Source organism: Ambystoma mexicanum (assembly GCF_040938575.1).
Source record: "Ambystoma mexicanum isolate Mex_15411 chromosome 12 unlocalized genomic scaffold, UKY_AmexF1_1 Mex_chr12_unloc.2, whole genome shotgun sequence".
NCBI classification, from domain to species: domain Eukaryota; kingdom Metazoa; phylum Chordata; class Amphibia; order Caudata; family Ambystomatidae; genus Ambystoma; species Ambystoma mexicanum.
In genome coordinates, this window is record NW_027182323.1 from 11,598,045 (window position 1) to 11,670,133 (window position 72,089).

General features: G+C 44.9%; 11 non-coding genes across 11 annotated transcripts; 5 read left to right on the forward strand and 6 right to left on the reverse strand.

Moving 5' to 3' along the window:
- Nucleotides 1–1,726: 1,726 nt before the first annotated feature.
- Nucleotides 1,727–1,799, reverse strand: TRNAR-UCG (transfer RNA arginine (anticodon UCG)). The gene has a single exon. It is a non-coding gene; the product is annotated as a tRNA-Arg (tRNA).
- A 6,662-nt stretch (nucleotides 1,800–8,461) lies between these two features.
- Nucleotides 8,462–8,533, forward strand: TRNAQ-CUG (transfer RNA glutamine (anticodon CUG)). The gene has a single exon. It is a non-coding gene; the product is annotated as a tRNA-Gln (tRNA).
- Nucleotides 8,534–11,521: 2,988 nt separating this feature from the next.
- TRNAR-UCG (transfer RNA arginine (anticodon UCG)) lies at nucleotides 11,522–11,594 on the reverse strand. The gene has a single exon. It is a non-coding gene; the product is annotated as a tRNA-Arg (tRNA).
- A 6,662-nt stretch (nucleotides 11,595–18,256) lies between these two features.
- TRNAQ-CUG (transfer RNA glutamine (anticodon CUG)) lies at nucleotides 18,257–18,328 on the forward strand. The gene has a single exon. It is a non-coding gene; the product is annotated as a tRNA-Gln (tRNA).
- A 9,233-nt stretch (nucleotides 18,329–27,561) lies between these two features.
- TRNAR-UCG (transfer RNA arginine (anticodon UCG)) lies at nucleotides 27,562–27,634 on the reverse strand. Its single transcript has one exon. It is a non-coding gene; the product is annotated as a tRNA-Arg (tRNA).
- Nucleotides 27,635–34,297: 6,663 nt separating this feature from the next.
- Nucleotides 34,298–34,369, forward strand: TRNAQ-CUG (transfer RNA glutamine (anticodon CUG)). The gene has a single exon. It is a non-coding gene; the product is annotated as a tRNA-Gln (tRNA).
- A 2,994-nt stretch (nucleotides 34,370–37,363) lies between these two features.
- Nucleotides 37,364–37,436, reverse strand: TRNAR-UCG (transfer RNA arginine (anticodon UCG)). Its single transcript has one exon. It is a non-coding gene; the product is annotated as a tRNA-Arg (tRNA).
- A 6,662-nt stretch (nucleotides 37,437–44,098) lies between these two features.
- TRNAQ-CUG (transfer RNA glutamine (anticodon CUG)) lies at nucleotides 44,099–44,170 on the forward strand. Its single transcript has one exon. It is a non-coding gene; the product is annotated as a tRNA-Gln (tRNA).
- A 2,994-nt stretch (nucleotides 44,171–47,164) lies between these two features.
- TRNAR-UCG (transfer RNA arginine (anticodon UCG)) lies at nucleotides 47,165–47,237 on the reverse strand. Its single transcript has one exon. It is a non-coding gene; the product is annotated as a tRNA-Arg (tRNA).
- Nucleotides 47,238–56,967: 9,730 nt separating this feature from the next.
- On the reverse strand, nucleotides 56,968–57,040 carry TRNAR-UCG (transfer RNA arginine (anticodon UCG)). The gene has a single exon. It is a non-coding gene; the product is annotated as a tRNA-Arg (tRNA).
- Nucleotides 57,041–63,709: 6,669 nt separating this feature from the next.
- On the forward strand, nucleotides 63,710–63,781 carry TRNAQ-CUG (transfer RNA glutamine (anticodon CUG)). Its single transcript has one exon. It is a non-coding gene; the product is annotated as a tRNA-Gln (tRNA).
- The last annotated feature ends 8,308 nt before the right edge of the window (nucleotides 63,782–72,089 follow it).

The window sequence follows — 72,089 nt, forward strand, 5'->3', positions numbered from 1 at the left end:
CTTGTAATATCTAACATGGTTCTATGTGAAAATGTCTGCAGGTAAATGTAGTCAGCAAAAAGTCATTTTAATAAAGTTAGTCATTCAATAAAAACTATGCCAGGTCTGAAAATGTTGCCAGTAAATAAGGTCACCAAAACACCTATTTTTAAATACACAAAAGCACAAGGCTGCAACCCTAAATATGAACTCCATTCCTAAACCGTCCCCCAACTCGAATTACACCACTTATCCTACCCTAAATTCTCACAGAACAGGAACCCTTCAGCACACGAATGCACTTTATTTGCATATTAGCGAATGCAAAATAAAGAGCAAATCAACAGTGAACCTGTCTCCAATACAATCACCAGGTCGCCACAAATTACACAGCCCTAGCCCTGACCCAAACCCTTCCTGTAATACTAACCTTACCTTAATTGCAACTCTAACACTTACCCTAATGATTACTTTACCCTAACCACTAGGTTTAACCTAACTGCTATCCTACGCCAACACCACCAGCCCTTTCCATCCTCTGTATCCATTTCTTTAACACTTCCCCAAACCAATACCCAAACCCTTCAGCTGACACAGAATCTCGTCTAACCACTAACCAAACCTGAACATATTTACTCTAACCCTAACCCCTATCCTTCCCCTAACCCTAAACCAGGCAATAACAAGCCCACTAAATACTCTTTTACCTAACAATTACTGTAGCAACACTACCAATTTTGGCTACTTTTCAGCTGCGTTTTTGACTACTTTTTGCTTGGCATCGTTTTCACCGCAGAGGTATTTTCACCACGACATTTTCACAGACTATTTTTGATGGCTATATTTTGTCGGGATACCTGTAACATGATGTGCTGGTTCTGTTGGAGCGCTTGGTGGCAGAAAATATGGCTGACCACCACATCCTGCTTTATTATGACATGACATGCAATTTGCAAATTGGATGTATGTCAGGATGATGCAAAGTAGGAGTATACTGATGCTGTGAAAAGGCGGCATTTAGAGCTATTTTTAACTGGGCATGAATTGCTTTTTGTAGAGCCAGTTCAACATCCAGATGCATACTGGTCGCTGCACTGATGCCTTGAAAGCATTTCCGGAAACCTTAGTGAAGACACAATTACCACATTTGCTAAGGTAACATTACCAGCTTGAACATTCGTGCACATGTTGTTATTACACCGGTGGTAAAACAAGCAGCATGTTGTCATTGTGCTGGGGCTACAATGAGCAAAACTGTTGTAATGACAAGGTTTATGCTACGCACCAGCGTAATGACAAAAGATGTGTTGGAATTAGGGCGCTACAAAACCCTTCATGTGCATCTCTTAGCGCCAGGTCTAACGCCGCAATGTTTGTGTTCGTGTTTTGGGTGCTTCCAACGGTGCGGATGTTAACGTTTCAGCACTGCAAACATGCAGCCATATTGTGCAATTTCACTGTCACTACAACCAGACAAATACCTTCCCTGCTCCTGCACTAGAGCAGTGCAAATTGGATGAATCTCCCCCAATGCGTGCCAGCACACACAACCCTCTTCCGATCTGAAGCCATACAATGGGCTGACAGTATTTCCTAAGCATTTGCACACGAATGGTGTTGAGGAGCATCTCATGGTCCTCTCTGTAGCCGGCTTTAGTTTCCAAAATATGACATTTGGATTTCCAGATGCGGACATCATCATCTTTTCCTATAAAAGCAAAGATAATTTAAATGTACAAAACGTCCACGACCACGAAGGGACTCGAACCCTCAATCTTCTGATTCGAAGTCAGACGCCTTATCCATTAGGCCACGCGGTCGACTGGTTGCAATATATGTGTACATGTATAAATAGCGTTCTCCATCACATTGCATGTGCTATCTTGTCTGTCTATGAGGTTAGACCAGAGTCAATCCCCTCATTCTTTATGGAAGTGATATGTTGAACACATATAAAGATGAAGACCCATTTAAATATACAGCCCAGATCTAAAGTACAGGAACCAGTCTCTCATGCGTTTTACTTCTTTCTCTCTGTCTCGCTTCATCCCCGCCTGTCCCCAAATATTGTTCTCTCCTTTTCCGCCTGTATTCTCTCTATCCGTGGACTTCTGATGCTGTGTCTTAATCGATGCAGCTCTCATGTTCATCTAATTAACTAAACAGATGAAGATGTGTCCTGGTCACCTGCATCACCACATGCCACAGCGCCTTCTTTATGCACACTTATAAAAAAAAAAGCAACACCAAAAACAACATACAGCCGCTTCCTAGATCCACAAGCTTCTGAAAATGTGGGGGGTTGTGAGCTGGCAGAAGCCGCTTTAACGGAGTGACCATGCTAGGTCACAAGGGCCAGAGAGGAAGAGGAGGAGTAAGGGGAGAAAACATTAGTCAATAGACAGAGTTGAATGCAGACCCTTTAGGCCCAAATGCAACAACTGGCGACAAGCCATAAGTCCCACGCCGCGAGACGACGTCCACTGCACTCTGCAGTTCCTACGCGACTGCAGTCCGCAGTTCCACTTGACACTGACTGCAGTGGCGTCCCATGCCGGCATCCCGACTCCGAGGTCAGGATGGTCTGCGTTCCAACATTACTGTTCCGCTGTGATCCGCAACTCCGCTTGCCACCAGCACTGTGTGGCGTCCCGTGCCCTCATCCAGAGACCTGGGTCAGGAAGTCCACGTACACTCTGAGGATGTACTCTGCTCAGCTGTTTCCTTTGACGCAACAGGCCCGGATGCATTGCCATACCTGTATCCGCCACAGAGGGGTAAGAAAAGATGAGAACATTAAAGGATAAAGGCAACCGGTAAACAGAAGGTGTGGACCAGGAGGTATTTGCATCACCGGGAGGCCTGGAACAGCAGCAAGATGGACGAGCAGCCAGCTGAGCAGCAAGCAAGGCAGAGCTCAAGCGCAAGGGCCACTTTCCTTTGAAAACCCCCACCATTCCCATTGCAGCTCCAATTCGACAAAGGTCCCCGGTGGGCAGAATGGGTGCAAGATTTCACCGATTTCATAGGTGCTGCAGGGTAAGAAAAGTCTCTGGCCATATCTGGCATGATCACAAATGTGTTGGGCAATGAGATGAACGGTAAAATAAAGACCATACCGTAAGAAGAAAGAACACCGTATGACACCCGTGTGGGGGCACTGAACAAGAAATTAATCATCCAGCCCAACAGCGACTACAGAAATTAATACACTGCCGTTTGCAAGCTTTGCTGATGATGAGTCTACTAGGCTGAGGGTGATAGAAGGGTGTACATCGTCTACATTCTGGAAGCAGTTGCTGAAGCAGCCGCTGACCATTGACACAGTCATTGAGCTGGCCAGAGTGCATGAGAGGGTAGATCTGCAGACCACAGCCATTGAAACACAGAAAAAGAAGACAGAGAAAGATGAAACGGTGGCTGCTCTCATGACACCAAGAGGGCCGGTCAACCGGCTCATGGGAGGACCAGTTACATCGAGGGGGCCTACTTGATATCCATACCAACAAACAGGCAGTCAGCTAGAGCACAACGGATATGTTTCAGGTGCGGATTCGCATTTCCGCACACCGGAACATGCCCAGCAATTTGTGAGGCATGCTCCAAATGTGGAAGAGAAGGACACTTTCACACCGTGTGCCAAGAAGGCAGACCTTTTCTGACAGCAAGGCCACCACAGACAACCATGTGGAGACCATCAATGAGGGCTTCCCAACAAACAACATGGAGGATACCACGGCCATACTCGCAGATGCCACAAAGAGTGATCAGAGCGATGGAACCGGTTCTGAAATTTGAGGTGGCGACATACAAAGAAATACCACACTAGTACGTGGAATATGCTGATCCATACGAGAATGAATTTAAAAACCACTGAGATAATGTGGAAATGCTACAGGAGTTTTATATAGACTACACAGACGAATATTTTAATCTAATGCAAGGGGACCAGGAAGCCGAGGAAGGCCCAAGGGTGATGATTGACATGGGGCCTGCTACACATTGCTTCCTCATGGACATTGGAGCAACAGTGAGCATCATGGGAGAACACAAATTTCTCAAAATGGGTGCTAGGAAGATACTGCAAAAGAGAAAGATCTAGGCTCAATAGCCATCAATGTGGGTTGCACACCTCAGTAACTACCCATCCATTTGTCAATTTCAACTGACACTCGCACAACGAGGACGCTCGGCCAATGCCACGATACACGTGATAAGAAGCCCTATAGATGGGTGGTCCCTGCTCAGTTACAAAACGGTGAAATCAATAGGACTCATGTATATAAACTGCCAAGATACGGAAGTGGTAAGGTGCGGTATGGGGCCCCGACAGCTAACGCACAGTGTGGCAAGATTATCACACAGACCCATTTCTAAAGAACAAGTGCGATAAACATTCCCGACCCTCTTCAAGGGACTGGGAAAATAGAAATGGAGCGTCAACTAGCTCCACATCGATGAAAAGGTGCGCCCAGTACCCCAACAGCCCCGGAGGGTTTGGTTTCATTTGCAACAGGCAGTGTCTCAGGAGGTTCAACAGCTGTAGCAAAATGAAATCATTAAGAAGGCGGTAGGGCCCACACCATGGATTTCAACCCTAGTGGTGGTTCCCAAGGAAGGAAGGCGCATCAGGATATGCTTCGACATGAGCGCAGCCAACACAGCCATCCAAGGAGAACGCCACCGCAGACCAAAAATAGAGATATGATCGTGCAGCTTAACAGAGCCACAACAGTTTACAAGCTTGATCTATCTCAAGGATATCACCAGCTGGGACTGCATCCCTCATCCCATGTGATCATCACATATGCGACACATAGTGGCCTTTTTAGATATATATGCCTTAATTTCGGCATCTCTTCGGCAGCAGAGATGTTTCAGGAAGCCATCAGGTAAGTACTGTTATCGATAAAGACCGATTTTAATTACAGCGATGACATTTTGGTATACAAAACCTCACAGAATGAACACGATCAGGCACTTATGGTATGTGAAGCATTGCAAACGCCAGGCCTCACTCTAAATTTTGACAAATGCAACATAAAGAAAAAGAAGCTGCGATTCTATGGACACGCCTTTTCAGACGAGGGAACGAAGCCAGGCCCAGACAAGGTACGCACCATAACTGACCTAGTGGCACCCACAACGGTATCAGAGGTGAGGTCGACCCGTGGGTCCTTTTCAAGGCTATGTAGTATGGTCCAAAGCCCCCTATGGGGTCCTTAGTGGTATACTGCGATTGGTCCTGTGATTACAGCTGGGCTCTTGAGGGGCCCTAATTATCCGTTGTGCGCGGCGTTTTTGCGTCCTGCTCTGTGTCGGCTGCCCTCATTTGGGACATAAGAGTCCACAATGTACCTATACAATAAGAAAACTTTTTCCAAAAAAGTCAACACAATAAGACAAAATAAAACAAAAACCTTTTGCACCGAGCCCAAAACATGAGAAAACTGCGTAGAAAATCTATTTCTTTTTTCAAAAACAAATGCGAGGTATCCTGGGGGGCAGGATGACAGTTTTGAAAGCTGGTTGCGATTGGGGTCATTTACCCTTGGGCTGTCGATCCTCCCCCTCCTCTGAGCCTAGGAGGCTTAATAGCTATTAGGCATTCCTTTGGCCCATTAGATACATCTTTCATCCCAATTCAGAGGATATTTAGTTTAACAAATAGATGCTAGTCCTTAGAGTTGTGAACCATCTAAAGGCTGGGCTGAGCAATAAAGTGTTTGTCTACGTCATAGGGATATATTGATTGTGTGTGGGCAGGCTTGTGTCCTCTGCCAGTGTATGTTTCCTTCTGTTGTAACATTAATGAGTGTTTGCTGGTAGATGGTCTGCTCTACAAGATGAGAACGTTGACAAGATCTTGCTGAAGGCCCCCTTTCCAATTGGTGCCCCAGACTAAATGTCAGTTTAGTGCTGCCTTATGCCTGCAACCTCCTCAATGTGCGAGTGCTTAAGCAATCCCAAGCAAAGGGCTGGGGCCACCCCTGCTCGCATCCATATGGGTGCACTTCACAGCACTTACAACTCTTTGAGAAGAAGTGCTGGATCATTTATCAAAATGCAGCACTTTATAAAGGATGGCAACCAAAACAACAATCTCTTGGCGAAGAAGCAAGTGTCCAGTCCTTTGGGCCACCTGGGCTGGTTAAGATTCCTTTCATATACTTTCTATGCTACTCTTCCATCACAGCCACCCCTCCTCTGATTGCCTGAGAAAGGCAAGCGTTGCTATGACAAAGTGTCAGAAGAGGCCACTGAGCACAGCCCCTGAGCAAGTTAGGCTGAGAGCTAAATTGGCTCACAGCCTGCCAACCAACTTAGTCAGGAAAGTGAAATGTTTGCCCAGGGCATTCATATTTCACGCCGAACTTTAATTGAACCCGAGGTTTGTGTCTCCCATAACCCATAGCACTTCTTTTATGGCAATGCGTGGAGTGTCTCCCTTACTCCTTCCCTTCATCTCCCAATTCCAAGATCCCTGTTGCACATGGGATACAATGTATCTATTTGAGAGGGAGAGCAAAAGAGAGGGAGAGACACGGTTTGACAGTAGCAAAGTGAGAAAGTGAAATGGAAGCTCTCTGCAGACGCCAGTGGTAGGAGCACAGGAAGGACTCACATTTCTTTTGCCTTTTTGGGCATTTTTCATGTTCTGGTATAATTTATTTATTAAACATTAATATAGTACCTTCATCCAAGGCGTTGTACGTATTACAAAAAGTACAAAAATAAGGTAAACCACAACCAAGGCATGAAACGAGAGACGTCTAATGCTTTCTTTAGCCCTTCATGTCTTTTTCAGCCTTGCTCTGCCATGTGATGTTCTGCTATATGTGGATTCCAGCTTTTGTGCGGTCCTCACCAACCTCGACCATGGACTTTGACTGCTCTCTGCACTACATGCTCAAATTCTACTTTTCATACAAAACAGGCACACCAGCAAAGCCGCCCATGCATGTCATTTGAACACCCCTCCCAACCAATATCAAACATCAGAACACTGCACCTCTGCAACCAACTTACATACCACAACCCATGGCAGAACATCCCTTGGCACCACAGGCATATAAAGCACCCCTTCATGCAAAAACACCTTCATGCTTTTGGCACAGAACACCTGGCAACCGATCCACACATAGAGTGCAGGATACTTCCAGTGTGCATGCGTCAACACAAAAGCAAAGCCATCTTGCATTTCCCTCTTCTCCTCACTAATGTAACCCATCCCTCTCTCTCTAAGATCCTGCGGAGCCCCTGGAGACCATGCAAATGGCGCTGGATCGGGTATCAAACCCAGTAACATACCATAACCTTGATTTATGGGATCTGGGTCATCTGCCCCCGCAGTAAAACTGCTCGGGCCCCCGTTTTGTCTGTTCATTGACAACGGGGGCCCAGCCCATTTTTGTCCACCTCCTCCATTGTTAAGTATGCAGGGGACACCCCCGCAATCCCTGAGGCTACAGATACCTAACATGGGGAGCAGGGGACACCTCCAAACCCTGCTCCTCATGTTCCGGTATTTTGGCACCCAAATTGTTGGAAAAAATTCGAACTAATGGTAGTGACCGAATTGAGTCAACTCTACCATGCGATCAATATTTTCGGAACAATTTGGGTAATACCTCTTTAAGTGCATTGTGGGATTTATAGTGAACTAGCAGTGACATACGCTCACCTTCCCACCCCAGCACGAAAGGCTTAAATATGCATTCCTCCATTCGTATCCGTAGAGGAACGCGATTGTTTATACCATTTACCTAAACTGGCTTATTTTCTTGCCTTATACGTTGATCAATAGCTGATCTTCCTTTCAAATGCAGCAGTTTAATTGTTTTGCACTTTAGTTCAGGTTTTTTTCTTTCCATTGAAAATATTGTTTCGACTACCCACGAATTTCTAAGTTTATTATTCCTGCATTTGTTGCCAGTTACAAACCCAGAGTTGTCTATATTTGTCCTGTTTTTGTTATAGGGTTCAGTGTTATACTATACAGTCTGCAGGTGGCGCTACTGAGTCCTTGAAAACAGCTTCTTTTATATTAGTCCTCCTATTTAGTCCAACCCATGCAAACCCAATCTCTTTATTATACGCTAATTAGGTATAGGTTAGCGCCAACAGCGTAGATAAGAGAATGGCGAGTTGTGCATGGCTACCAGAAGCGCTGCTAGTAAGTGTCCCTGCCCTCCTGCCCCTGCAAGTGGGACGTTGAGTGATTGTGTTAGTGAGATACCTGTATTCCCGTACAATATCCATGTTTTCTCTTTTAAATAATAAAATCTCAATCATGAAAGGAGTCATTCTGGATTTTCCAGATTTGCTCATGAAATTTCACTGATTGGACGCTTGGCTATGCTTTTCTGCTAAAAGGTGAAATCTTAAACTAGAATTACAGTAGATAACAAAAATATGCTACTGCAAGTACTTCTCCTTCTTGAACAGAGTATATTGAGGGACTGGAAAGTACTGTTCACGTGGTTCCATGGTGTAATGGTTAGCACTCTGGACTCTGAATCCAGCGATCCGAGTTCAAATCTCGGTGGGACCTAGTTTTTTTGAAAAAAAACATTTAACATAAAAATGTTATGTCGACTTAATGTTAACAGGACGTGTCTTGCTATTTTTACTTGCAAATGGTGGCAGAAGTGACTTGTGTGTTTGGAGACGGTACACATGGTACTTTCATAGTCTTTATTTAAACAGAGAAGGCGTTCCCAGGTTTCTGCAACAGAACTTCAATTTCTCTGCCTTTCATCTCTTAGTGTTCTCTCTGAGCAGCAGGTCAGCAAAGTATTCGGGAAACAGTTGCATAGCATCTAACATTCTGTGCTCATTAATCTTGCTTACTGTCCTAAATCTACGTCCTTGCTTACTGTCCTAAATGTAAGTTGATGACTCTCCCATGACCGCAGAATCCCTTTTTTCGGTGCATGTTTTATCGCCTGGAACTGACAGGGGACCCTCTATCTAATACCTCTTTTTTTTTAGATGTACTCTCTTTGTACCCCTAAAACAGTTCAATCACATTGAGCTGGTTATGTATCAAACTCCCACATAACCTATTTCCTCCTCTTATTTAATGTGAACCAGCAGACCTTGAGACTCGCCACTTCAAGGACTATATGTCTTCTCAGTCTTTCTTTCATATCCATGTATGTTGTTGTTGCTTTTACATGTTTTTCAGATTGACACCAATGGAATGTTATTACACGTTTAATTCACTGAAAAGGAAAACGGACAACTGGTTCAAGAAGTAAGAACCATTTGCTGAGTTTTCCCGCTCGTTACCGCGTGTGTCTTGGTTTTGCACGTGATGTGCATGAAAACATATGTGCCTATATAGTATGGTTATAAAATGTAATATGTTGTTTTGGCAGCATCTCTAGAAACCATCTTAACATAAATCATGTTTCCCTTATATCTCCCATCTGCATTTCTCTTTGAAAGTCTTGATTTATTTTTCACTTTCCGGCAAATCATTACTAAAACATGGAATCTGTATGTTCCTGCAATGGACATAGATCCCTGCCAGCTGCCTTGCCTGTGCCCAGGACGAGAAAAGGTGCTTTGCTTCCCCTCACAATGGGTGGATGCTGCCGCTGTCCTTGAACTGATCAATAAGCTCAAATCCACTGGCTCAGCTGTGGCCCTGGAACAGCTTTTCCTTCAATGCCTTTAAGAGGCTCATCTGATCAACCCCATCTTTTCCGCTGGTTTGTCCCCCATATGAACACGGCAGGCGTTACCTTCATGCTTATAAAGAAACCAACACTGGACCCCGCCATACTGGCCTCTTATAGACTTATCTCCAGCCTTCTTGTAATATCTAACATGGTTCTATGTGAAAATGTCTGCAGGTAAATGTAGTCAGCAAAAAGTCATTTTAATAAAGTTAGTCATTCAATAAAAACTATGCCAGGTCTGAAAATGTTGCCAGTAAATAAGGTCACCAAAACACCTATTTTTAAATACACAAAAGCACAAGGCTGCAACCCTAAATATGAACTCCATTCCTAAACCGTCCCCTAACTCGAATTACACCACTTATCCTACCCTAAATTCTCACAGAACAGGAACCCTTCAGCACACGAATGCACTTTATTTGCATATTAGCGAATGCAAAATAAAGAGCAAATCAACAGTGAACCTGTCTCCAATACAATCACCAGGTCGCCACAAATTACACAGCCCTAGCCCTGACCCAAACCCTTCCTGTAATACTAACCTTACCTTAATTGCAACTCTAACACTTACCCTAATGATTACTTTACCCTAACCACTAGGTTTAACCTAACTGCTATCCTACGCCAACACCACCAGCCCTTTCCATCCTCTGTATCCATTTCTTTAACACTTCCCCAAACCAATACCCAAACCCTTCAGCTGACACAGAATCTCGTCTAACCACTAACCAAACCTGAACATATTTACTCTAACCCTAACCCCTATCCTTCCCCTAACCCTAAACCAGGCAATAACAAGCCCACTAAATACTCTTTTACCTAACAATTACTGTAGCAACACTACCAATTTTGGCTACTTTTCAGCTGCGTTTTTGACTACTTTTTGCTTGGCATCGTTTTCACTGCAGAGGTATTTTCACCACGACATTTTCACAGACTATTTTTGATGGTTATATTTTGTCGGGATACCTGTAACATGATGTGCTGGTTCTGTTGGAGCGCTTGGTGGCAGAAAATATGGCTGACCACCACATCCTGCTTTATTATGACATGACATGCAATTTGCAAATTGGATGTATGTCAGGATGATGCAAAGTAGGAGTATACTGATGCTGTGAAAAGGCGGCATTTAGAGCTATTTTTAACTGGGCATGAATTGCTTTTTGTAGAGCCAGTTCAACATCCAGATGCATACTGGTCGCTGCACTGATGCCTTGAAAGCATTTCCGGAAACCTTAGTGAAGACACAATTACCACATTTGCTAAGGTAACATTACCAGCTTGAACATTCGTGCACATGTTGTTATTACACCGGTGGTAAAACAAGCAGCATGTTGTCATTGTGCTGGGGCTACAATGAGCAAAACTGTTGTAATGACAAGGTTTATGCTACGCACCAGCGTAATGACAAAAGATGTGTTGGAATTAGGGCGCTACAAAACCCTTCATGTGCATCTCTTAGCGCCAGGTCTAACGCCGCAATGTTTGTGTTCGTGTTTTGGGTGCTTCCAACGGTGCGGATGTTAACGTTTCAGCACTGCAAACATGCAGCCATATTGTGCAATTTCACTGTCACTACAACCAGACAAATACCTTCCCTGCTCCTGCACTAGAGCAGTGCAAATTGGATGAATCTCCCCCAATGCGTGCCAGCACACACAACCCTCTTCCGATCTGAAGCCATACAATGGGCTGACAGTATTTCCTAAGCATTTGCACACGAATGGTGTTGAGGAGCATCTCATGGTCCTCTCTGTAGCCGGCTTTAGTTTCCAAAATATGACATTTGGATTTCCAGATGCGGACATCATCATCTTTTCCTATAAAAGCAAAGATAATTTAAATGTACAAAACGTCCACGACGGGACTCGAACCCTCAATCTTCTGATTCGAAGTCAGACGCCTTATCCATTAGGCCACGCGGTCGACTGGTTGCAATATATGTGTACATGTATAAATAGCGTTCTCCATCACATTGCATGTGCTATCTTGTCTGTCTATGAGGTTAGACCAGAGTCAATCCCCTCATTCTTTATGGAAGTGATATGTTGAACACATATAAAGATGAAGACCCATTTAAATATACAGCCCAGATCTAAAGTACAGGAACCAGTCTCTCACGCGTTTTACTTCTTTCTCTCTGTCTCGCTTCATCCCCGCCTGTCCCCAAATATTGTTCTCTCCTTTTCCGCCTGTATTCTCTCTATCCGTGGACTTCTGAGGCTGTGTCTTAATCGATGCAGCTCTCATGTTCATCTAATTAACTAAACAGATGAAGATGTGTCCTGGTCACCTGCATCACCACATGCCACAGCGCCTTCTTTATGCACACTTATAAAAAAAAAAGCAACACCAAAAACAACATACAGCCGCTTCCTAGATCCACAAGCTTCTGAAAATGTGGGGGGTTGTGAGCTGGCAGAAGCCGCTTTAACGGAGTGACCATGCTAGGTCACAAGGGCCAGAGAGGAAGAGGAGGAGTAAGGGGAGAAAACATTAGTCAATAGACAGAGTTGAATGCAGACCCTTTAGGCCCAAATGCAACAACTGGCGACAAGCCATAAGTCCCACGCCGCGAGACGACGTCCACTGCACTCTGCAGTTCCTACGCGACTGCAGTCCGCAGTTCCACTTGACACTGACTGCAGTGGCGTCCCATGCCGGCATCCCGACTCCGAGGTCAGGATGGTCTGCGTTCCAACATTACTGTTCCGCTGTGATCCGCAACTCCGCTTGCCACCAGCACTGTGTGGCGTCCCGTGCCCTCATCCAGAGACCTGGGTCAGGAAGTCCACGTACACTCTGAGGATGTACTCTGCTCAGCTGTTTCCTTTGACGCAACAGGCCCGGATGCATTGCCATACCTGTATCCGCCACAGAGGGGTAAGAAAAGATGAGAACATTAAAGGATAAAGGCAACCGGTAAACAGAAGGTGTGGACCAGGAGGTATTTGCATCACCGGGAGGCCTGGAACAGCAGCAAGATGGACGAGCAGCCAGCTGAGCAGCAAGCAAGGCAGAGCTCAAGCGCAAGGGCCACTTTCCTTTGAAAACCCCCACCATTCCCATTGCAGCTCCAATTCGACAAAGGTCCCCGGTGGGCAGAATGGGTGCAAGATTTCACCGATTTCATAGGTGCTGCAGGGTAAGAAAAGTCTCTGGCCATATCTGGCATGATCACAAATGTGTTGGGCAATGAGATGAACGGTAAAATAAAGACCATACCGTAAGAAGAAAGAACACCGTATGACACCCGTGTGGGGGCACTGAACAAGAAATTAATCATCCAGCCCAACAGCGACTACAGAAATTAATACACTGCCGTTTGCAAGCTTTGCTGATGATGAGTCTACTAGGCTGAGGGTGATAGAAGGGTGTACATCGTCTACATTCTGGAAGCAGTTGCTGAAGCAGCCGCTGACCATTGACACAGTCATTGAGCTGGCCAGAGTGCATGAGAGGGTAGATCTGCAGACCACAGCCATTGAAACACAGAAAAAGAAGACAGAGAAAGATGAAACGGTGGCTGCTCTCATGACACCAAGAGGGCCGGTCAACCGGCTCATGGGAGGACCAGTTACATCGAGGGGGCCTACTTGATATCCATACCAACAAACAGGCAGTCAGCTAGAGCACAACGGATATGTTTCAGGTGCGGATTCGCATTTCCGCACACCGGAACATGCCCAGCAATTTGTGAGGCATGCTCCAAATGTGGAAGAGAAGGACACTTTCACACCGTGTGCCAAGAAGGCAGACCTTTTCTGACAGCAAGGCCACCACAGACAACCATGTGGAGACCATCAATGAGGGCTTCCCAACAAACAACATGGAGGATACCACGGCCATACTCGCAGATGCCACAAAGAGTGATCAGAGCGATGGAACCGGTTCTGAAATTTGAGGTGGCGACACACAAAGAAATACCACACTAGTACGTGGAATATGCTGATCCATACGAGAATGAATTTAAAAACCACTGAGATAATGTGGAAATGCTACAGGAGTTTTATATAGACTACACAGACGAATATTTTAATCTAATGCAAGGGGACCAGGAAGCCGAGGAAGGCCCAAGGGTGATGATTGACATGGGGCCTGCTACACATTGCTTCCTCATGGACATTGGAGCAACAGTGAGCATCATGGGAGAACACAAATTTCTCAAAATGGGTGCTAGGAAGATACTGCAAAAGAGAAAGATCTAGGCTCAATAGCCATTAATGTGGGTTGCACACCTCAGTAACTACCCATCCATTTGTCAATTTCAACTGACACTCGCACAACGAGGACGCTCGGCCAATGCCACGATACACGTGATAAGAAGCCCTATAGATGGGTGGTCCCTGCTCAGTTACAAAACGGTGAAATCAATAGGACTCATGTATATAAACTGCCAAGATACGGAAGTGGTAAGGTGCGGTATGGGGCCCCGACAGCTAACGCACAGTGTGGCAAGATTATCACACAGACCCATTTCTAAAGAACAAGTGCGATAAACATTCCCGACCCTCTTCAAGGGACTGGGAAAATAGAAATGGAGCGTCAACTAGCTCCACATCGATGAAAAGGTGCGCCCAGTACCCCAACAGCCCCGGAGGGTTTGGTTTCATTTGCAACAGGCAGTGTCTCAGGAGGTTCAACAGCTGTAGCAAAATGAAATCATTAAGAAGGCGGTAGGGCCCACACCATGGATTTCAACCCTAGTGGTGGTTCCCAAGGAAGGAAGGCGCATCAGGATATGCTTCGACATGAGCGCAGCCAACACAGCCATCCAAGGAGAACGCCACCGCAGACCAAAAATAGAGATATGATCGTGCAGCTTAACAGAGCCACAACAGTTTACAAGCTTGATCTATCTCAAGGATATCACCAGCTGGGACTGCATCCCTCATCCCATGTGATCATCACATATGCGACACATAGTGGCCTTTTTAGATATATATGCCTTAATTTCGGCATCTCTTCGGCAGCAGAGATGTTTCAGGAAGCCATCAGGTAAGTACTGTTATCGATAAAGACCGATTTTAATTACAGCGATGACATTTTGGTATACAAAACCTCACAGAATGAACACGATCAGGCACTTATGGTATGTGAAGCATTGCAAACGCCAGGCCTCACTCTAAATTTTGACAAATGCAACATAAAGAAAAAGAAGCTGCGATTCTATGGACACGCCTTTTCAGACGAGGGAACGAAGCCAGGCCCAGACAAGGTACGCACCATAACTGACCTAGTGGCACCCACAACGGTATCAGAGGTGAGGTCGACCCGTGGGTCCTTTTCAAGGCTATGTAGTATGGTCCAAAGCCCCCTATGGGGTCCTTAGTGGTATACTGCGATTGGTCCTGTGATTACAGCTGGGCTCTTGAGGGGCCCTAATTATCCGTTGTGCGCGGCGTTATTGCGTCCTGCTCTGTGTCGGCTGCCCTCATTTGGGACATAAGAGTCCACAATGTACCTATACAATAAGAAAACTTTTTCCAAAAAAGTCAACACAATAAGACAAAATAAAACAAAAACCTTTTGCACCGAGCCCAAAACATGAGAAAACTGCGTAGAAAATCTATTTCTTTTTTCAAAAACAAATGCGAGGTATCCTGGGGGGCAGGATGACAGTTTTGAAAGCTGGTTGCGATTGGGGTCATTTACCCTTGGGCTGTCGATCCTCCCCCTCCTCTGAGCCTAGGAGGCTTAATAGCTATTAGGCATTCCTTTGGCCCATTAGATACATCTTTCATCCCAATTCAGAGGATATTTAGTTTAACAAATAGATGCTAGTCCTTAGAGTTGTGAACCATCTAAAGGCTGGGCTGAGCAATAAAGTGTTTGTCTACGTCATAGGGATATATTGATTGTGTGTGGGCAGGCTTGTGTCCTCTGCCAGTGTATGTTTCCTTCTGTTGTAACATTAATGAGTGTTTGCTGGTAGATGGTCTGCTCTACAAGATGAGAACGTTGACAAGATCTTGCTGAAGGCCCCCTTTCCAATTGGTGCCCCAGACTAAATGTCAGTTTAGTGCTGCCTTATGCCTGCAACCTCCTCAATGTGCGAGTGCTTAAGCAATCCCAAGCAAAGGGCTGGGGCCACCCCTGCTCGCATCCATATGGGTGCACTTCACAGCACTTACAACTCTTTGAGAAGAAGTGCTGGATCATTTATCAAAATGCAGCACTTTATAAAGGATGGCAACCAAAACAACAATCTCTTGGCGAAGAAGCAAGTGTCCAGTCCTTTGGGCCACCTGGGCTGGTTAAGATTCCTTTCATATACTTTCTATGCTACTCTTCCATCACAGCCACCCCTCCTCTGATTGCCTGAGAAAGGCAAGCGTTGCTATGACAAAGTGTCAGAAGAGGCCACTGAGCACAGCCCCTGAGCAAGTTAGGCTGAGAGCTAAATTGGCTCACAGCCTGCCAACCAACTTAGTCAGGAAAGTGAAATGTTTGCCCAGGGCATTCATATTTCACGCCGAACTTTAATTGAACCCGAGGTTTGTGTCTCCCATAACCCATAGCACTTCTTTTATGGCAATGCGTGGAGTGTCTCCCTTACTCCTTCCCTTCATCTCCCAATTCCAAGATCCCTGTTGCACATGGGATACAATGTATCTATTTGAGAGGGAGAGCAAAAGAGAGGGAGAGACACGGTTTGACAGTAGCAAAGTGAGAAAGTGAAATGGAAGCTCTCTGCAGACGCCAGTGGTAGGAGCACAGGAAGGACTCACATTTCTTTTGCCTTTTTGGGCATTTTTCATGTTCTGGTATAATTTATTTATTAAACATTAATATAGTACCTTCATCCAAGGCGTTGTACGTATTACAAAAAGTACAAAAATAAGGTAAACCACAACCAAGGCATGAAACGAGAGACGTCTAATGCTTTCTTTAGCCCTTCATGTCTTTTTCAGCCTTGCTCTGCCATGTGATGTTCTGCTATATGTGGATTCCAGCTTTTGTGCGGTCCTCACCAACCTCGACCATGGACTTTGACTGCTCTCTGCACTACATGCTCAAATTCTACTTTTCATACAAAACAGGCACACCAGCAAAGCCGCCCATGCATGTCATTTGAACACCCCTCCCAACCAATATCAAACATCAGAACACTGCACCTCTGCAACCAACTTACATACCACAACCCATGGCAGAACATCCCTTGGCACCACAGGCATATAAAGCACCCCTTCATGCAAAAACACCTTCATGCTTTTGGCACAGAACACCTGGCAACCGATCCACACATAGAGTGCAGGATACTTCCAGTGTGCATGCGTCAACACAAAAGCAAAGCCATCTTGCATTTCCCTCTTCTCCTCACTAATGTAACCCATCCCTCTCTCTCTAAGATCCTGCGGAGCCCCTGGAGACCATGCAAATGGCGCTGGATCGGGTATCAAACCCAGTAACATACCATAACCTTGATTTATGGGATCTGGGTCATCTGCCCCCGCAGTAAAACTGCTCGGGCCCCCGTTTTGTCTGTTCATTGACAACGGGGGCCCAGCCCATTTTTGTCCACCTCCTCCATTGTTAAGTATGCAGGGGACACCCCCGCAATCCCTGAGGCTACAGATACCTAACATGGGGAGCAGGGGACACCTCCAAACCCTGCTCCTCATGTTCCGGTATTTTGGCACCCAAATTGTTGGAAAAAATTCGAACTAATGGTAGTGACCGAATTGAGTCAACTCTACCATGCGATCAATATTTTCGGAACAATTTGGGTAATACCTCTTTAAGTGCATTGTGGGATTTATAGTGAACTAGCAGTGACATACGCTCACCTTCCCACCCCAGCACGAAAGGCTTAAATATGCATTCCTCCATTCGTATCCGTAGAGGAACGCGATTGTTTATACCATTTACCTAAACTGGCTTATTTTCTTGCCTTATACGTTGATCAATAGCTGATCTTCCTTTCAAATGCAGCAGTTTAATTGTTTTGCACTTTAGTTCAGGTTTTTTTCTTTCCATTGAAAATATTGTTTCGACTACCCACGAATTTCTAAGTTTATTATTCCTGCATTTGTTGCCAGTTACAAACCCAGAGTTGTCTATATTTGTCCTGTTTTTGTTATAGGGTTCAGTGTTATACTATACAGTCTGCAGGTGGCGCTACTGAGTCCTTGAAAACAGCTTCTTTTATATTAGTCCTCCTATTTAGTCCAACCCATGCAAACCCAATCTCTTTATTATACGCTAATTAGGTATAGGTTAGCGCCAACAGCGTAGATAAGAGAATGGCGAGTTGTGCATGGCTACCAGAAGCGCTGCTAGTAAGTGTCCCTGCCCTCCTGCCCCTGCAAGTGGGACGTTGAGTGATTGTGTTAGTGAGATACCTGTATTCCCGTACAATATCCATGTTTTCTCTTTTAAATAATAAAATCTCAATCATGAAAGGAGTCATTCTGGATTTTCCAGATTTGCTCATGAAATTTCACTGATTGGACGCTTGGCTATGCTTTTCTGCTAAAAGGTGAAATCTTAAACTAGAATTACAGTAGATAACAAAAATATGCTACTGCAAGTACTTCTCCTTCTTGAACAGAGTATATTGAGGGACTGGAAAGTGCTGTTCACGTGGTTCCATGGTGTAATGGTTAGCACTCTGGACTCTGAATCCAGCGATCCGAGTTCAAATCTCGGTGGGACCTAGTTTTTTTGAAAAAAAACATTTAACATAAAAATGTTATGTCGACTTAATGTTAACAGGACGTGTCTTGCTATTTTTACTTGCAAATGGTGGCAGAAGTGACTTGTGTGTTTGGAGACGGTACACATGGTACTTTCATAGTCTTTATTTAAACAGAGAAGGCGTTCCCAGGTTTCTGCAACAGAACTTCAATTTCTCTGCCTTTCATCTCTTAGTGTTCTCTCTGAGCAGCAGGTCAGCAAAGTATTCGGGAAACAGTTGCATAGCATCTAACATTCTGTGCTCATTAATCTTGCTTACTGTCCTAAATCTACGTCCTTGCTTACTGTCCTAAATGTAAGTTGATGACTCTCCCATGACCGCAGAATCCCTTTTTTCGGTGCATGTTTTATCGCCTGGAACTGACAGGGGACCCTCTATCTAATACCTCTTTTTTTTTAGATGTACTCTCTTTGTACCCCTAAAACAGTTCAATCACATTGAGCTGGTTATGTATCAAACTCCCACATAACCTATTTCCTCCTCTTATTTAATGTGAACCAGCAGACCTTGAGACTCGCCACTTCAAGGACTATATGTCTTCTCAGTCTTTCTTTCATATCCATGTATGTTGTTGTTGCTTTTACATGTTTTTCAGATTGACACCAATGGAATGTTATTACACGTTTAATTCACTGAAAAGGAAAACGGACAACTGGTTCAAGAAGTAAGAACCATTTGATGAGTTTTCCCGCTCGTTACCGCGTGTGTCTTGGTTTTGCACGTGATGTGCATGAAAACATATGTGCCTATATAGTATGGTTATAAAATGTAATATGTTGTTTTGGCAGCATCTCTAGAAACCATCTTAACATAAATCATGTTTCCCTTATATCTCCCATCTGCATTTCTCTTTGAAAGTCTTGATTTATTTTTCACTTTCCGGCAAATCATTACTAAAACATGGAATCTGTATGTTCCTGCAATGGACATAGATCCCTGCCAGCTGCCTTGCCTGTGCCCAGGACGAGAAAAGGTGCTTTGCTTCCCCTCACAATGGGTGGATGCTGCCGCTGTCCTTGAACTGATCAATAAGCTCAAATCCACTGGCTCAGCTGTGGCCCTGGAACAGCTTTTCCTTCAATGCCTTTAAGAGGCTCATCTGATCAACCCCATCTTTTCCGCTGGTTTGTCCCCCATATGAACACGGCAGGCGTTACCTTCATGCTTATAAAGAAACCAACACTGGACCCCGCCATACTGGCCTCTTATAGACTTATCTCCAGCCTTCTTGTAATATCTAACATGGTTCTATGTGAAAATGTCTGCAGGTAAATGTAGTCAGCAAAAAGTCATTTTAATAAAGTTAGTCATTCAATAAAAACTATGCCAGGTCTGAAAATGTTGCCAGTAAATAAGGTCACCAAAACACCTATTTTTAAATACACAAAAGCACAAGGCTGCAACCCTAAATATGAACTCCATTCCTAAACCGTCCCCTAACTCGAATTACACCACTTATCCTACCCTAAATTCTCACAGAACAGGAACCCTTCAGCACACGAATGCACTTTATTTGCATATTAGAGAATGCAAAATAAAGAGCAAATCAACAGTGAACCTGTCTCCAATACAATCACCAGGTCGCCACAAATTACACAGCCCTAGCCCTGACCCAAACCCTTCCTGTAATACTAACCTTACCTTAATTGCAACTCTAACACTTACCCTAATGATTACTTTACCCTAACCACTAGGTTTAACCTAACTGCTATCCTACGCCAACACCACCAGCCCTTTCCATCCTCTGTATCCATTTCTTTAACACTTCCCCAAACCAATACCCAAACCCTTCAGCTGACACAGAATCTCGTCTAACCACTAACCAAACCTGAACATATTTACTCTAACCCTAACCCCTATCCTTCCCCTAACCCTAAACCAGGCAATAACAAGCCCACTAAATACTCTTTTACCTAACAATTACTGTAGCAACACTACCAATTTTGGCTACTTTTCAGCTGTGTTTTTGACTACTTTTTGCTTGGCATCGTTTTCACTGCAGAGGTATTTTCACCACGACATTTTCACAGACTATTTTTGATGGCTATATTTTGTCGGGATACCTGTAACATGATGTGCTGGTTCTGTTGGAGCGCTTGGTGGCAGAAAATATGGCTGACCACCACATCCTGCTTTATTATGACATGACATGCAATTTGCAAATTGGATGTATGTCAGGATGATGCAAAGTAGGAGTATACTGATGCTGTGAAAAGGCGGCATTTAGAGCTATTTTTAACTGGGCATGAATTGCTTTTTGTAGAGCCAGTTCAACATCCAGATGCATACTGGTCGCTGCACTGATGCCTTGAAAGCATTTCCGGAAACCTTAGTGAAGACACAATTACCACATTTGCTAAGGTAACATTACCAGCTTGAACATTCGTGCACATGTTGTTATTACACCGGTGGTAAAACAAGCAGCATGTTGTCATTGTGCTGGGGCTACAATGAGCAAAACTGTTGTAATGACAAGGTTTATGCTACGCACCAGCGTAATGACAAAAGATGTGTTGGAATTAGGGCGCTACAAAACCCTTCATGTGCATCTCTTAGCGCCAGGTCTAACGCCGCAATGTTTGTGTTCGTGTTTTGGGTGCTTCCAACGGTGCGGATGTTAACTTTTCAGCACTGCAAACATGCAGCCATATTGTGCAATTTCACTGTCACTACAACCAGACAAATACCTTCCCTGCTCCTGCACTAGAGCAGTGCAAATTGGATGAATCTCCCCCAATGCGTGCCAGCACACACAACCCTCTTCCGATCTGAAGCCATACAATGGGCTGACAGTATTTCCTAAGCATTTGCACACGAATGGTGTTGAGGAGCATCTCATGGTCCTCTCTGTAGCCGGCTTTAGTTTCCAAAATATGACATTTGGATTTCCAGATGCGGACATCATCATCTTTTCCTATAAAAGCAAAGATAATTTAAATGTACAAAACGTCCACGACCACGAAGGGACTCGGCTGCCCTCATTTGGGACATAAGAGTCCACAATGTACCTATACAATAAGAAAACTTTTTCCAAAAAAGTCAACACAATAAGACAAAATAAAACAAAAACCTTTTGCACCGAGCCCAAAACATGAGAAAACTGCGTAGAAAATCTATTTCTTTTTTCAAAAACAAATGCGAGGTATCCTGGGGGGCAGGATGACAGTTTTGAAAGCTGGTTGCGATTGGGGTCATTTACCCTTGGGCTGTCGATCCTCCCCCTCCTCTGAGCCTAGGAGGCTTAATAGCTATTAGGCATTCCTTTGGCCCATTAGATACATCTTTCATCCCAATTCAGAGGATATTTAGTTTAACAAATAGATGCTAGTCCTTAGAGTTGTGAACCATCTAAAGGCTGGGCTGAGCAATAAAGTGTTTGTCTACGTCATAGGGATATATTGATTGTGTGTGGGCAGGCTTGTGTCCTCTGCCAGTGTATGTTTCCTTCTGTTGTAACATTAATGAGTGTTTGCTGGTAGATGGTCTGCTCTACAAGATGAGAACGTTGACAAGATCTTGCTGAAGGCCCCCTTTCCAATTGGTGCCCCAGACTAAATGTCAGTTTAGTGCTGCCTTATGCCTGCAACCTCCTCAATGTGCGAGTGCTTAAGCAATCCCAAGCAAAGGGCTGGGGCCACCCCTGCTCGCATCCATATGGGTGCACTTCACAGCACTTACAACTCTTTGAGAAGAAGTGCTGGATCATTTATCAAAATGCAGCACTTTATAAAGGATGGCAACCAAAACAACAATCTCTTGGCGAAGAAGCAAGTGTCCAGTCCTTTGGGCCACCTGGGCTGGTTAAGATTCCTTTCATATACTTTCTATGCTACTCTTCCATCACAGCCACCCCTCCTCTGATTGCCTGAGAAAGGCAAGCGTTGCTATGACAAAGTGTCAGAAGAGGCCACTGAGCACAGCCCCTGAGCAAGTTAGGCTGAGAGCTAAATTGGCTCACAGCCTGCCAACCAACTTAGTCAGGAAAGTGAAATGTTTGCCCAGGGCATTCATATTTCACGCCGAACTTTAATTGAACCCGAGGTTTGTGTCTCCCATAACCCATAGCACTTCTTTTATGGCAATGCGTGGAGTGTCTCCCTTACTCCTTCCCTTCATCTCCCAATTCCAAGATCCCTGTTGCACATGGGATACAATGTATCTATTTGAGAGGGAGAGCAAAAGAGAGGGAGAGACACGGTTTGACAGTAGCAAAGTGAGAAAGTGAAATGGAAGCTCTCTGCAGACGCCAGTGGTAGGAGCACAGGAAGGACTCACATTTCTTTTGCCTTTTTGGGCATTTTTCATGTTCTGGTATAATTTATTTATTAAACATTAATATAGTACCTTCATCCAAGGCGTTGTACGTATTACAAAAAGTACAAAAATAAGGTAAACCACAACCAAGGCATGAAACGAGAGACGTCTAATGCTTTCTTTAGCCCTTCATGTCTTTTTCAGCCTTGCTCTGCCATGTGATGTTCTGCTATATGTGGATTCCAGCTTTTGTGCGGTCCTCACCAACCTCGACCATGGACTTTGACTGCTCTCTGCACTACATGCTCAAATTCTACTTTTCATACAAAACAGGCACACCAGCAAAGCCGCCCATGCATGTCATTTGAACACCCCTCCCAACCAATATCAAACATCAGAACACTGCACCTCTGCAACCAACTTACATACCACAACCCATGGCAGAACATCCCTTGGCACCACAGGCATATAAAGCACCCCTTCATGCAAAAACACCTTCATGCTTTTGGCACAGAACACCTGGCAACCGATCCACACATAGAGTGCAGGATACTTCCAGTGTGCATGCGTCAACACAAAAGCAAAGCCATCTTGCATTTCCCTCTTCTCCTCACTAATGTAACCCATCCCTCTCTCTCTAAGATCCTGCGGAGCCCCTGGAGACCATGCAAATGGCGATGGATCGGGTATAAAACCCAGTAACATACCATAACCTTGATTTATGGGATCTGGGTCATCTGCCCCCGCAGTAAAACTGCTCGGGCCCCCGTTTTGTCTGTTCATTGACAACGGGGGCCCAGCCCATTTTTGTCCACCTCCTCCATTGTTAAGTATGCAGGGGACACCCCCGCAATCCCTGAGGCTACAGATACCTAACATGGGAAGCAGGGGACACCTCCAAACCCTGCTCCTCATGTTCCGGTATTTTGGCACCCAAATTGTTGGAAAAAATTCGAACTAATGGTAGTGACCGAATTGGGTCAACTCTACCATGCGATCAATATTTTCGGAACAATTTGGGTAATACCTCTTTAAGTGCATTGTGGGATTTATAGTGAACTAGCAGTGACATACGCTCACCTTCCCACCCCAGCACGAAAGGCTTAAATATGCATTCCTCCATTCGTATCCGTAGAGGAACGCGATTGTTTATACCATTTACCTAAACTGGCTTATTTTCTTGCCTTATACGTTGATCAATAGCTGATCTTCCTTTCAAATGCAGCAGTTTAATTGTTTTGCACTTTAGTTCAGGTTTTTTTCTTTCCATTGAAAATATTGTTTCGACTACCCACGAATTTCTAAGTTTATTATTCCTGCATTTGTTGCCAGTTACAAACCCAGAGTTGTCTATATTTGTCCTGTTTTTGTTATAGGGTTCAGTGTTATACTATACAGTCTGCAGGTGGCGCTACTGAGTCCTTGAAAACAGCTTCTTTTATATTAGTCCTCCTATTTAGTCCAACCCATGCAAACCCAATCTCTTTATTATACGCTAATTAGGTATAGGTTAGCGCCAACAGCGTAGATAAGAGAATGGCGAGTTGTGCATGGCTACCAGAAGCGCTGCTAGTAAGTGTCCCTGCCCTCCTGCCCCTGCAAGTGGGACGTTGAGTGATTGTGTTAGTGAGATACCTGTATTCCCGTACAATATCCATGTTTTCTCTTTTAAATAATAAAATCTCAATCATGAAAGGAGTCATTCTGGATTTTCCAGATTTGCTCATGAAATTTCACCGATTGGACGCTTGGCTATGCTTTTCTGCTAAAAGATGAAATCTTAAACTAGAATTACAGTAGATAACAAAAATATGCTACTGCAAGTACTTCTCCTTCTTGAACAGAGTATATTGAGGGACTGGAAAGTACTGTTCACGTGGTTCCATGGTGTAATGGTTAGCACTCTGGACTCTGAATCCAGCGATCCGAATCTCGGTGGGACCTAGTTTTTTTGAAAAAAAACATTTAACATAAAAATGTTATGTCGACTTAATGTTAACAGGACGTGTCTTGCTATTTTTACTTGCAAATGGTGGCAGAAGTGACTTGTGTGTTTGGAGACGGTACACATGGTACTTTCATAGTCTTTATTTAAACAGAGAAGGCGTTCCCAGGTTTCTGCAACAGAACTTCAATTTCTCTGCCTTTCATCTCTTAGTGTTCTCTCTGAGCAGCAGGTCAGCAAAGTATTCGGGAAACAGTTGCATAGCATCTAACATTCTGTGCTCATTAATCTTGCTTACTGTCCTAAATCTACGTCCTTGCTTACTGTCCTAAATGTAAGTTGATGACTCTCCCATGACCGCAGAATCCCTTTTTTCGGTGCATGTTTTATCGCCTGGAACTGACAGGGGACCCTCTATCTAATACCTCTTTTTTTTTAGATGTACTCTCTTTGTACCCCTAAAACAGTTCAATCACATTGAGCTGGTTATGTATCAAACTCCCACATAACCTATTTCCTCCTCTTATTTAATGTGAACCAGCAGACCTTGAGACTCGCCACTTCAAGGACTATATGTCTTCTCAGTCTTTCTTTCATATCCATGTATGTTGTTGTTGCTTTTACATGTTTTTCAGATTGACACCAATGGAATGTTATTACACGTTTAATTCACTGAAAAGGAAAACGGACAACTGGTTCAAGAAGTAAGAACCATTTGCTGAGTTTTCCCGCTCGTTACCGCGTGTGTCTTGGTTTTGCACGTGATGTGCATGAAAACATATGTGCCTATATAGTATGGTTATAAAATGTAATATGTTGTTTTGGCAGCATCTCTAGAAACCATCTTAACATAAATCATGTTTCCCTTATATCTCCCATCTGCATTTCTCTTTGAAAGTCTTGATTTATTTTTCACTTTCCGGCAAATCATTACTAAAACACGGAATCTGTATGTTCCTGCAATGGACATAGATCCCTGCCAGCTGCCTTGCCTGTGCCCAGGACGAGAAAAGGTGCTTTGCTTCCCCTCACAATGGGTGGATGCTGCCGCTGTCCTTGAACTGATCAATAAGCTCAAATCCACTGGCTCAGCTGTGGCCCTGGAACAGCTTTTCCTTCAATGCCTTTAAGAGGCTCATCTGATCAACCCCATCTTTTCCGCTGGTTTGTCCCCCATATGAACACGGCAGGCGTTACCTTCATGCTTATAAAGAAACCAACACTGGACCCCGCCATACTGGCCTCTTATAGACTTATCTCCAGCCTTCTTGTAATATCTAACATGGTTCTATGTGAAAATGTCTGCAGGTAAATGTAGTCAGCAAAAAGTCATTTTAATAAAGTTAGTCATTCAATAAAAACTATGCCAGGTCTGAAAATGTTGCCAGTAAATAAGGTCACCAAAACACCTATTTTTAAATACACAAAAGCACAAGGCTGCAACCCTAAATATGAACTCCATTCCTAAACCGTCCCCTAACTCGAATTACACCACTTATCCTACCCTAAATTCTCACAGAACAGGAACCCTTCAGCACACGAATGCACTTTATTTGCATATTAGCGAATGCAAAATAAAGAGCAAATCAACAGTGAACCTGTCTCCAATACAATCACCAGGTCGCCACAAATTACACAGCACTAGCCCTGACCCGAACCCTTCCTGTAATACTAACCTTACCTTAATTGCAACTCTAACACTTACCCTAATGATTACTTTACCCTAACCACTAGGTTTAACCTAACTGCTATCCTACGCCAACACCACCAGCCCTTTCCATCCTCTGTATCCATTTCTTTAACACTTCCCCAAACCAATACCCAAACCCTTCAGCTGACACAGAATCTCGTCTAACCACTAACCAAACCTGAACATATTTACTCTAACCCTAACCCCTATCCTTCCCCTAACCCTAAACCAGGCAATAACAAGCCCACTAAATACTCTTTTACCTAACAATTACTGTAGCAACACTACCAATTTTGGCTACTTTTCAGCTGCGTTTTTGACTACTTTTTGCTTGGCATCGTTTTCACTGCAGAGGTATTTTCACCACGACATTTTCACAGACTATTTTTGATGGTTATATTTTGTCGGGATACCTGTAACATGATGTGCTGGTTCTGTTGGAGCGCTTGGTGGCAGAAAATATGGCTGACCACCACATCCTGCTTTATTATGACATGACATGCAATTTGCAAATTGGAAGTATGTCAGGATGATGCAAAGTAGGAGTATACTGATGCTGTGAAAAGTCGGCATTTAGAGCTATTTTTAACTGGGCATGAATTGCTTTTTGTAGAGCCAGTTCAACATCCAGATGCATACTGGTCGCTGCACTGATGCCTTGAAAGCATTTCCGGAAACCTTAGTGAAGACACAATTACCACATTTGCTAAGGTAACATTACCAGCTTGAACACTCGTGCACATGTTGTTATTACACCGGTGGTAAAACAAGCAGCATGTTGTCATTGTGCTGGGGCTACAATGAGCAAAACTGTTGTAATGACAAGGTTTATGCTAAGCACCAGCGTAATGACAAAAGATGTGTTGGAATTAGGGCGCTACAAAACCCTTCATGTGCATCTCTTAGCGCCAGGCCTAACGCCGCAATGTTTGTGTTCGTGTTTTGGGTGCTTCCAACGGTGCGGATGTTAACGTTTCAGCACTGCAAACATGCAGCCATATTGTGTAATTTCACTGTCACTACAACCAGACAAATACCTTCCCTGCTCCTGCACTAGAGCAGTGCAAATTGGATGAATCTCCCCCAATGCGTGCCAGCACACACAACCCTCTTCCGACCTGAAGCCATACAATGGGCTGACAGTATTTCCTAAGCATTTGCACACGAATGGTGTTGAGGAGCATCTCATGGTCTTCTCTGTAGCCGGCTTTAGTTTCCAAAATATGACATCTGGATTTCCAGATGCGTACATCATCAACTTTTCCTATAAAAGCAAAGATAATTTAAATGTACAAAACGTCCCCGACCACGAAGGGACTCGAACCCTCAATCTTCTGATTCGAAGTCAGACGCCTTATCCATTAGGCCACGCGGTCCACTGGTTGCAACATCTGTATACTTATATAAATAGCGTCCTCCATCACATTGCATATGCTATCTTGTCTGTCTATGAGGTTAGACCAGAGTCAATCCCCTCATTCTTTATGGAAGTGATATGTTGAACACATATTAAGATGAAGACCCATTTAAATATACAGCCCAGATCTAAAGTACAGGAACCAGTCTCTCACGCGTTTTACTTCTTTCTCTCTGTCTCGCTTCATCCCCGCCTGTCCCCAAATATTGTTCTCTCCTTTTCCGCCTGTATTCTCTCTATCCGTGGACTTCTGAGGCTGTGTCTTAATCGATGCAGCTCTCATGTTCATCTAATTAACTAAATAGATGAAAATGTGTCCTGGTCACCTGCATCACCACAAGCCACAGCGCCTTCCTTATGCACACTTATAAAAAAAAAAAGCAACACCAAAAACAACATACAGCCGCTTCCTAGATCCACAAGCTTATGAAAATGTGGGGGGTTGTGAGCTGGCAGAAGCCGCTTTAACGGAGTGACCATGCTAGGTCACAAGGGCCAGAGAGGAAGAGGAGGAGTAAGGGGAGAAAACATTAGTCAATAGACAGAGTTGAATGCAGACCCTTTAGGCCCAAATGCAACAACTGGGGACAAGCCATAAGTCCCACGCCGCGAGACGACGTCCACTGCACTCTGCAGTTCCTACGCGACTGCAGTCCGCAGTTCCACTTGACACTGACTGCAGTGGCGTCCCATGCCGGCATCCCGACTCCGAGGTCAGGATGGTCTGCGTTCCAACATTACTGTTCCGCTGTGATCCGCAACTCCGCTTGCCACCAGCACTGTGTGGCGTCCCGTGCCCTCATCCAGAGACCTGGGTCAGGAAGTCCACGTACACTCTGAGGATGTACTCTGCTCAGCTGTTTCCTTTGACGCAACAGGCCCGGATGCATTGCCATACCTGTATCCGCCACAGAGGGGTAAGAAAAGATGAGAACATTAAAGGATAAAGGCAACCGGTAAACAGAAGGTGTGGACCAGGAGGTATTTGCATCACCGGGAGGCCTGGAACAGCAGCAAGATGGACGAGCAGCCAGCTGAGCAGCAAGCAAGGCAGAGCTCAAGCGCAAGGGCCACTTTCCTTTGAAAACCCCCACCATTCCCATTGCAGCTCCAATTCGACAAAGGTCCCCGGTGGGCAGAATGGGTGCAAGATTTCACCGATTTCATAGGTGCTGCAGGGTAAGAAAAGTCTCTGGCCATATCTGGCATGATCACAAATGTGTTGGGCAATGAGATGAACGGTAAAATAAAGACCATACCGTAAGAAGAAAGAACACCGTATGACACCCGTGTGGGGGCACTGAACAAGAAATTAATCATCCAGCCCAACAGCGACTACAGAAATTAATACACTGCCGTTTGCAAGCTTTGCTGATGATGAGTCTACTAGGCTGAGGGTGATAGAAGGGTGTACATCGTCTACATTCTGGAAGCAGTTGCTGAAGCAGCCGCTGACCATTGACACAGTCATTGAGCTGGCCAGAGTGCATGAGAGGGTAGATCTGCAGACCACAGCCATTGAAACACAGAAAAAGAAGACAGAGAAAGATGAAACGGTGGCTGCTCTCATGACACCAAGAGGGCCGGTCAACCGGCTCATGGGAGGACCAGTTACATCGAGGGGGCCTACTCGATATCCATACCAACAAACAGGCAGTCAGCTAGAGCACAACGGATATGTTTCAGGTGCGGATTCGCATTTCCGCACACCGGAACATGCCCAGCAATTTGTGAGGCATGCTCCAAATGTGGAAGAGAAGGACACTTTCACACCGTGTGCCAAGAAGGCAGACCTTTTCTGACAGCAAGGCCACCACAGACAACCATGTGGAGACCATCAATGAGGGCTTCCCAACAAACAACATGGAGGATACCACGGCCATACTCGCAGATGCCACAAAGAGTGATCAGAGCGATGGAACCGGTTCTGAAATTTGAGGTGGCGACATACAAAGAAATACCACACTAGTACGTGGAATATGCTGATCCATACGAGAATGAATTTAAAAACCACTGAGATAATGTGGAAATGCTACAGGAGTTTTATATAGACTACACAGACGAATATTTTAATCTAATGCAAGGGGACCAGGAAGCCGAGGAAGGCCCAAGGGTGATGATTGACATGGGGCCTGCTACACATTGCTTCCTCATGGACATTGGAGCAACAGTGAGCATCATGGGAGAACACAAATTTCTCAAAATGGGTGCTAGGAAGATACTGCAAAAGAGAAAGATCTAGGCTCAATAGCCATCAATGTGGGTTGCACACCTCAGTAACTACCCATCCATTTGTCAATTTCAACTGACACTCGCACAACGAGGACGCTCGGCCAATGCCACGATACACGTGATAAGAAGCCCTATAGATGGGTGGTCCCTGCTCAGTTACAAAACGGTGAAATCAATAGGACTCATGTATATAAACTGCCAAGATACGGAAGTGGTAAGGTGCGGTATGGGGCCCCGACAGCTAACGCACAGTGTGGCAAGATTATCACACAGACCCATTTCTAAAGAACAAGTGCGATAAACATTCCCGACCCTCTTCAAGGGACTGGGAAAATAGAAATGGAGCGTCAACTAGCTCCACATCGATGAAAAGGTGCGCCCAGTACCCCAACAGCCCCGGAGGGTTTGGTTTCATTTGCAACAGGCAGTGTCTCAGGAGGTTCAACAGCTGTAGCAAAATGAAATCATTAAGAAGGCGGTAGGGCCCACACCATGGATTTCAACCCTAGTGGTGGTTCCCAAGGAAGGAAGGCGCATCAGGATATGCTTCGACATGAGCGTAGCCAACACAGCCATCCAAGGAGAACGCCACCGCAGACCAAAAATAGAGATATGATCGTGCAGCTTAACAGAGCCACAACAGTTTACAAGCTTGATCTATCTCAAGGATATCACCAGCTGGGACTGCATCCCTCATCCCATGTGATCATCACATATGCGACACATAGTGGCCTTTTTAGATATATATGCCTTAATTTCGGCATCTCTTCGGCAGCAGAGATGTTTCAGGAAGCCATCAGGTAAGTACTGTTATCGATAAAGACCGATTTTAATTACAGCGATGACATTTTGGTATACAAAACCTCACAGAATGAACACGATCAGGCACTTATGGTATGTGAAGCATTGCAAACGCCAGGCCTCACTCTAAATTTTGACAAATGCAACATAAAGAAAAAGAAGCTGCGATTCTATGGACACGCCTTTTCAGACGAGGGAACGAAGCCAGGCCCAGACAAGGTACGCACCATAACTGACCTAGTGGCACCCACAACGGTATCAGAGGTGAGGTCGACCCGTGGGTCCTTTTCAAGGCTATGTAGTATGGTCCAAAGCCCCCTATGGGGTCCTTAGTGGTATACTGCGATTGGTCCTGTGATTACAGCTGGGCTCTTGAGGGGCCCTAATTATCCGTTGTGCGCGGCGTTATTGCGTCCTGCTCTGTGTCGGCTGCCCTCATTTGGGACATAAGAGTCCACAATGTACCTATACAATAAGAAAACTTTTTCCAAAAAAGTCAACACAATAAGACAAAATAAAACAAAAACCTTTTGCACCGAGCCCAAAACATGAGAAAACTGCGTAGAAAATCTATTTCTTTTTTCAAAAACAAATGCGAGGTATCCTGGGGGGCAGGATGACAGTTTTGAAAGCTGGTTGCGATTGGGGTCATTTACCCTTGGGCTGTCGATCCTCCCCCTCCTCTGAGCCTAGGAGGCTTAATAGCTATTAGGCATTCCTTTGGCCCATTAGATACATCTTTCATCCCAATTCAGAGGATATTTAGTTTAACAAATAGATGCTAGTCCTTAGAGTTGTGAACCATCTAAAGGCTGGGCTGAGCAATAAAGTGTTTGTCTACGTCATAGGGATATATTGATTGTGTGTGGGCAGGCTTGTGTCCTCTGCCAGTGTATGTTTCCTTCTGTTGTAACATTAATGAGTGTTTGCTGGTAGATGGCCTGCTCTACAAGATGAGAACGTTGACAAGATCTTGCTGAAGGCCCCCTTTCCAATTGGTGCCCCAGACTAAATGTCAGTTTAGTGCTGCCTTATGCCTGCAACCTCCTCAATGTGCGAGTGCTTAAGCAATCCCAAGCAAAGGGCTGGGGCCACCCCTGCTCGCATCCATATGGGTGCACTTCACAGCACTTACAACTCTTTGAGAAGAAGTGCTGGATCATTTATCAAAATGCAGCACTTTATAAAGGATGGCAACCAAAACAACAATCTCTTGGCGAAGAAGCAAGTGTCCAGTCCTTTGGGCCACCTGGGCTGGTTAAGATTCCTTTCATATACTTTCTATGCTACTCTTCCATCACAGCCACCCCTCCTCTGATTGCCTGAGAAAGGCAAGCGTTGCTATGACAAAGTGTCAGAAGAGGCCACTGAGCACAGCCCCTGAGCAAGTTAGGCTGAGAGCTAAATTGGCTCACAGCCTGCCAACCAACTTAGTCAGGAAAGTGAAATGTTTGCCCAGGGCATTCATATTTCACGCCGAACTTTAATTGAACCCGAGGTTTGTGTCTCCCATAACCCATAGCACTTCTTTTATGGCAATGCGTGGAGTGTCTCCCTTACTCCTTCCCTTCATCTCCCAATTCCAAGATCCCTGTTGCACATGGGATACAATGTATCTATTTGAGAGGGAGAGCAAAAGAGAGGGAGAGACACGGTTTGACAGTAGCAAAGTGAGAAAGTGAAATGGAAGCTCTCTGCAGACGCCAGTGGTAGGAGCACAGGAAGGACTCACATTTCTTTTGCCTTTTTGGGCATTTTTCATGTTCTGGTATAATTTATTTATTAAACATTAATATAGTACCTTCATCCAAGGCGTTGTACGTATTACAAAAAGTACAAAAATAAGGTAAACCACAACCAAGGCATGAAACGAGAGACGTCTAATGCTTTCTTTAGCCCTTCATGTCTTTTTCAGCCTTGCTCTGCCATGTGATGTTCTGCTATATGTGGATTCCAGCTTTTGTGCGGTCCTCACCAACCTCGACCATGGACTTTGACTGCTCTCTGCACTACATGCTCAAATTCTACTTTTCATACAAAACAGGCACACCAGCAAAGCCGCCCATGCATGTCATTTGAACACCCCTCCCAACCAATATCAAACATCAGAACACTGCACCTCTGCAACCAACTTACATACCACAACCCATGGCAGAACATCCCTTGGCACCACAGGCATATAAAGCACCCCTTCATGCAAAAACACCTTCATGCTTTTGGCACAGAACACCTGGCAACCGATCCACACATAGAGTGCAGGATACTTCCAGTGTGCATGCGTCAACACAAAAGCAAAGCCATCTTGCATTTCCCTCTTCTCCTCACTAATGTAACCCATCCCTCTCTCTCTAAGATCCTGCGGAGCCCCTGGAGACCATGCAAATGGCGCTGGATCGGGTATCAAACCCAGTAACATACCATAACCTTGATTTATGGGATCTGGGTCATCTGCCCCCGCAGTAAAACTGCTCGGGCCCCCGTTTTGTCTGTTCATTGACAACGGGGGCCCAGCCCATTTTTGTCCACCTCCTCCATTGTTAAGTATGCAGGGGACACCCCCGCAATCCCTGAGGCTACAGATACCTAACATGGGGAGCAGGGGACACCTCCAAACCCTGCTCCTCATGTTCCGGTATTTTGGCACCCAAATTGTTGGAAAAAATTTGAACTAATGGTAGTGACCGAATTGAGTCAACTCTACCATGCGATCAATATTTTCGGAACAATTTGGGTAATACCTCTTTAAGTGCATTGTGGGATTTATAGTGAACTAGCAGTGACATACGCTCACCTTCCCACCCCAGCACGAAAGGCTTAAATATGCATTCCTCCATTCGTATCCGTAGAGGAACGCGATTGTTTATACCATTTACCTAAACTGGCTTATTTTCTTGCCTTATACGTTGATCAATAGCTGATCTTCCTTTCAAATGCAGCAGTTTAATTGTTTTGCACTTTAGTTCAGGTTTTTTTCTTTCCATTGAAAATATTGTTTCGACTACCCACGAATTTCTAAGTTTATTATTCCTGCATTTGTTGCCAGTTACAAACCCAGAGTTGTCTATATTTGTCCTGTTTTTGTTATAGGGTTCAGTGTTATACTATACAGTCTGCAGGTGGCGCTACTGAGTCCTTGAAAACAGCTTCTTTTATATTAGTCCTCCTATTTAGTCCAACCCATGCAAACCCAATCTCTTTATTATACGCTAATTAGGTATAGGTTAGCGCCAACAGCGTAGATAAGAGAATGGCGAGTTGTGCATGGCTACCAGAAGCGCTGCTAGTAAGTGTCCCTGCCCTCCTGCCCCTGCAAGTGGGACGTTGAGTGATTGTGTTAGTGAGATACCTGTATTCCCGTACAATATCCATGTTTTCTCTTTTAAATAATAAAATCTCAATCATGAAAGGAGTCATTCTGGATTTTCCAGATTTGCTCATGAAATTTCACTGATTGGACGCTTGGCTATGCTTTTCTGCTAAAAGGTGAAATCTTAAACTAGAATTACAGTAGATAACAAAAATATGCTACTGCAAGTACTTCTCCTTCTTGAACAGAGTATATTGAGGGACTGGAAAGTACTGTTCACGTGGTTCCATGGTGTAATGGTTAGCACTCTGGACTCTGAATCCAGCGATCCGAGTTCAAATCTCGGTGGGACCTAGTTTTTTTGAAAAAAAACATTTAACATAAAAATGTTATGTCGACTTAATGTTAACAGGACGTGTCTTGCTATTTTTACTTGCAAATGGTGGCAGAAGTGACTTGTGTGTTTGGAGACGGTACACATGGTACTTTCATAGTCTTTATTTAAACAGAGAAGGCGTTCCCAGGTTTCTGCAACAGAACTTCAATTTCTCTGCCTTTCATCTCTTAGTGTTCTCTCTGAGCAGCAGGTCAGCAAAGTATTCGGGAAACAGTTGCATAGCATCTAACATTCTGTGCTCATTAATCTTGCTTACTGTCCTAAATCTACGTCCTTGCTTACTGTCCTAAATGTAAGTTGATGACTCTCCCATGACCGCAGAATCCCTTTTTTCGGTGCATGTTTTATCGCCTGGAACTGACAGGGGACCCTCTATCTAATACCTCTTTTTTTTTAGATGTACTCTCTTTGTACCCCTAAAACAGTTCAATCACATTGAGCTGGTTATGTATCAAACTCCCACATAACCTATTTCCTCCTCTTATTTAATGTGAACCAGCAGACCTTGAGACTCGCCACTTCAAGGACTATATGTCTTCTCAGTCTTTCTTTCATATCCATGTATGTTGTTGTTGCTTTTACATGTTTTTCAGATTGACACCAATGGAATGTTATTACACGTTTAATTCACTGAAAAGGAAAACGGACAACTGGTTCAAGAAGTAAGAACCATTTGCTGAGTTTTCCCGCTCGTTACCGCGTGTGTCTTGGTTTTGCACGTGATGTGCATGAAAACATATGTGCCTATATAGTATGGTTATAAAATGTAATATGTTGTTTTGGCAGCATCTCTAGAAACCATCTTAACATAAATCATGTTTCCCTTATATCTCCCATCTGCATTTCTCTTTGAAAGTCTTGATTTATTTTTCACTTTCCGGCAAATCATTACTAAAACATGGAATCTGTATGTTCCTGCAATGGACATAGATCCCTGCCAGCTGCCTTGCCTGTGCCCAGGACGAGAAAAGGTGCTTTGCTTCCCCTCACAATGGGTGGATGCTGCCGCTGTCCTTGAACTGATCAATAAGCTCAAATCCACTGGCTCAGCTGTGGCCCTGGAACAGCTTTTCCTTCAATGCCTTTAAGAGGCTCATCTGATCAACCCCATCTTTTCCGCTGGTTTGTCCCCCATATGAACACGGCAGGCGTTACCTTCATGCTTATAAAGAAACCAACACTGGACCCCGCCATACTGGCCTCTTATAGACTTATCTCCAGCCTTCTTGTAATATCTAACATGGTTCTATGTGAAAATGTCTGCAGGTAAATGTAGTCAGCAAAAAGTCATTTTAATAAAGTTAGTCATTCAATAAAAACTATGCCAGGTCTGAAAATGTTGCCAGTAAATAAGGTCACCAAAACACCTATTTTTAAATACACAAAAGCACAAGGCTGCAACCCTAAATATGAACTCCATTCCTAAACCGTCCCCTAACTCGAATTACACCACTTATCCTACCCTAAATTCTCACAGAACAGGAACCCTTCAGCACACGAATGCACTTTATTTGCATATTAGCGAATGCAAAATAAAGAGCAAATCAACAGTGAACCTGTCTCCAATACAATCACCAGGTCGCCACAAATTACACAGCCCTAGCCCTGACCCAAACCATTCCTGTAATACTAACCTTACCTTAATTGCAACTCTAACACTTACCCTAATGATTACTTTACCCTAACCACTAGGTTTAACCTAACTGCTATCCTACGCCAACACCACCAGCCCTTTCCATCCTCTGTATCCATTTCTTTAACACTTCCCCAAACCAATACCCAAACCCTTCAGCTGACACAGAATCTCGTCTAACCACTAACCAAACCTGAACATATTTACTCTAACCCTAACCCCTATCCTTCCCCTAACCCTAAACCAGGCAATAACAAGCCCACTAAATACTCTTTTACCTAACAATTACTGTAGCAACACTACCAATTTTGGCTACTTTTCAGCTGCGTTTTTGACTACTTTTTGCTTGGCATCGTTTTCACTGCAGAGGTATTTTCACCACGACATTTTCACAGACTATTTTTGATGGCTATATTTTGTCGGGATACCTGTAACATGATGTGCTGGTTCTGTTGGAGCGCTTGGTGGCAGAAAATATGGCTGACCACCACATCCTGCTTTATTATGACATGACATGCAATTTGCAAATTGGAAGTATGTCAGGATGATGCAAAGTAGGAGTATACTGATGCTGTGAAAAGGCGGCATTTAGAGCTATTTTTAACTGGGCATGAATTGCTTTTTGTAGAGCCAGTTCAACATCCAGATGCATACTGGTCGCTGCACTGATGCCTTGAAAGCATTTCCGGAAACCTTAGTGAAGACACAATTACCACATTTGCTAAGGTAACATTACCAGCTTGAACATTCGTGCACATGTTGTTATTACACCGGTGGTAAAACAAGCAGCATGTTGTCATTGTGCTGGGGCTACAATGAGCAAAACTGTTGTAATGACAAGGTTTATGCTACGCACCAGCGTAATGACAAAAGATGTGTTGGAATTAGGGCGCTACAAAACCCTTCATGTGCATCTCTTAGCGCCAGGTCTAACGCCGCAATGTTTGTGTTCGTGTTTTGGGTGCTTCCAACGGTGCGGATGTTAACGTTTCAGCACTGCAAACATGCAGCCATATTGTGCAATTTCACTGTCACTACAACCAGACAAATACCTTCCCTGCTCCTGCACTAGAGCAGTGCAAATTGGATGAATCTCCCCCAATGCGTGCCAGCACACACAACCCTCTTCCGATCTGAAGCCATACAATGGGCTGACAGTATTTCCTAAGCATTTGCACACGAATGGTGTTGAGGAGCATCTCATGGTCCTCTCTGTAGCCGGCTTTAGTTTCCAAAATATGACATTTGGATTTCCAGATGCGGACATCATCATCTTTTCCTATAAAAGCAAAGATAATTTAAATGTACAAAACGTCCACGACCACGAAGGGACTCGAACCCTCAATCTTCTGATTCGAAGTCAGACGCCTTATCCATTAGGCCACGCGGTCGACTGGTTGCAATATATGTGTACATGTATAAATAGCGTTCTCCATCACATTGCATGTGCTATCTTGTCTGTCTATGAGGTTAGACCAGAGTCAATCCCCTCATTCTTTATGGAAGTGATATGTTGAACACATATAAAGATGAAGACCCATTTAAATATACAGCCCAGATCTAAAGTACAGGAACCAGTCTCTCACGCGTTTTACTTCTTTCTCTCTGTCTCGCTTCATCCCCGCCTGTCCCCAAATATTGTTCTCTCCTTTTCCGCCTGTATTCTCTCTATCCGTGGACTTCTGAGGCTGTGTCTTAATCGATGCAGCTCTCATGTTCATCTAATTAACTAAACAGATGAAGATGTGTCCTGGTCACCTGCATCACCACATGCCACAGCGCCTTCTTTATGCACACTTATAAAAAAAAAAGCAACACCAAAAACAACATACAGCCGCTTCCTAGATCCACAAGCTTCTGAAAATGTGGGGGGTTGTGAGCTGGCAGAAGCCGCTTTAACGGAGTGACCATGCTAGGTCACAAGGGCCAGAGAGGAAGAGGAGGAGTAAGGGGAGAAAACATTAGTCAATAGACAGAGTTGAATGCAGACCCTTTAGGCCCAAATGCAACAACTGGCGACAAGCCATAAGTCCCACGCCGCGAGACGACGTCCACTGCACTCTGCAGTTCCTACGCGACTGCAGTCCGCAGTTCCACTTGACACTGACTGCAGTGGCGTCCCATGCCGGCATCCCGACTCCGAGGTCAGGATGGTCTGCGTTCCAACATTACTGTTCCGCTGTGATCCGCAACTCCGCTTGCCACCAGCACTGTGTGGCGTCCCGTGCCCTCATCCAGAGACCTGGGTCAGGAAGTCCACGTACACTCTGAGGATGTACTCTGCTCAGCTGTTTCCTTTGACGCAACAGGCCCGGATGCATTGCCATACCTGTATCCGCCACAGAGGGGTAAGAAAAGATGAGAACATTAAAGGATAAAGGCAACCGGTAAACAGAAGGTGTGGACCAGGAGGTATTTGCATCACCGGGAGGCCTGGAACAGCAGCAAGATGGACGAGCAGCCAGCTGAGCAGCAAGCAAGGCAGAGCTCAAGCGCAAGGGCCACTTTCCTTTGAAAACCCCCACCATTCCCATTGCAGCTCCAATTCGACAAAGGTCCCCGGTGGGCAGAATGGGTGCAAGATTTCACCGATTTCATAGGTGCTGCAGGGTAAGAAAAGTCTCTGGCCATATCTGGCATGATCACAAATGTGTTGGGCAATGAGATGAACGGTAAAATAAAGACCATACCGTAAGAAGAAAGAACACCGTATGACACCCGTGTGGGGGCACTGAACAAGAAATTAATCATCCAGCCCAACAGCGACTACAGAAATTAATACACTGCCGTTTGCAAGCTTTGCTGATGATGAGTCTACTAGGCTGAGGGTGATAGAAGGGTGTACATCGTCTACATTCTGGAAGCAGTTGCTGAAGCAGCCGCTGACCATTGACACAGTCATTGAGCTGGCCAGAGTGCATGAGAGGGTAGATCTGCAGACCACAGCCATTGAAACACAGAAAAAGAAGACAGAGAAAGATGAAACGGTGGCTGCTCTCATGACACCAAGAGGGCCGGTCAACCGGCTCATGGGAGGACCAGTTACATCGAGGGGGCCTACTCGATATCCATACCAACAAACAGGCAGTCAGCTAGAGCACAACGGATATGTTTCAGGTGCGGATTCGCATTTCCGCACACCGGAACATGCCCAGCAATTTGTGAGGCATGCTCCAAATGTGGAAGAGAAGGACACTTTCACACCGTGTGCCAAGAAGGCAGACCTTTTCTGACAGCAAGGCCACCACAGACAACCATGTGGAGACCATCAATGAGGGCTTCCCAACAAACAACATGGAGGATACCACGGCCATACTCGCAGATGCCACAAAGAGTGATCAGAGCGATGGAACCGGTTCTGAAATTTGAGGTGGCGACATACAAAGAAATACCACACTAGTACGTGGAATATGCTGATCCATACGAGAATGAATTTAAAAACCACTGAGATAATGTGGAAATGCTACAGGAGTTTTATATAGACTACTCAGACGAATATTTTAATCTAATGCAAGGGGACCAGGAAGCCGAGGAAGGCCCAAGGGTGATGATTGACATGGGGCCTGCTACACATTGCTTCCTCATGGACATTGGAGCAACAGTGAGCATCATGGGAGAACACAAATTTCTCAAAATGGGTGCTAGGAAGATACTGCAAAAGAGAAAGATCTAGGCTCAATAGCCATCAATGTGGGTTGCACACCTCAGTAACTACCCATCCATTTGTCAATTTCAACTGACACTCGCACAACGAGGACGCTCGGCCAATGCCACGATACACGTGATAAGAAGCCCTATAGATGGGTGGTCCCTGCTCAGTTACAAAACGGTGAAATCAATAGGACTCATGTATATAAACTGCCAAGATACGGAAGTGGTAAGGTGCGGTATGGGGCCCCGACAGCTAACGCACAGTGTGGCAAGATTATCACACAGACCCATTTCTAAAGAACAAGTGCGATAAACATTCCCGACCCTCTTCAAGGGACTGGGAAAATAGAAATGGAGCGTCAACTAGCTCCACATCGATGAAAAGGTGCGCCCAGTACCCCAACAGCCCCGGAGGGTTTGGTTTCATTTGCAACAGGCAGTGTCTCAGGAGGTTCAACAGCTGTAGCAAAATGAAATCATTAAGAAGGCGGTAGGGCCCACACCATGGATTTCAACCCTAGTGGTGGTTCCCAAGGAAGGAAGGCGCATCAGGATATGCTTCGACATGAGCGTAGCCAACACAGCCATCCAAGGAGAACGCCACCGCAGACCAAAAATAGAGATATGATCGTGCAGCTTAACAGAGCCACAACAGTTTACAAGCTTGATCTATCTCAAGGATATCACCAGCTGGGACTGCATCCCTCATCCCATGTGATCATCGACATAGCTGCGACATAGGCCATAATGCCTAATTTCGGTTCATTCTTGCAGGAGATGTTTCAGGATAGCCAAATGTCCACGCTGTAGATAAAAGTACTGTTATCGATAAAGACCGATTTTAATTACAGCGATGACATTTTGGTATACAAAACCTCACAGAATGAACACGATCAGGCACTTATGGTATGTGAAGCATTGCAAACGCCAGGCCTCACTCTAAATTTTGACAAATGCAACATAAAGAAAAAGAAGCTGCGATTCTATGGACACGCCTTTTCAGACGAGGGAACGAAGCCAGGCCCAGACAAGGTACGCACCATAACTGACCTAGTGGCACCCACAACGGTATCAGAGGTGAGGTCGACCCGTGGGTCCTTTTCAAGGCTATGTAGTATGGTCCAAAGCCCCCTATGGGGTCCTTAGTGGTATACTGCGATTGGTCCTGTGATTACAGCTGGGCTCTTGAGGGGCCCTAATTATCCGTTGTGCGCGGCGTTATTGCGTCCTGCTCTGTGTCGGCTGCCCTCATTTGGGACATAAGAGTCCACAATGTACCTATACAATAAGAAAACTTTTTCCAAAAAAGTCAACACAATAAGACAAAATAAAACAAAAACCTTTTGCACCGAGCCCAAAACATGAGAAAACTGCGTAGAAAATCTATTTCTTTTTTCAAAAACAAATGCGAGGTATCCTGGGGGGCAGGATGACAGTTTTGAAAGCTGGTTGCGATTGGGGTCATTTACCCTTGGGCTGTCGATCCTCCCCCTCCTCTGAGCCTAGAAGGCTTAATAGCTATTAGGCATTCCTTTGGCCCATTAGATACATCTTTCATCCCAATTCAGAGGATATTTAGTTTAACAAATAGATGCTAGTCCTTAGAGTTGTGAACCATCTAAAGGCTGGGCTGAGCAATAAAGTGTTTGTCTACGTCATAGGGATATATTGATTGTGTGTGGGCAGGCTTGTGTCCTCTGCCAGTGTATGTTTCCTTCTGTTGTAACATTAATGAGTGTTTGCTGGTAGATGGCCTGCTCTACAAGATGAGAACGTTGACAAGATCTTGCTGAAGGCCCCCTTTCCAATTGGTGCCCCAGACTAAATGTCAGTTTAGTGCTGCCTTATGCCTGCAACCTCCTCAATGTGCGAGTGCTTAAGCAATCCCAAGCAAAGGGCTGGGGCCACCCCTGCTCGCATCCATATGGGTGCACTTCACAGCACTTACAACTCTTTGAGAAGAAGTGCTGGATCATTTATCAAAATGCAGCACTTTATAAAGGATGGCAACCAAAACAACAATCTCTCGGCGAAGAAGCAAGTGTCCAGTCCTTTGGGCCACCTGGGCTGGTTAAGATTCCTTTCATATACTTTCTATGCTACTCTTCCATCACAGCCACCCCTCCTCTGATTGCCTGAGAAAGGCAAGCGTTGCTATGACAAAGTGTCAGAAGAGGCCACTGAGCACAGCCCCTGAGCAAGTTAGGCTGAGAGCTAAATTGGCTCACAGCCTGCCAACCAACTTAGTCAGGAAAGTGAAATGTTTGCCCAGGGCATTCATATTTCACGCCGAACTTTAATTGAACCCGAGGTTTGTGTCTCCCATAACCCATAGCACTTCTTTTATGGCAATGCGTGGAGTGTCTCCCTTACTCCTTCCCTTCATCTCCCAATTCCAAGATCCCTGTTGCACATGGGATACAATGTATCTATTTGAGAGGGAGAGCAAAAGAGAGGGAGAGACACGGTTTGACAGTAGCAAAGTGAGAAAGTGAAATGGAAGCTCTCTGCAGACGCCAGTGGTAGGAGCACAGGAAGGACTCACATTTCTTTTGCCTTTTTGGGCATTTTTCATGTTCTGGTATAATTTATTTATTAAACATTAATATAGTACCTTCATCCAAGGCGTTGTACGTATTACAAAAAGTACAAAAATAAGGTAAACCACAACCAAGGCATGAAACGAGAGACGTCTAATGCTTTCTTTAGCCCTTCATGTCTTTTTCAGCCTTGCTCTGCCATGTGATGTTCTGCTATATGTGGATTCCAGCTTTTGTGCGGTCCTCACCAACCTCGACCATGGACTTTGACTGCTCTCTGCACTACATGCTCAAATTCTACTTTTCATACAAAACAGGCACACCAGCAAAGCCGCCCATGCATGTCATTTGAACACCCCTCCCAACCAATATCAAACATCAGAACACTGCACCTCTGCAACCAACTTACATACCACAACCCATGGCAGAACATCCCTTGGCACCACAGGCATATAAAGCACCCCTTCATGCAAAAACACCTTCATGCTTTTGGCACAGAACACCTGGCAACCGATCCACACATAGAGTGCAGGATACTTCCAGTGTGCATGCGTCAACACAAAAGCAAAGCCATCTTGCATTTCCCTCTTCTCCTCACTAATGTAACCCATCCCTCTCTCTCTAAGATCCTGCGGAGCCCCTGGAGACCATGCAAATGGCGCTGGATCGGGTATCAAACCCAGTAACATACCATAACCTTGATTTATGGGATCTGGGTCATCTGCCCCCGCAGTAAAACTGCTCGGGCCCCCGTTTTGTCTGTTCATTGACAACGGGGGCCCAGCCCATTTTTGTCCACCTCCTCCATTGTTAAGTATGCAGGGGACACCCCCGCAATCCCTGAGGCTACAGATACCTAACATGGGGAGCAGGGGACACCTCCAAACCCTGCTCCTCATGTTCCGGTATTTTGGCACCCAAATTGTTGGAAAAAATTCGAACTAATGGTAGTGACCGAATTGAGTCAACTCTACCATGCGATCAATATTTTCGGAACAATTTGGGTAATACCTCTTTAAGTGCATTGTGGGATTTATAGTGAACTAGCAGTGACATACGCTCACCTTCCCACCCCAGCACGAAAGGCTTAAATATGCATTCCTCCATTCGTATCCGTAGAGGAACGCGATTGTTTATACCATTTACCTAAACTGGCTTATTTTCTTGCCTTATACGTTGATCAATAGCTGATCTTCCTTTCAAATGCAGCAGTTTAATTGTTTTGCACTTTAGTTCAGGTTTTTTTCTTTCCATTGAAAATATTGTTTCGACTACCCACGAATTTCTAAGTTTATTATTCCTGCATTTGTTGCCAGTTACAAACCCAGAGTTGTCTATATTTGTCCTGTTTTTGTTATAGGGTTCAGTGTTATACTATACAGTCTGCAGGTGGCGCTACTGAGTCCTTGAAAACAGCTTCTTTTATATTAGTCCTCCTATTTAGTCCAACCCATGCAAACCCAATCTCTTTATTATACGCTAATTAGGTATAGGTTAGCGCCAACAGCGTAGATAAGAGAATGGCGAGTTGTGCATGGCTACCAGAAGCGCTGCTAGTAAGTGTCCCTGCCCTCCTGCCCCTGCAAGTGGGACGTTGAGTGATTGTGTTAGTGAGATACCTGTATTCCCGTACAATATCCATGTTTTCTCTTTTAAATAATAAAATCTCAATCATGAAAGGAGTCATTCTGGATTTTCCAGATTTGCTCATGAAATTTCACTGATTGGACGCTTGGCTATGCTTTTCTGCTAAAAGGTGAAATCTTAAACTAGAATTACAGTAGATAACAAAAATATGCTACTGCAAGTACTTCTCCTTCTTGAACAGAGTATATTGAGGGACTGGAAAGTACTGTTCACGTGGTTCCATGGTGTAATGGTTAGCACTCTGGACTCTGAATCCAGCGATCCGAGTTCAAATCTCGGTGGGACCTAGTTTTTTTGAAAAAAAATATTTAACATAAAAATGTTATGTCGACTTAATGTTAACAGGACGTGTCTTGCTATTTTTACTTGCAAATGGTGGCAGAAGTGACTTGTGTGTTTGGAGACGGTACACATGGTACTTTCATAGTCTTTATTTAAACAGAGAAGGCGTTCCCAGGTTTCTGCAACAGAACTTCAATTTCTCTGCCTTTCATCTCTTAGTGTTCTCTCTGAGCAGCAGGTCAGCAAAGTATTCGGGAAACAGTTGCATAGCATCTAACATTCTGTGCTCATTAATCTTGCTTACTGTCCTAAATCTACGTCCTTGCTTACTGTCCTAAATGTAAGTTGATGACTCTCCCATGACCGCAGAATCCCTTTTTTCGGTGCATGTTTTATCGCCTGGAACTGACAGGGGACCCTCTATCTAATACCTCTTTTTTTTTAGATGTACTCTCTTTGTACCCCTAAAACAGTTCAATCACATTGAGCTGGTTATGTATCAAACTCCCACATAACCTATTTCCTCCTCTTATTTAATGTGAACCAGCAGACCTTGAGACTCGCCACTTCAAGGACTATATGTCTTCTCAGTCTTTCTTTCATATCCATGTATGTTGTTGTTGCTTTTACATGTTTTTCAGATTGACACCAATGGAATGTTATTACACGTTTAATTCACTGAAAAGGAAAACGGACAACTGGTTCAAGAAGTAAGAACCATTTGCTGAGTTTTCCCGCTCGTTACCGCGTGTGTCTTGGTTTTGCACGTGATGTGCATGAAAACATATGTGCCTATATAGTATGGTTATAAAATGTAATATGTTGTTTTGGCAGCATCTCTAGAAACCATCTTAACATAAATCATGTTTCCCTTATATCTCCCATCTGCATTTCTCTTTGAAAGTCTTGATTTATTTTTCACTTTCCGGCAAATCATTACTAAAACATGGAATCTGTATGTTCCTGCAATGGACATAGATCCCTGCCAGCTGCCTTGCCTGTGCCCAGGACGAGAAAAGGTGCTTTGCTTCCCCTCACAATGGGTGGATGCTGCCGCTGTCCTTGAACTGATCAATAAGCTCAAATCCACTGGCTCAGCTGTGGCCCTGGAACAGCTTTTCCTTCAATGCCTTTAAGAGGCTCATCTGATCAACCCCATCTTTTCCGCTGGTTTGTCCCCCATATGAACACGGCAGGCGTTACCTTCATGCTTATAAAGAAACCAACACTGGACCCCGCCATACTGGCCTCTTATAGACTTATCTCCAGCCTTCTTGTAATATCTAACATGGTTCTATGTGAAAATGTCTGCAGGTAAATGTAGTCAGCAAAAAGTCATTTTAATAAAGTTAGTCATTCAATAAAAACTATGCCAGGTCTGAAAATGTTGCCAGTAAATAAGGTCACCAAAACACCTATTTTTAAATACACAAAAGCACAAGGCTGCAACCCTAAATATGAACTCCATTCCTAAACCGTCCCCTAACTTGAATTACACCACTTATCCTACCCTAAATTCTCACAGAACAGGAACCCTTCAGCACACGAATGCACTTTATTTGCATATTAGCGAATGCAAAATAAAGAGCAAATCAACAGTGAACCTGTCTCCAATACAATCACCAGGTCGCCACAAATTACACAGCCCTAGCCCTGACCCAAACCCTTCCTGTAATACTAACCTTACCTTAATTGCAACTCTAACACTTACCCTAATGATTACTTTACCCTAACCACTAGGTTTAACCTAACTGCTATCCTACGCCAACACCACCAGCCCTTTCCATCCTCTGTATCCATTTCTTTAACACTTCCCCAAACCAATACCCAAACCCTTCAGCTGACACAGAATCTCGTCTAACCACTAACCAAACCTGAACATATTTACTCTAACCCTAACCCCTATCCTTCCCCTAACCCTAAACCAGGCAATAACAAGCCCACTAAATACTCTTTTACCTAACAATTACTGTAGCAACACTACCAATTTTGGCTACTTTTCAGCTGCGTTTTTGACTACTTTTTGCTTGGCATCGTTTTCACTGCAGAGGTATTTTCACCACGACATTTTCACAGACTATTTTTGATGGCTATATTTTGTCGGGATACCTGTAACATGATGTGCTGGTTCTGTTGGAGCGCTTGGTGGCAGAAAATATGGCTGACCACCACATCCTGCTTTATTATGACATGACATGCAATTTGCAAATTGGATGTATGTCAGGATGATGCAAAGTAGGAGTATACTGATGCTGTGAAAAGGCGGCATTTAGAGCTATTTTTAACTGGGCATGAATTGCTTTTTGTAGAGCCAGTTCAACATCCAGATGCATACTGGTCGCTGCACTGATGCCTTGAAAGCATTTCCGGAAACCTTAGTGAAGACACAATTACCACATTTGCTAAGGTAACATTACCAGCTTGAACACTCGTGCACATGTTGTTATTACACCGGTGGTAAAACAAGCAGCATGTTGTCATTGTGCTGGGGCTACAATGAGCAAAACTGTTGTAATGACAAGGTTTATGCTACGCACCAGCGTAATGACAAAAGATGTGTTGGAATTAGGGCGCTACAAAACCCTTCATGTGCATCTCTTAGCGCCAGGTCTAACGCCGCAATGTTTGTGTTCGTGTTTTGGGTGCTTCCAACGGTGCGGATGTTAACGTTTCAGCACTGCAAACATGCAGCCATATTGTGCAATTTCACTGTCACTACAACCAGACAAATACCTTCCCTGCTCCTGCACTAGAGCAGTGCAAATTGGATGAATCTCCCCCAATGCGTGCCAGCACACACAACCCTCTTCCGATCTGAAGCCATACAATGGGCTGACAGTATTTCCTAAGCATTTGCACACGAATGGTGTTGAGGAGCATCTCATGGTCCTCTCTGTAGCCGGCTTTAGTTTCCAAAATATGACATTTGGATTTCCAGATGCGGACATCATCATCTTTTCCTATAAAAGCAAAGATAATTTAAATGTACAAAACGTCCACGACCACGAAGGGACTCGAACCCTCAATCTTCTGATTCGAAGTCAGACGCCTTATCCATTAGGCCACGCGGTCGACTGGTTGCAATATATGTGTACATGTATAAATAGCGTTCTCCATCACATTGCATGTGCTATCTTGTCTGTCTATGAGGTTAGACCAGAGTCAATCCCCTCATTCTTTATGGAAGTGATATGTTGAACACATATAAAGATGAAGACCCATTTAAATATACAGCCCAGATCTAAAGTACAGGAACCAGTCTCTCACGCGTTTTACTTCTTTCTCTCTGTCTCGCTTCATCCCCGCCTGTCCCCAAATATTGTTCTCTCCTTTTCCGCCTGTATTCTCTCTATCCGTGGACTTCTGAGGCTGTGTCTTAATCGATGCAGCTCTCATGTTCATCTAATTAACTAAACAGATGAAGATGTGTCCTGGTCACCTGCATCACCACATGCCACAGCGCCTTCTTTATGCACACTTATAAAAAAAAAAGCAACACCAAAAACAACATACAGCCGCTTCCTAGATCCACAAGCTTCTGAAAATGTGGGGGGTTGTGAGCTGGCAGAAGCCGCTTTAACGGAGTGACCATGCTAGGTCACAAGGGCCAGAGAGGAAGAGGAGGAGTAAGGGGAGAAAACATTAGTCAATAGACAGAGTTGAATGCAGACCCTTTAGGCCCAAATGCAACAACTGGCGACAAGCCATAAGTCCCACGCCGCGAGACGACGTCCACTGCACTCTGCAGTTCCTACGCGACTGCAGTCCGCAGTTCCACTTGACACTGACTGCAGTGGCGTCCCATGCCGGCATCCCGACTCCGAGGTCAGGATGGTCTGCGTTCCAACATTACTGTTCCGCTGTGATCCGCAACTCCGCTTGCCACCAGCACTGTGTGGCGTCCCGTGCCCTCATCCAGAGACCTGGGTCAGGAAGTCCACGTACACTCTGAGGATGTACTCTGCTCAGCTGTTTCCTTTGACGCAACAGGCCCGGATGCATTGCCATACCTGTATCCGCCACAGAGGGGTAAGAAAAGATGAGAACATTAAAGGATAAAGGCAACCGGTAAACAGAAGGTGTGGACCAGGAGGTATTTGCATCACCGGGAGGCCTGGAACAGCAGCAAGATGGACGAGCAGCCAGCTGAGCAGCAAGCAAGGCAGAGCTCAAGCGCAAGGGCCACTTTCCTTTGAAAACCCCCACCATTCCCATTGCAGCTCCAATTCGACAAAGGTCCCCGGTGGGCAGAATGGGTGCAAGATTTCACCGATTTCATAGGTGCTGCAGGGTAAGAAAAGTCTCTGGCCATATCTGGCATGATCACAAATGTGTTGGGCAATGAGATGAACGGTAAAATAAAGACCATACCGTAAGAAGAAAGAACACCGTATGACACCCGTGTGGGGGCACTGAACAAGAAATTAATCATCCAGCCCAACAGCGACTACAGAAATTAATACACTGCCGTTTGCAAGCTTTGCTGATGATGAGTCTACTAGGCTGAGGGTGATAGAAGGGTGTACATCGTCTACATTCTGGAAGCAGTTGCTGAAGCAGCCGCTGACCATTGACACAGTCATTGAGCTGGCCAGAGTGCATGAGAGGGTAGATCTGCAGACCGCAGCCATTGAAACACAGAAAAAGAAGACAGAGAAAGATGAAACGGTGGCTGCTCTCATGACACCAAGAGGGCCAGTCAACCGGCTCATGGGAGGACCAGTTACATCGAGGGGGCCTACTCGATATCCATACCAACAAACAGGCAGTCAGCTAGAGCACAACGGATATGTTTCAGGTGCGGATTCACATTTCCGCACACCGGAACATGCCCAGCAATTTGTGAGGCATGCTCCAAATGTGGAAGAGAAGGACACTTTCACACCGTGTGCCAAGAAGGCAGACCTTTTCTGACAGCAAGGCCACCACAGACAACCATGTGGAGACCATCAATGAGGGCTTCCCAACAAACAACATGGAGGATACCACGGCCATACTCGCAGATGCCACAAAGAGTGACCAGAGCGATGGAACCGGTTCTGAAATTTGAGGTGGCGACATACAAAGAAATACCACACTAGTACGTGGAATATGCTGATCCATACGAGAATGAATTTAAAAACCACTGAGATAATGTGGAAATGCTACAGGAGTTTTATATAGACTACACAGACGAATATTTTAATCTAATGCAAGGGGACCAGGAAGCCGAGGAAGGCCCAAGGGTGATGATTGACATGGGGCCTGCTACACATTGCTTCCTCATGGACATTGGAGCAACAGTGAGCATCATGAGAGAACACAAATTTCTCAAAATGGGTGCTAGGAAGATACTGCAAAAGAGAAAGATCTAGGCTCAATAGCCATCAATGTGGGTTGCACACCTCAGTAACTACCCATCCATTTGTCAATTTCAACTGACACTCGCACAACGAGGACGCTCGGCCAATGCCACGATACACGTGATAAGAAGCCCTATAGATGGGTGGTCCCTGCTCAGTTACAAAACGGTGAAATCAATAGGACTCATGTATATAAACTGCCAAGATACGGAAGTGGTAAGGTGCGGTATGGGGCCCCGACAGCTAACGCACAGTGTGGCAAGATTATCACACAGACCCATTTCTAAAGAACAAGTGCGATAAACATTCCCGACCCTCTTCAAGGGACTGGGAAAATAGAAATGGAGCGTCAACTAGCTCCACATCGATGAAAAGGTGCGCCCAGTACCCCAACAGCCCCGGAGGGTTTGGTTTCATTTGCAACAGGCAGTGTCTCAGGAGGTTCAACAGCTGTAGCAAAATGAAATCATTAAGAAGGCGGTAGGGCCCACACCATGGATTTCAACCCTAGTGGTGGTTCCCAAGGAAGGAAGGCGCATCAGGATATGCTTCGACATGAGCGCAGCCAACACAGCCATCCAAGGAGAACGCCACCGCAGACCAAAAATAGAGATATGATCGTGCAGCTTAACAGAGCCACAACAGTTTACAAGCTTGATCTATCTCAAGGATATCACCAGCTGGGACTGCATCCCTCATCCCATGTGATCATCACATATGCGACACATAGTGGCCTTTTTAGATATACATGCCTTAATTTCGGCATCTCTTCGGCAGCAGAGATGTTTCAGGAAGCCATCAGGTAAGTACTGTTATCGATAAAGACCGATTTTAATTACAGCGATGACATTTTGGTATACAAAACCTCACAGAATGAACACGATCAGGCACTTATGGTATGTGAAGCATTGCAAACGCCAGGCCTCACTCTAAATTTTGACAAATGCAACATAAAGAAAAAGAAGCTGCGATTCTATGGACACGCCTTTTCAGACGAGGGAACGAAGCCAGGCCCAGACAAGGTACGCACCATAACTGACCTAGTGGCACCCACAACGGTATCAGAGGTGAGGTCGACCCGTGGGTCCTTTTCAAGGCTATGTAGTATGGTCCAAAGCCCCCTATGGGGTCCTTAGTGGTATACTGCGATTGGTCCTGTGATTACAGCTGGGCTCTTGAGGGGCCCTAATTATCCGTTGTGCGCGGCGTTATTGCGTCCTGCTCTGTGTCGGCTGCCCTCATTTGGGACATAAGAGTCCACAATGTACCTATACAATAAGAAAACTTTTTCCAAAAAAGTCAACACAATAAGACAAAATAAAACAAAAACCTTTTGCACCGAGCCCAAAACATGAGAAAACTGCGTAGAAAATCTATTTCTTTTTTCAAAAACAAATGCGAGGTATCCTGGGGGGCAGGATGACAGTTTTGAAAGCTGGTTGCGATTGGGGTCATTTACCCTTGGGCTGTCGATCCTCCCCCTCCTCTGAGCCTAGGAGGCTTAATAGCTATTAGGCATTCCTTTGGCCCATTAGATACATCTTTCATCCCAATTCAGAGGATATTTAGTTTAACAAATAGATGCTAGTCCTTAGAGTTGTGAACCATCTAAAGGCTGGGCTGAGCAATAAAGTGTTTGTCTACGTCATAGGGATATATTGATTGTGTGTGGGCAGGCTTGTGTCCTCTGCCAGTGTATGTTTCCTTCTGTTGTAACATTAATGAGTGTTTGCTGGTAGATGGTCTGCTCTACAAGATGAGAACGTTGACAAGATCTTGCTGAAGGCCCCCTTTCCAATTGGTGCCCCAGACTAAATGTCAGTTTAGTGCTGCCTTATGCCTGCAACCTCCTCAATGTGCGAGTGCTTAAGCAATCCCAAGCAAAGGGCTGGGGCCACCCCTGCTCGCATCCATATGGGTGCACTTCACAGCACTTACAACTCTTTGAGAAGAAGTGCTGGATCATTTATCAAAATGCAGCACTTTATAAAGGATGGCAACCAAAACAACAATCTCTTGGCTAAGAAGCAAGTGTCCAGTCCTTTGGGCCACCTGGGCTGGTTAAGATTCCTTTCATATACTTTCTATGCTACTCTTCCATCACAGCCACCCCTCCTCTGATTGCCTGAGAAAGGCAAGCGTTGCTATGACAAAGTGTCAGAAGAGGCCACTGAGCACAGCCCCTGAGCAAGTTAGGCTGAGAGCTAAATTGGCTCACAGCCTGCCAACCAACTTAGTCAGGAAAGTGAAATGTTTGCCCAGGGCATTCATATTTCACGCCGAACTTTAATTGAACCCGAGGTTTGTGTCTCCCATAAGCCATAGCACTTCTTTTATGGCAATGCGTGGAGTGTCTCCCTTACTCCTTCCCTTCATCTCCCAATTCCAAGATCCCTGTTGCACATGGGATACAATGTATCTATTTGAGAGGGAGAGCAAAAGAGAGGGAGAGACACGGTTTGACAGTAGCAAAGTGAGAAAGTGAAATGGAAGCTCTCTGCAGACGCCAGTGGTAGGAGCACAGGAAGGACTCACATTTCTTTTGCCTTGTTTGGCATTTTTCATGTGCTGGTATAATTTATTTATTAAACATTAATATAGTATCTTCATCCAAGGCGTTGTACGTATTACAAAAAGTACAAAAATAAGGTAAACCACAACCAAGGCATGAAACGAGAGACGTCTAATGCTTTCTTTAGCCCTTCATGTCTTTTTCAGCCTTGCTCTGCCATGTGATGTTCTGCTAAATGTGGATTCCAGATTTTGTGCGGTCCTCACCAACCTGGACCATGGACTTTGACTGCTCTCTGCACTACATGCTCAAATTCTACTTTTCATACAAAACAGGCACACCAGCAAAGCCGCCCATGCATGTCATTTGAACACCCCTCCCAACCAATATCAAACATCAGAACACTGCACCTCTGCAACCAACTTACATACCACAACCCATGGCAGAACATCCCTTGGCACCACAGGCATATAAAGCACCCCTTCATGCAAAAACACCTTCATGCTTTTGGCACAGAACACCTGGCAACCGATCCACACATAGAGTGCAGGATACTTCCAGTGTGCATGCGTCAACACAAAAGCAAAGCCATCTTGCATTTCCCTCTTCTCCTCACTAATGTAACCCATCCCTCTCTCTCTAAGATCCTGCGGAGCCCCTGGAGACCATGCAAATGGCGCTGGATCGGGTATAAAACCCAGTAACATACCATAACCTTGATTTATGGGATCTGGGTCATCTGCCCCCGCAGTAAAACTGCTCGGGCCCCCGTTTTGTCTGTTCATTGACAACGGGGGCCCAGCCCATTTTTGTCCACCTCCTCCATTGTTAAGTATGCAGGGGACACCCCCGCAATCCCTGAGGCTACAGATACCTAACATGGGGAGCAGGGGACACCTCCAAACCCTGCTCCTCATGTTCCGGTATTTTGGCACCCAAATTGTTGGAAAAAATTCGAACTAATGGTAGTGACCGAATTGAGTCAACTCTACCATGCGATCAATATTTTCGGAACAATTTGGGTAATACCTCTTTAAGTGCATTGTGGGATTTATAGTGAACTAGCAGTGACATACGCTCACCTTCCCACCCCAGCACGAAAGGCTTAAATATGCATTCCTCCATTCGTATCCGTAGAGGAACGCGATTGTTTATACCATTTACCTAAACTGGCTTATTTTCTTGCCTTATACGTTGATCAATAGCTGATCTTCCTTTCAAATGCAGCAGTTTAATTGTTTTGCACTTTAGTTCAGGTTTTTTTCTTTCCATTGAAAATATTGTTTCGACTACCCACGAATTTCTAAGTTTATTATTCCTGCATTTGTTGCCAGTTACAAACCCAGAGTTGTCTATATTTGTCCTGTTTTTGTTATAGGGTTCAGTGTTATACTATACAGTCTGCAGGTGGCGCTACTGAGTCCTTGAAAACAGCTTCTTTTATATTAGTCCTCCTATTTAGTCCAACCCATGCAAACCCAATCTCTTTATTATACGCTAATTAGGTATAGGTTAGCGCCAACAGCGTAGATAAGAGAATGGCGAGTTGTGCATGGCTACCAGAAGCGCTGCTAGTAAGTGTCCCTGCCCTCCTGCCCCTGCAAGTGGGACGTTGAGTGATTGTGTTAGTGAGATACCTGTATTCCCGTACAATATCCATGTTTTCTCTTTTAAATAATAAAATCTCAATCATGAAAGGAGTCATTCTGGATTTTCCAGATTTGCTCATGAAATTTCACTGATTGGACGCTTGGCTATGCTTTTCTGCTAAAAGGTGAAATCTTAAACTAGAATTACAGTAGATAACAAAAATATGCTACTGCAAGTACTTCTCCTTCTTGAACAGAGTATATTGAGGGACTGGAAAGTACTGTTCACGTGGTTCCATGGTGTAATGGTTAGCACTCTGGACTCTGAATCCAGCCGAGTTCAAATCTCGGTGGGACCTAGTTTTTTTGAAAAAAAACATTTAACATAAAAATGTTATGTCGACTTAATGTTAACAGGACGTGTCTTGCTATTTTTACTTGCAAATGGTGGCAGAAGTGACTTGTGTGTTTGGAGACGGTACACATGGTACTTTCATAGTCTTTATTTAAACAGAGAAGGAGTTCCCAGGTTTCTGCAACAGAACTTCAATTTCTCTGCCTTTCATCTCTTAGTGTTCTCTCTGAGCAGCAGGTCAGCAAAGTATTCGGGAAACAGTTGCATAGCATCTAACATTCTGTGCTCATTAATCTTGCTTACTGTCCTAAATCTACGTCCTTGCTTACTGTCCTAAATGTAAGTTGATGACTCTCCCATGACCGCAGAATCCCTTTTTTAGGTGCATGTTTTATCGCCTGGAACTGACAGGGGACCCTCTATCTAATACCTCTTTTTTTTTAGATGTACTCTCTTTGTACCCCTAAAACAGTTCAATCACATTGAGCTGGTTATGTATCAAACTCCCACATAACCTATTTCCTCCTCTTATTTAATGTGAACCAGCAGACCTTGAGACTCGCCACTTCAAGGACTATATGTCTTCTCAGTCTTTCTTTCATATCCATGTATGTTGTTGTTGCTTTTACATGTTTTTCAGATTGACACCAATGGAATGTTATTACACGTTTAATTCACTGAAAAGGAAAACAGACAACTGGTTCAAGAAGTAAGAACCATTTGCTGAGTTTTCCCGCTCGTTACCGCGTGTGTCTTGGTTTTGCACGTGATGTGCATGAAAACATATGTGCCTATATAGTATGGTTATAAAATGTAATATGTTGTTTTGGCAGCATCTCTAGAAACCATCTTAACATAAATCATGTTTCCCTTATATCTCCCATCTGCATTTCTCTTTGAAAGTCTTGATTTATTTTTCACTTTCCGGCAAATCATTACTAAAACATGGAATCTGTATGTTCCTGCAATGGACATAGATCCCTGCCAGCTGCCTTGCCTGTGCCCAGGACGAGAAAAGGTGCTTTGCTTCCCCTCACAATGGGTGGATGCTGCCGCTGTCCTTGAACTGATCAATAAGCTCAAATCCACTGGCTCAGCTGTGGCCCTGGAACAGCTTTTCCTTCAATGCCTTTAAGAGGCTCATCTGATCAACCCCATCTTTTCCGCTGGTTTGTCCCCCATATGAACACGGCAGGCGTTACCTTCATGCTTATAAAGAAACCGAAACCAACACTGGACCCCGCCATACTGGCCTCTTATAGACTTATCTCCAGCCTTCTTGTAATATCTAACATGGTTCTATGTGAAAATGTCTGCAGGTAAATGTAGTCAGCAAAAAGTCATTTTAATAAAGTTAGTCATTCAATAAAAACTATGCCAGGTCTGAAAATGTTGCCAGTAAATAAGGTCACCAAAACACCTATTTTTAAATACACAAAAGCACAAGGCTGCAACCCTAAATATGAACTCCATTCCTAAACCGTCCCCTAACTCGAATTACACCACTTATCCTACCCTAAATTCTCACAGAACAGGAACCCTTCAGCACACGAATGCACTTTATTTGCATATTAGCGAATGCAAAATAAAGAGCAAATCAACAGTGAACCTGTCTCCAATACAATCACCAGGTCGCCACAAATTACACAGCCCTAGCCCTGACCCAAACCCTTCCTGTAATACTAACCTTACCTTAATTGCAACTCTAACACTTACCCTAATGATTACTTTACCCTAACCACTAGGTTTAACCTAACTGCTATCCTACGCCAACACCACCAGCCCTTTCCATCCTCTGTATCCATTTCTTTAACACTTCCCCAAACCAATACCCAAACCCTTCAGCTGACACAGAATCTCGTCTAACCACTAACCAAACCTGAACATATTTACTCTAACCCTAACCCCTATCCTTCCCCTAACCCTAAACCAGGCAATAACAAGCCCACTAAATACTCTTTTACCTAACAATTACTGTAGCAACACTACCAATTTTGGCTACTTTTCAGCTGCGTTTTTGACTACTTTTTGCTTGGCATCGTTTTCACTGCAGAGGTATTTTCACCACGACATTTTCACAGACTATTTTTGATGGCTATATTTTGTCGGGATACCTGTAACATGATGTGCTGGTTCTGTTGGAGCGCTTGGTGGCAGAAAATATGGCTGACCACCACATCCTGCTTTATTATGACATGACATGCAATTTGCAAATTGGAAGTATGTCAGGATGATGCAAAGTAGGAGTATACTGATGCTGTGAAAAGGCGGCATTTAGAGCTATTTTTAACTGGGCATGAATTGCTTTTTGTAGAGCCAGTTCAACATCCAGATGCATACTGGTCGCTGCACTGATGCCTTGAAAGCATTTCCGGAAACCTTAGTGAAGACACAATTGCCACATTTGCTAAGGTAACATTACCAGCTTGAACACTCGTGCACATGTTGTTATTACACCGGTGGTAAAACAAGCAGCATGTTGTCATTGTGCTGGGGCTACAATGAGCAAAACTGTTGTAATGACAAGGTTTATGCTACGCACCAGCGTAATGACAAAAGATGTGTTGGAATTAGGGCGCTACAAAACCCTTCATGTGCATCTCTTAGCGCCAGGTCTAACGCCGCAATGTTTGTGTTCGTGTTTTGGGTGCTTCCAACGGTGCGGATGTTAACGTTTCTGCACTGCAAACATGCAGCCATATTGTGCAATTTCACTGTCACTACAACCAGACAAATACCTTCCCTGCTCCTGCACTAGAGCAGTGCAAATTGGATGAATCTCCCCCAATGCGTGCCAGCACACACAACCCTCTTCCGATCTGAAGCCATACAATGGGCTGACAGTATTTCCTAAGCATTTGCACACGAATGGTGTTGAGGAGCATCTCATGGTCCTCTCTGTAGCCGGCGTCAGTTTCCAAAATATGACATTTGGATTTCCAGATGCGGACATCATCATCTTTTCCTATAAAAGCAAAGATAATTTAAATGTACAAAACGTCCACGACCACGAAGGGACTCGAACCCTCAATCTTCTGATTCGAAGTCAGACGCCTTATCCATTAGGCCACGCGGTGGACTGGTTGCAATATATGTGTACATGTATAAATAGCGTTCTCCAACACATTGCAAGTGCCATCTTGTCTGTCTATGAGGTTAGACCAGAGTCAATCCCCTCATTCTTTATGGAAGTGATATGTTGAACACATATAAAGATGAAGGCCCATTTAAATATACAGCCCAGATCTAAAGTACAGGAACCAGTCTCTCACGCGTTTTACTTCTTTCTCTCTGTCTCGCTTCATCCCCGCCTGTCCCCAAATATTGTTCTCTCCTTTTCCGCCTGTATTCTCTCTATCCGTGGACTTCTGAGGCTGTGTCTTAATCGATGCAGCTCTCATGTTCATCTAATTAACTAAACAGATGAAGATGTGTCCTGGTCACCTGCATCACCACATGCCACAGCGCCTTCTTTATGCACACTTATAAAAAAAAAAGCAACACCAAAAACAACATACAGCCGCTTCCTAGATCCACAAGCTTCTGAAAATGTGGGGGGTTGTGAGCTGGCAGAAGCCGCTTTAACGGAGTGACCATGCTAGGTCACAAGGGCCAGAGAGGAAGAGGAGGAGTAAGGGGAGAAAACATTAGTCAATAGACAGAGTTGAATGCAGACCCTTTAGGCCCAAATGCAACAACTGGCGACAAGCCATAAGTCCCACGCCGCAAGACGACGTCCACTGCACTCTGCAGTTCCTACGCGACTGCAGTCCGCAGTTCCACTTGACACTGACTGCAGTGGCGTCCCATGCCGGCATCCCGACTCCGAGGTCAGGATGGTCTGCGTTCCAACATTACTGTTCCGCTGTGATCCGCAACTCCGCTTGCCACCAGCACTGTGTGGCGTCCCGTGCCCTCATCCAGAGACCTGGGTCAGGAAGTCCACGTACACTCTGAGGATGTACTCTGCTCAGCTGTTTCCTTTGACGCAACAGGCCCGGATGCATTGCCATACCTGTATCCGCCACAGAGGGGTAAGAAAAGATGAGAACATTAAAGGATAAAGGCAACCGGTAAACAGAAGGTGTGGACCAGGAGGTATTTGCATCACCGGGAGGCCTGGAACAGCAGCAAGATGGACGAGCAGCCAGCTGAGCAGCAAGCAAGGCAGAGCTCAAGCGCATGGGCCACTTTCCTTTGAAAACCCCCACCATTCCCATTGCAGCTCCAATTCGACAAAGGTCCCCGGTGGGCAGAATGGGTGCAAGATTTCACCGATTTCATAGGTGCTGCAGGGTAAGAAAAGTCTCTGGCCATATCTGGCATGATCACAAATGTGTTGGGCAATGAGATGAACGGTAAAATAAAGACCATACCGTAAGAAGAAAGAACACCGTATGACACCCGTGTGGGGGCACTGAACAAGAAATTAATCATCCAGCCCAACAGCGACTACAGAAATTAATACACTGCCGTTTGCGAGCTTTGCTGATGATGAGTCTACTAGGCTGAGGGTGATAGAAGGGTGTACATCGTCTACATTCTGGAAGCAGTTGCTGAAGCAGCCGCTGACCATTGACACAGTCACTGAGCTGGCCAGAGTGCATGAGAGGGTAGATCTGCAGACCACAGCCATTGAAACACAGAAAAAGAAGACAGAGAAAGATGAAACGGTGGCTGCTCTCATGACACCAAGAGGGCCGGTCAACCGGCTCATGGGAGGACCAGTTACATCGAGGGGGCCTACTCGATATCCATACCAACAAACAGGCAGTCAGCTAGAGCACAACGGATATGTTTCAGGTGCGGATTCGCATTTCCGCACACCGGAACATGCCCAGCAATTTGTGAGGCATGCTCCAAATGTGGAAGAGAAGGACACTTTCACACCGTGTGCCAAGAAGGCAGACCTTTTCTGACAGCAAGGCCACCACAGACAACCATGTGGAGACCATCAATGAGGGCTTCCCAACAAACAACATGGAGGATACCACGGCCATACTCGCAGATGCCACAAAGAGTGATCAGAGCGATGGAACCGGTTCTGAAATTTGAGGTGGCGACATACAAAGAAATACCACACTAGTACGTGGAATATGCTGATCCATACGAGAATGAATTTAAAAACCACTGAGATAATGTGGAAATGCTACAGGAGTTTTATATAGACTACACAGACGAATATTTTAATCTAATGCAAGGGGACCAGGAAGCCGAGGAAGGCCCAAGGGTGATGATTGACATGGGGCCTGCTACACATTGCTTCCTCATGGACATTGGAGCAACAGTGAGCATCATGGGAGAACACAAATTTCTCAAAATGGGTGCTAGGAAGATACTGCAAAAGAGAAAGATCTAGGCTCAATAGCCATCAATGTGGGTTGCACACCTCAATAACTACCCATCCATTTGTCAATTTCAACTGACACTCGCACAACGAGGACGCTCGGCCAATGCCACGATACACGTGATAAGAAGCCCTATAGATGGGTGGTCCCTGCTCAGTTACAAAACGGTGAAATCAATAGGACTCATGTATATAAACTGCCAAGATACGGAAGTGGTAAGGTGCGGTATGGGGCCCTGACAGCTAACGCACAGTGTGGCAAGATTATCACACAGACCCATTTCTAAAGAACAAGTGCGATAAACATTCCCGACCCTCTTCAAGGGACTGGGAAAATAGAAATGGAGCGTCAACTAGCTCCACATCGATGAAAAGGTGCGCCCAGTACCCCAACAGCCCCGGAGGGTTTGGTTTCATTTGCAACAGGCAGTGTCTCAGGAGGTTCAACAGCTGTAGCAAAATGAAATCATTAAGAAGGCGGTAGGGCCCACACCATGGATTTCAACCCTAGTGGTGGTTCCCAAGGAAGGAAGGCGCATCAGGATATGCTTCGACATGAGCGTAGCCAACACAGCCATCCAAGGAGAACGCCACCGCAGACCAAAAATAGAGATATGATCGTGCAGCTTAACAGAGCCACAACAGTTTACAAGCTTGATCTATCTCAAGGATATCACCAGCTGGGACTGCATCCCTCATCCCATGTGATCATCACATATGCGACACATAGTGGCCTTTTTAGATATATATGCCTTAATTTCGGCATCTCTTCGGCAGCAGAGATGTTTCAGGAAGCCATCAGGTAAGTACTGTTATCGATAAAGACCGATTTTAATTACAGCGATGACATTTTGGTATACAAAACCTCACAGAATGAACACGATCAGGCACTTATGGTATGTGAAGCATTGCAAACGCCAGGCCTCACTCTAAATTTTGACAAATGCAACATAAAGAAAAAGAAGCTGCGATTCTATGGACACGCCTTTTCAGACGAGGGAACGAAGCCAGGCCCAGACAAGGTACGCACCATAACTGACCTAGTGGCACCCACAACGGTATCAGAGGTGAGGTCGACCCGTGGGTCCTTTTCAAGGCTATGTAGTATGGTCCAAAGCCCCCTATGGGGTCCTTAGTGGTATACTGCGATTGGTCCTGTGATTACAGCTGGGCTCTTGAGGGGCCCTAATTATCCGTTGTGCGCGGCGTTATTGCGTCCTGCTCTGTGTCGGCTGCCCTCATTTGGGACATAAGAGTCCACAATGTACCTATACAATAAGAAAACTTTTTCCAAAAAAGTCAACACAATAAGACAAAATAAAACAAAAACCTTTTGCACCGAGCCCAAAACATGAGAAAACTGCGTAGAAAATCTATTTCTTTTTTCAAAAACAAATGCGAGGTATCCTGGGGGGCAGGATGACAGTTTTGAAAGCTGGTTGCGATTGGGGTCATTTACCCTTGGGCTGTCGATCCTCCCCCTCCTCTGAGCCTAGGAGGCTTAATAGCTATTAGGCATTCCTTTGGCCCATTAGATACATCTTTCATCCCAATTCAGAGGATATTTAGTTTAACAAATAGATGCTAGTCCTTAGAGTTGTGAACCATCTAAAGGCTGGGCTGAGCAATAAAGTGTTTGTCTACGTCATAGGGATATATTGATTGTGTGTGGGCAGGCTTGTGTCCTCTGCCAGTGTATGTTTCCTTCTGTTGTAACATTAATGAGTGTTTGCTGGTAGATGGTCTGCTCTACAAGATGAGAACGTTGACAAGATCTTGCTGAAGGCCCCCTTTCCAATTGGTGCCCCAGACTAAATGTCAGTTTAGTGCTGCCTTATGCCTGCAACCTCCTCAATGTGCGAGTGCTTAAGCAATCCCAAGCAAAGGGCTGGGGCCACCCCTGCTCGCATCCATATGGGTGCACTTCACAGCACTTACAACTCTTTGAGAAGAAGTGCTGGATCATTTATCAAAATGCAGCACTTTATAAAGGATGGCAACCAAAACAACAATCTCTTGGCGAAGAAGCAAGTGTCCAGTCCTTTGGGCCACCTGGGCTGGTTAAGATTCCTTTCATATACTTTCTATGCTACTCTTCCATCACAGCCACCCCTCCTCTGATTGCCTGAGAAAGGCAAGTGTTGCTATGACAAAGTGTCAGAAGAGGCCACTGAGCACAGCCCCTGAGCAAGTTAGGCTGAGAGCTAAATTGGCTCACAGCCTGCCAACCAACTTAGTCAGGAAAGTGAAATGTTTGCCCAGGGCATTCATATTTCACGCCGAACTTTAATTGAACCCGAGGTTTGTGTCTCCCATAAGCCATAGCACTTCTTTTATGGCAATGCGTGGAGTGTCTCCCTTACTCCTTCCCTTCATCTCCCAATTCCAAGATCCCTGTTGCACATGGGATACAATGTATCTATTTGAGAGGGAGAGCAAAAGAGAGGGAGAGACACGGTTTGACAGTAGCAAAGTGAGAAAGTGAAATGGAAGCTCTCTGCAGACGCCAGTGGTAGGAGCACAGGAAGGACTCACATTTCTTTTGCCTTGTTTGGCATTTTTCATGTGCTGGTATAATTTATTTATTAAACATTAATATAGTATCTTCATCCAAGGCGTTGTACGTATTACAAAAAGTACAAAAATAAGGTAAACCACAACCAAGGCATGAAACGAGAGACGTCTAATGCTTTCTTTAGCCCTTCATGTCTTTTTCAGCCTTGCTCTGCCATGTGATGTTCTGCTAAATGTGGATTCCAGATTTTGTGCGGTCCTCACCAACCTGGACCATGGACTTTGACTGCTCTCTGCACTACATGCTCAAATTCTACTTTTCATACAAAACAGGCACACCAGCAAAGCCGCCCATGCATGTCATTTGAACACCCCTCCCAACCAATATCAAACATCAGAACACTGCACCTCTGCAACCAACTTACATACCACAACCCATGGCAGAACATCCCTTGGCACCACAGGCATATAAAGCACCCCTTCATGCAAAAACACCTTCATGCTTTTGGCACAGAACACCTGGCAACCGATCCACACATAGAGTGCAGGATACTTCCAGTGTGCATGCGTCAACACAAAAGCAAAGCCATCTTGCATTTCCCTCTTCTCCTCACTAATGTAACCCATCCCTCTCTCTCTAAGATCCTGCGGAGCCCCTGGAGACCATGCAAATGGCGCTGGATCGGGTATCAAACCCAGTAACATACCATAACCTTGATTTATGGGATCTGGGTCATCTGCCCCCGCAGTAAAACTGCTCGGGCCCCCGTTTTGTCTGTTCATTGACAACGGGGGCCCAGCCCATTTTTGTCCACCTCCTCCATTGTTAAGTATGCAGGGGACACCCCCGCAATCCCTGAGGCTACAGATACCTAACATGGGGAGCAGGGGACACCTCCAAACCCTGCTCCTCATGTTCCGGTATTTTGGCACCCAAATTGTTGGAAAAAATTCGAACTAATGGTAGTGACCGAATTGGGTCAACTCTACCATGCGATCAATATTTTCGGAACAATTTGGGTAATACCTCTTTAAGTGCATTGTGGGATTTATAGTGAACTAGCAGTGACATACGCTCACCTTCCCACCCCAGCACGAAAGGCTTAAATATGCATTCCTCCATTCGTATCCGTAGAGGAACGCGATTGTTTATACCATTTACCTAAACTGGCTTATTTTCTTGCCTTATACGTTGATCAATAGCTGATCTTCCTTTCAAATGCAGCAGTTTAATTGTTTTGCACTTTAGTTCAGGTTTTTTTCTTTCCGTTGAAAATATTGTTTCGACTACCCACGAATTTCTAAGTTTATTATTCCTGCATTTGTTGCCAGTTACAAACCCAGAGTTGTCTATATTTGTCCTGTTTTTGTTATAGGGTTCAGTGTTATACTATACAGTCTGCAGGTGGCGCTACTGAGTCCTTGAAAACAGCTTCTTTTATATTAGTCCTTAGTCCTCCTATTTAGTCCAACCCATGCAAACCCAATCTCTTTATTATACGCTAATTAGGTATAGGTTAGCGCCAACAGCGTAGATAAGAGAATGGCGAGTTGTGCATGGCTACCAGAAGCGCTGCTAGTAAGTGTCCCTGCCCTCCTGCCCCTGCAAGTGGGACGTTGAGTGATTGTGTTAGTGAGATACCTGTATTCCCGTACAATATCCATGTTTTCTCTTTTAAATAATAAAATCTCAATCATGAAAGGAGTCATTCTGGATTTTCCAGATTTGCTCATGAAATTTCACCGATTGGACGCTTGGCTATGCTTTTCTGCTAAAAGGTGAAATCTTAAACTAGAATTACAGTAGATAACAAAAATATGCTACTGCAAGTACTTCTCCTTCTTGAACAGAGTATATTGAGGGACTGGAACGTACTGTTCACGTGGTTCCATGGTGTAATGGTTAGCACTCTGGACTCTGAATCCAGCGATCCGAGTTCAAATCTCGGTGGGACCTAGGTTTTTTTGAAAAAAAACATTTAACATAAAAATGTTATGTCGACTTAATGTTAACAGGACGTGTCTTGCTATTTTTACTTGCAAATGGTGGCAGAAGTGACTTGTGTGTTTGGAGACGGTACACATGGTACTTTCATAGTCTTTATTTAAACAGAGAAGGCGTTCCCAGGTTTCTGCAACAGAACTTCAATTTCTCTGCCTTTCATCTCTTAGTGTTCTCTCTGAGCAGCAGGTCAGCAAAGTATTCGGGAAACAGTTGCATAGCATCTAACATTCTGTGCTCATTAATCTTGCTTACTGTCCTAAATCTACGTCCTTGCTTACTGTCCTAAATGTAAGTTGATGACTCTCCCATGACCGCAGAATCCCTTTTTTAGGGGCATGTTTTATCGCCTGGAACTGACAGGGGACCCTCTATCTAATACCTCTTTTTTTTTAGATGTACTCTCTTTGTACCCCTAAAACAGTTCAATCACATTGAGCTGGTTATGTATCAAACTCCCACATAACCTATTTCCTCCTCTTATTTAATGTGAACCAGCAGACCTTGAGACTCGCCACTTCAAGGACTATATGTCTTCTCAGTCTTTCTTTCATATCCATGTATGTTGTTGTTGCTTTTACATGTTTTTCAGATTGACACCAATGGAATGTTATTACACGTTTAATTCACTGAAAAGGAAAACGGACAACTGGTTCAAGAAGTAAGAACCATTTGCTGAGTTTTCCCGCTCGTTACCGCGTGTGTCTTGGTTTTGCACGTGATGTGCATGAAAACATATGTGCCTATATAGTATGGTTATAAAATGTAATATGTTGTTTTGGCAGCATCTCTAGAAACCATCTTAACATAAATCATGTTTCCCTTATATCTCCCATCTGCATTTCTCTTTGAAAGTCTTGATTTATTTTTCACTTTCCGGCAAATCATTACTAAAACACGGAATCTGTATGTTCCTGCAATGGACATAGATCCCTGCCAGCTGCCTTGCCTGTGCCCAGGACGAGAAAAGGTGCTTTGCTTCCCCTCACAATGGGTGGATGCTGCCGCTGTCCTTGAACTGATCAATAAGCTCAAATCCACTGGCTCAGCTGTGGCCCTGGAACAGCTTTTCCTTCAATGCCTTTAAGAGGCTCATCTGATCAACCCCATCTTTTCCGCTGGTTTGTCCCCCATATGAACACGGCAGGCGTTACCTTCATGCTTATAAAGAAACCAACACTGGACCCCGCCATACTGGCCTCTTATAGACTTATCTCCAGCCTTCTTGTAATATCTAACATGGTTCTATGTGAAAATGTCTGCAGGTAAATGTAGTCAGCAAAAAGTCATTTTAATAAAGTTAGTCATTCAATAAAAACTATGCCAGGTCTGAAAATGTTGCCAGTAAATAAGGTCACCAAAACACCTATTTTTAAATACACAAAAGCACAAGGCTGCAACCCTAAATATGAACTCCATTCCTAAACCGTCCCCTAACTTGAATTACACCACTTATCCTACCCTAAATTCTCACAGAACAGGAACCCTTCAGCACACGAATGCACTTTATTTGCATATTAGCGAATGCAAAATAAAGAGCAAATCAACAGTGAACCTGTCTCCAATACAATCACCAGGTCGCCACAAATTACACAGCCCTAGCCCTGACCCAAACCCTTCCTGTAATACTAACCTTACCTTAATTGCAACTCTAACACTTACCCTAATGATTACTTTACCCTAACCACTAGGTTTAACCTAACTGCTATCCTACGCCAACACCACCAGCCCTTTCCATCCTCTGTATCCATTTCTTTAACACTTCCCCAAACCAATACCCAAACCCTTCAGCTGACACAGAATCTCGTCTAACCACTAACCAAACCTGAACATATTTACTCTAACCCTAACCCCTATCCTTCCCCTAACCCTAAACCAGGCAATAACAAGCCCACTAAATACTCTTTTACCTAACAATTACTGTAGCAACACTACCAATTTTGGCTACTTTTCAGCTGCGTTTTTGACTACTTTTTGCTTGGCATCGTTTTCACTGCAGAGGTATTTTCACCACGACATTTTCACAGACTATTTTTGATGGTTATATTTTGTCGGGATACCTGTAACATGATGTGCTGGTTCTGTTGGAGCGCTTGGTGGCAGAAAATATGGCTGACCACCACATCCTGCTTTATTATGACATGACATGCAATTTGCAAATTGGATGTATGTCAGGATGATGCAAAGTAGGAGTATACTGATGCTGTGAAAAGGCGGCATTTAGAGCTATTTTTAACTGGGCATGAATTGCTTTTTGTAGAGCCAGTTCAACAACCAGATGCATACTGGTCGCTGCACTGATGCCTTGAAAGCATTTCCGGAAACCTTAGTGAAGACACAATTGCCACATTTGCTAAGGTAACATTACCAGCTCGAACACTCGTGCACATGTTGTTATTACACCGGTGGTAAAACAAGCCGCATGTTGTCATTGTGCTGGGGCTACAATGAGCAAAACTGTTGTAATGACAAGGTTTATGCTAAGCACCAGCTTAATGACAAAAGATGTGTTGGAATTAGGGCGCTACAAAACCCTTCATGTGCATCTCTTAGCGCCAGGCCTAACGCCGCAATGTTTGTGTTCGTGTTTTGGGTGCTTCCAATGGTGCGGATGTTAACGTTTCACCAATGCAAACATGCAGCCATATTGTGTAATTTCACTGTCACTACAACCAGACAAATAGCTTCCCTGCCCCTGCACTAGAGCAGTGCAAATTGGATGAATCTCCCCCAATGCATCCCAGCACACACAACCCTCTTCCGACCTCAAGCCATACAATGGGCTGACAGTATTTCCTAAGCATTTGCACACGAATGGTGTTGAGGAGCATCTCATGGTCTTCTCTGTAGCCGGCTTTAGTTTCCAAAATATGACATCTGGATTTCCAGATGCGGACATCATCAACTTTTCCTATAAAAGCAAAGATGATTTAAATGAACAAAACGAATGAACAAAACGTCCCCGACCACAAAGGGACTCGAACCCTCAATCTTCTGATTCAAAGTCAAATGATACCATGACATAATCTATTCTAGAGGAGCTACCATGCACCCACGAGTAATAGGAATATTCCCTTGATTTGGGATGAAACAGATGCCAGGAGTCGTGGAGATCATGATGTTCAGCTATGGTGGCCCATTTCTATGCTGCTTTCGGGAGGGTAATGAAGTGGGAGAATGGAACAAAAGGCTCCCACCAATCCCCTCACACCCCTGGCCTAGAGGATCACGGCCTAGGCACCCGCCACGAGAGGAGTTTGCCCATCTACCAGACGACCAAATACCCTGGTACAGGAACATACGGATGTGCCAACCCACGTGCCCATGCCCACCCGCCTGCCCTGCCCATGCCGACACCTGCGGCATGGATGGACTCGACTGAACCATCCAACACTAAATCAACACATCGTTAGAGATGCCATGACGACCTAGCCAACGGTCAGCACACCCGTGCAACCATGCACACTGGACACTCCCACACCAATCCACACGAAGAACATATTCAGTGCTATGACGTAGGTGACAGACACACCCACTGACGCACATCTTTATTATTTTTCACATAGGCTTTTCAAAATGCAGAAACGCAAGACGCACAATGAACTCATCCAAAACGCTTGCTTACGCTTCTCCTAAACCCATGCATTACAATGAGAAATATAACGAAGACCTGATACTGGGGATAAAGCAATATGATACCATAACCTAAAGCGCTGTGTATCAGACGGTTCCACCTATGCACCAGGCCCAAGTAGGCCGCAAGCAAGAGCTTCCATGTACATTGAATGAGCAAGAGTACAGTTGCTGACCCTGCAGAATGAGCCCGGCGAGAGCAGATAGTCAAGGGCACAATGTTGCAAACTCGCATGCCGCAAGCCGACGCCAAGGTCACACCTGCAAATTAAGCCAGGCACACAGTGGAAAATGCAATATTAATTGTGCAGAATTCTGCCTCAACCACGGTCTCACCTCACGTGACCAAGCCGAAACTGACAGGGTGCCAGGCCCAGGAGGAGGGAGGCGCCTGGATCCCACGTTTCAAGACACAGGCAGATACAATTAAGCGACTCAATGGACATCTGCAGCGGTGGGAGTAGTCTGCCTTCCAGCATGTGAATAAATCCTCACATTGTCTGCACATACCCATAGTGATACATTGTTGCAAATGACAGGTGCACCGAAAGCTGGGAACAGCGATGGTCCCAGACTGGGGGGCTCGCGAATGGACCAATCAGAACATTGGGCTCTTATCACTGACGCCATTAACATTAGCCAATCCTACAATACCTACCATGTGACTGGTACGCCACTGAAGTTCCTGGTAAACAAGGATGTTGGGAAAGACCACTGGTAGCAATAACAGGGAAGGTGTACATGGACAACAAATGGGACATAGGAGTGATTGGCAGCAACATGGTAACAAGAGAAAATATTACAACTATTAATGAACACAATGACAGATGTTGGACGATTTGGGTCAAGTATGTACCCATGCTAACGTGGATAGAGAAGGATGAAGACCCAATAACCATACTGCCGCTGTCTGCACCTAAGGTATGCTACCAACATAGAGGAGAAGTGGACGTGGGATACAACACCAACTGTGCAAGCGTGACGGAGTTACCTGAGGGGGGAGCAGGAACAGCAGTATTAATGGACCATTACTGTGCCTGCGGAGACAAGGGATACCACACACTGCCCCCTCTGTGGAATGGTATATGCACAATGGTACACGTTAATGTACCATCACTAGTGGTGCCCCAGAAACATGTGAATGTGGCAAACTTCCCTAAAATGGATGAAGGAAACAAGAGGAAGAAGAGATCTGTACAACCTCATGAGGGGCCAGAGAACCAAAACAACGGCAACAACACTGTCCTGAATAGAAAGAAAAGACAAGGAGAACCTCTGACAGGAAATTACCTATGGGGAAGGTCGGAAACAGCACTCACTTCAATCCCGCCAGAACACAGACTATTCAGCAGAGCAGCAATGTTCTTCTCCTCAATAATACATCCGGGACTACAGGCTTACGCAAACGCAAAATGGCTCCAGATAACTCAATGGGAACTAATGATGACAATTAATTTTACAGTAAATGGATTCAACGCAATAAAAGAGGAACTGCGAGCAGTGAGGATGGTAGCACTACAGAACAGATATGTACTGGACCTCCTCACAGCAATGGAAGGAGGAGTTTGCGCAAAGATAGGACAATCATGCTGCACATTCATTCCTGCTAACGATGCTGACAATGGTACTCTGACAGAAGCAGTATCACAATTGGCCCAGATGCGCTCCAAAATGATGGATGAAAGTAAAGGTGTGAAAAAGGATGACAGCTGGTTTTCGCTATTATGGTCATGGATGCCATCTTGGCTGTCGGACGGACTGAAGATTATAGTTGGATGCATTATTTTGGCTGGAGCTGCACTGATCATAATAAGATTTTGGAAGGCCCGGAAGGCACACACCACAGACGAAATGATCGAAATGGTTGGTATGCACCCCTTGATGCTGGCAGATGATGGCCAACACACAGGCACAATAATAAAAGAAACAGAGAAGTTGCGCAACCAGATCATCACCAACCACCTGGACCCACCATCTGTGAAGCTCGAAAACCCAAGAAACCCAAGGAGCTACATAGGGAAATGGGTATACTGCACACCTGGAGGAACCTGTGTATATATGTATTGGTCATTCGAAGACCATGTCAACCACTATGGACATTTGGGAGGAGTAACTAAAATATGGAGAGTGAGAGGAGATAAGGAAAAGGATATGTTTGTGGTCGACAAGTCGACCAGAGGGGGGACTGAAGTGGGAGAATGGAACAAAAGGCTCCCACCAATCCCCTCACACCCCTGGCCTAGAGGATCACGGCCTAGGCACCCGCCACGAGAGGAGTTTGCCCATCTACCAGACGACCAAATACCCTGGTACAGGAACATACGGATGTGCCCACCCGCGTGCCCACCCGCCTGCCCTGCCCATGCCGACACCTGCGGCATGGATGGACTCGACTGAACCATCCAACACTAAATCAACACATCGTTAGAGATGCCATGACGACCTAGCCAACGGTCAGCACAGCCGTGCAAACATGCACACTGGACACTCCCACACCAATCCACACGAAGAACATATTCAGTGCTATGACGTAGGTGACGGACACACCCACTGACGCGCATCTTTATTATTTTTCACATAGGCTTTTCAAAATGCAGAAACGCAAGACGCACAATGAACTCATCCAAAACGCTTGCTCACGCTTCTCCTAAACCCATGCATTACAATGAGAAATATAACGAAGACCTGATACTGGGGATAAAGCAATATGATACCATAACCTAAAGCGCTGTGTATCAAACGGTTCCACCTATGCACCAGGCCCAAGTAGGCCGCAAGCAAGAGCTTCCATGAACATTGAATGAGCAAGAGTACAGTTGCTGACCCTGCAGAATGAGCCCGGCGAGAGCAGACAGTCAAGGGCACAATGTTGCAAACTCGCATGCCGCAAGCCAACGCCAAGGTCACACCTGCAAATTAAGCCAGGCACACAGTGGAAAATGCAATATTAATTGTGCAGAATTCTGCCTCAACCACGGTCTCACCTCACGTGACCAAGCCGAACCTGACAGGGTGCCAGGCCCAGGAGGAGGGAGGCGCCTGGATCCCACGTTTCAAGACACAGGCAGATACAATTAAGCGACTCAATGGACATCTGCAGCGGTGGGAGTAGTCTGCCTTCCAGCATATGAATAAATCCTCACATTGTCTGAACATACCCATAGTGATATATTGTTGCAAATGACAGGTACACCGCGAGCTGGGAACAGCGATGGTCCCAGACTGGGGGGCTCGCGAATGGACCAATCAGAACATGGGGCTCTTATCACTGACGCCATTAACATTAGCCAATCCTCAGGGGTCTTCATGTAACAATTTTCATGTATCAAATTGAAGGGACAACCCAAGTATACCACCTGACTAACCCTCAACCACTAATAACGCTCTCTATACGTATGCTATACTAACCCTACCACTCGAGGAACCAATCCAGAGTGGCGATAGGTTTTTTGCTAACTTTCCCAGGTGACGCAAGTAGCGCGTCATACTAAGGTAAAAAGGGCCTGCGAGCCCCACGATGAGAGAGAGAGTGTCAGGACGGACGCGTACGATCCTTGACCCATCCCTGCCGTTTTGTTTAATAAACAGCAGAATCACCTTGCTTCTTGCGTGTGTCTCATACTCATTTTTTGGGATATACGGGAGGAGTTGGGGCCTCCCTGCCCGGAGGTCCGCGGACGGCCCAGCCGACCCCGGGAGAATTTCCCCCCGACAGTAAGTTGGGTGGAGGAGGATCTGTCCACATCTGAGAAAGAGCAACATTAAAGTCACCTGCCCACACAACCTCCTATTTCCTATATATATTCATAATGAGGACCCGCCACACTGCAATTGCACCTGCCAATATTAGGTAACATCCCCCATCATCCCCAATTTGGTTATGGAGTTTAAATTCAAACGAACGGTGGATATAAGTAGCTACCCCACAATTGGGAGGCCTACTGTCGCATGCTAGGTGTGTTTCTTGTAAACATAAAATATTCACATTTTGATCCTTTGCATAACTCGTGATCAGGCGCACTTTCTGACAGTTGGTAAATATACGTATATTCCAGGTTAACAGAGAAATATTCACGCCGGACCCTTTATCGTCTATAGGGATTCCCATACTGTAGTCTAACATATATTTCCAGCAGGTATTTATACAATGGCCATGGACCCCTGTGATATTTGTTTGTTTGTTTATTTACTTCTATAGCGCACCTGACCCAGAGGTATGTGGGTGCTTGTGAGTTAGAGGACGGTTACATGTTACACAATTCACACACTTGTTACATAAGGCACAGGTACAGGCAAGAATACAGTAGTGCACATAATAATAGCATGAATTCCAACAAGAACGACGAGAAGATGCATGTGGTACATGTGTAAATAGAGGGGAGGGTGCCTTTGCCTAGTAGTCAAAGGATGCGTGGCTCTTAGAGAAAGAGTTGTTAATTCTTGTTGAGTAGCCAGGCGATGGCACTGCTCCTGAATATTTTGAAGGTTTGGGCGGATTTGAGACCGCGTGGGAGTGTGTTCCATAGTTGGGAGGCCATGACCGGAAAGCTGAAGCCTCCTGCTCTTTTTAGGTTGTATCTGGGTACCATTAGGCATGGGGAGTTGGAGTTTCTCGTAGTGCGAGTAGAGG